The 64,114-nt window shown below is 37.7% G+C and overlaps 2 protein-coding genes, 1 non-coding gene and 1 pseudogene across 7 annotated transcripts; 3 read left to right on the top strand and 1 right to left on the bottom strand.

Moving 5' to 3' along the window:
* The first annotated feature begins 4,243 nt into the window (after nt 1-4,243).
* On the top strand, nt 4,244-38,448 carry LOC103715739 (chloride channel protein CLC-d). Of its 5 annotated transcripts, XM_039127372.1 has the most exons (24): nt 4,244-4,727; nt 4,839-4,911; nt 11,932-12,153; nt 12,232-12,278; nt 12,362-12,460; nt 20,119-20,193; nt 23,120-23,208; nt 24,133-24,273; nt 24,368-24,438; nt 24,556-24,635; nt 24,713-24,862; nt 24,969-25,028; nt 25,136-25,210; nt 30,218-30,369; nt 30,842-30,977; nt 31,047-31,178; nt 31,274-31,351; nt 31,438-31,493; nt 31,589-31,669; nt 31,745-31,901; nt 32,003-32,104; nt 32,229-32,269; nt 33,097-33,211; nt 38,054-38,448. In XM_039127372.1, exons 1-24 carry the CDS (start codon nt 4,548-4,550, stop codon nt 38,069-38,071), a joined length of 2,430 nt encoding a protein of 809 aa, XP_038983300.1. In that variant the 5' UTR covers nt 4,244-4,547; the 3' UTR covers nt 38,072-38,448. The 5 variants fall into 5 exon arrangements, 4 of the variants coding, with proteins under 4 accessions (XP_038983300.1, XP_008801698.1, XP_008801699.1 ...); XR_605426.3 differs by lacking the exon at nt 33,097-33,211 and having other exon boundaries at nt 4,245-4,727; nt 32,229-32,323; XM_008803476.3 differs by lacking the exon at nt 33,097-33,211 and having other exon boundaries at nt 4,245-4,727.
* LOC113463292 lies at nt 27,608-27,709 on the top strand. Its single transcript, XR_003387290.1, has one exon. It is a non-coding gene; the product is annotated as a small nucleolar RNA Z159/U59 (small nucleolar RNA).
* A 2,060-nt stretch (nt 38,449-40,508) lies between the features above and the next one.
* LOC103715741 (sugar transport protein MST4) lies at nt 40,509-46,414 on the bottom strand. Its single transcript, XM_008803478.4, has 5 exons — nt 46,120-46,414; nt 43,957-44,279; nt 41,916-42,040; nt 41,509-41,797; nt 40,509-41,411 (listed from the first exon to the last, which is right to left on the bottom strand). The coding sequence occupies exons 1-5, from the start codon at nt 46,253-46,255 to the stop codon at nt 40,731-40,733; spliced, it is 1,554 nt and encodes a 517-aa protein (XP_008801700.1). The 5' UTR covers nt 46,256-46,414; the 3' UTR covers nt 40,509-40,730.
* Nucleotides 46,415-55,627: 9,213 nt separating this feature from the next.
* Nucleotides 55,628-57,674, top strand: LOC120111186 (annotated as a pseudogene).
* Nucleotides 57,675-64,114: the final 6,440 nt, after the last annotated feature.

Genomic DNA, 64,114 nt, shown 5'->3' with positions numbered 1-64,114 from the left:
AGGGATCCCTGAAAAGAGCCTTTAGATCATATCTAAGTCCTCTTTAATCGCTACAATCCATTTCTCCAAATTCTTCCAAGAAGGCAAATCAAAAGTTGATAGTGTCGGAAAGATCGAATTTCAGCAACAAAGGATCCTGCGCAAGCTAGCACTTTTGTGGGTTTGGATCTCTCCAGGAGCTTCGCGTGGATTACTCGTAGAGGCCAGACGGCTGTGTGGCTACAGAGCTCGAGCATCGGATCCATTACCTTCTAATTTTGCAAAGGTATGAATCTAGATCCAGAGTTAAATCTTATAGGATCCAATCCCCGAGGGTTAAACCTCTTTGGGGCTTCTCACAGAGTAATCTTCAGAGCCTATTCGATAGGCATTCGGAGATTAGTTGGATCATAGATTAGTTAAGTTTAGAACTTAATTAATTTCATTTCAGATATGATATTAATCATGCAAGTTTTTAGTATAATCATTTAAATGATCCCGGCATATTGATCATGAGTTCTTGTAGTGGTATTTTGAGATTTGATTTCTTATGCATGCTAGAATTTAAATGTTTAATCCAATTTTTCGCTGCAATTTTCAAAATTAAAAGAACTACGTATGGCTTGATCCCCCTTATGAAAGGGTACGTAGGCAACCCGAACAGGTACAGCCATTAATTTTGAAAAATTTAAATTTCAGCATGCTATCACTACTAGACTGCATAGGTCATTTGCTTTCCGAAACGTGGTTTGGTTTTGGTCTATGACATTGTGTTTGGTCCCTGAAACTTGTCTTTTGTTTATTTTGTTGTAATTGAATAGTTGGTGATACATGATATATAGGTTCAATATAGCTTTTGTCTTTGGATTAGTATAGTTTTTATGTTTGGATGTGGTAAACATTTTGTATTTGGAGATAGTGTAAGTATTCTTCTTATAATGAGCATTTGGATGGGGTATATATTGATGTTTATCACAGACATTTTATGTTGATAATACTTTCACTAATGTTGGTTGTTTGACAGTTTATTGAATTGAAGCTTTGTGAGTAATTTACTTGTTGTCACTAAATTATGGATGTAAAATGAGCATCCTGATGCTATGGTTAGATCTTGCGATTCATATTGAATTTATGTGATTGACTTTGTACTATGTTAGGTATTGCTATAGGTAACCAAATAGGGAGTAGTAATGCATTGGTATGGAACCTCATTTAAACAGCATGCTGAGATTCATTGTAGTTAGATCATGTGATTGCTGGTGCATGACTGGTTGTGCATAACAATGCTATTATGTTGAAGTCAGATGGCCATTTCAAATCAACTGAGTCAAATTCATTTACTTTTAGTTTAATTGCTCTTCATTTTATATTAATTCTAAATCCTTGTAAGAATAAAACCCACAAAAACTTAGTAAATAATCAATCCAACAAATTTATTTTCATTAAATCATAGCTTATTGATAACAACTTGAACTCATTAACAGATTAAGTCATTAAATGTTCCGAATAAGATCTCTTTATATATTCATTACTCTACACAGCCTTTCCATAAAATAGTCAACTTGTGTTGCCCAGATACACAACCCAAGGGGGGAGGGGGGGTTGAATTGGGTTTTAAAAAGAAACTAACAAGTATGTGCAATTAAAAACTAAGTTTCAAAATGAAGTAAGTGTCAAAGTGAGAATGCAAATACGAGAAAAATGAGATAGCACTCACAACAATCAAACACATAATATTTATAGTGGTTCGATTCTAAGCTTAGCACCTACATTCACTCCCTGAGAAACTCTTTTTGAAAATTCCATTATAATTTTTCAAAGATTACAACAAAATTATTTTGGATGGACTCACAATCAACCCAGTTGATTTTCTCAGGTAATCAACCAAAACCCCCTTTATTTAGCCTTCAAGGTTTGGATGGACCTTTTTCCAAATTTCAACCCTTGAAACTTGTTATAATAGAAAATAAAATTTTTCAATGAAAACAACTAAAGCTCCTTAATGAGTTGATTAAGACTTGATGGAGCTCTTGTGGAAGTAGTAGCTGGCTTTGATGGGGCTTGAAAGCTCTGCACTTAATGCTTTAGATATGTGGAAGAATTTTTAAAATGAGGCTTCAATCAATGGTTAAGTTTAGAATTTTGGAATTGAGGAAGGGTTGAGATGATGCCAAGTGGAAGGGTATCATTGGTTGAAGGAAGGATCCATGGTCCAAGTTTGGTTTGATGGCTTGGATGTTTTCTCCTGGAACTGATGGCTAGAAGTTCTTCCCTCCCTCTATGTTTGAAAGGAAAAGTTAGAGCTTAGAAACAATAGATCTATTTGATATTCTTGCCTCTTTTTCATTTTCTATGTATTTTCAGGTGGTTTTTAGGTATTTTGAATTAAGTTTATTTAGTGGATGTAGAGATATCCATTTCCACAAATTTTATAATTTCTATTGGAATAAGTAGGCTACGTAGGAGACTACAATTCAATTTTGAGCCTAATCTATGATAGTTTGATCTGGATTAAAATGTCTTGAAATGGAACTAAGTCAGGTCCAATTGATTTGCATATATGAAATTTGGTCAAATTAAGCTCATAAAAGTCTCAGTAGCCCCGCAAATCACTAATTAGGTTGTAGAGAAAGTAAAATTTGTTAGTGATTTAAAGAAAACTAGATTCAGTTAGTGATTATGCTAGAATGGATGAATCATGTTAACTTAATGTGGTAAAATTAGTATGAATTTTACTCAATTGAGCCCATAATTGGTGAATTAGAGGTAGAGTTATATGAGATAGTGTACAAATTAGATAAGGATGTAGTGAGATGTGTGTAATTACATCAAAGTGGGTTAATTAGTTTTGAAATTGAAAAAATGTCTTAATAAATGCAATTGTGTGCAATTGGGTTTAATTATGTATGCAATTGTTGAATGTAAGATAGAGTAGATTCTGAGCAACTTAGGGCTAATTGAAACAAAAAAGTAGGTTAGTAAGATGAAGATTCATTAAAATTAAAGAGTTCAAGATTTAGGAGTATGACCACTTATTGATTTTAGGCTTAGAAGCATAGGAAAGGATCCCCGGTGGAGTCTACACCCCTCCCCCACCTCCGCAAGTCCATCTTGGTGCCCTCCACACTTCTCCTTACCCCTTCTCCCCCTTCACCCTTCTTTGCTTCCTTCTCCCTCTCTCATCTCATTTCCTCCGGTCCCTACCTCTCCTTGTCTCTTCCCCTTTCTCGACCTTGGACGCACCTACCTTTTATCCTATCTCCCAATACCTCCATCTGCCTCTTTCTTGTCCCCCTTTTTGTTAGAGCGCCCACCCACATTCTCTCTCTTCCCTCCACTCCCTCCTCCCCCTTTTTCTCTCTGAACTCTCCTGACCATCAAAGTACCTTTTCTCCTCCATCCCTAATCACTTCGATGCTTCTCCTTCCCTCTAGTGGCCTCGCTTGATTGCCGGAGCCGTTCCGTTATCCGGATCAAATTAGGCCAAGCTAGGATTTGGTCAAGTTAAGCTTGATTAATTGTATTTGTCTAGGTCTAATCAAGCCTAGGTTGAGCCTTTTCTCCTGCTAGCAAGCTAGGTTTAGGCTACAATTTCAGGTTTATGGCTAGGCTTGGTGAGCTTGTGTGTGTTGATCGAGCCCAAACTTGATGTCAGTCTAAGAAATGTTTAAATCTAATGTAATAACATGAAAGAATAAGATTGGGAGATTATCTATTGCCATTATTAGATGTTATTTAATAGATTAAAAAACTTATGTATTGTTGGAGTCTCGTGCAACTTATATTTGGACCATATTCGAAATTTGTCAAATTTTCTGAACAAGTTTAGTCGGGTCCTGATTGATTTGCAATGCTAAGGTAGAGGCATTTAATTTGCGGATCCAAAAATAGACGAAGGCCAATTAAAATAGCAGGCGGCTCGGAGCTTCTGAATATGAAACCATCCGCAGCCGCACCTACCATCACGTGTTCTGTCTCATGTATCTCAGCCGTGCAAGCCATAAATCCCTCCAGCAATGGGAAGTTATCCCCTCGAGTATTTCTCTCTGCGCTCAGCTCGCCTCTGTGGAAGGGGGTTCGCGCAAAGCTACCATTGGATCATCTATTGCACGGCTCTTACAACGGTGATTCGCGCAAAGGATGTTATCTAAAAGCTTAAACTGGTGGCCCAGGCCCCAAGGCTGCGGAGAGACTTGACCCTTAAATGCCTCCGCGGGACAGCGTAACGCGCTACCGGAACCCGTTTCCACAGCCTTGGACGTCTTTCTAACGCCAGTCATTTCCACCACCACTTTTCTTCCCTGGATCGCCTCCCCCCAAACCGTAGTCCACTTTCTTCTTCGCAAAGCGGACTCTCTCTCTCTCTCTCTCTCTCTCTCTCTCTCTATTTTCGTCCCATTTTCCATGCCCTCCGAGCCTCGGATCGGCGTCTCCTCACCTCTTCTCAGATCGTAGCTTCGCTCTCGGTGCCGTGCGGAGTCAGGGATCGCGTCTTATTTGGAGAAAGGAACATCGATTGCCTAGGGTTTTCTTTGAATCAAGGGTTTCGGATCTGATCCGGCCGCGCTATGCTGTCGAATCACATACAGAACGGGATCGAGACGGCGAGGCTCGTCTGGTCCCGGCTGCCGAACTCCGAGGAGGCGGAGGCGGAGGAAGAGGAGTTTGCGAGGAGGAGCAATGGCGGCGCAGGGGTGGAGAGCCTTGATTACGAGGTGATCGAGAATTATGCCTACAGGGAGCAGCAGGTTGAGAAATTTAGGGTTTCTTCTTGAGTAAAATTTGTTTCTTAGATCAAATGTGAGATCTTTGTTGATTCTGACTTTTGTAATTATTTCTCTTGCTTTGAGATCTTGCAGGCGCAGAGAGGAAAGTTGTGGCTTTGGTATTATGTATGTCTTAAATGGTTGTTTGCGTTACTTATTGGAATTGGTAAGAGGAACTGATCATTTATATATAATTTATGTAATGCATGAGGTCGCTTGACTTGCTTTAGTAATTCAAATTTTGAGTGCCTGGTAACGGTATTTATGTGATTGGTGATTTTGTGATAATCTAGACTGGATTCTTTTAGCTCACCTTTTATGCTAATTGCAGTGCATGATATAAAAGCCAAAAGTTAAATGCACAAACTAAAGCCCACTAGAAGAGACATGTGAAATACCTAAACATATGTTTACAAGTTCAAGGAGATCAGCAAGCTGTTTAGTTGTGGAAAATTGCTTGCAAGATTTAGTGGACCACGTTGTTTAGTTGTAGAAAATTGCTTGCAAGATTTAGCGGACCACATGACACTTCATGGGTCGGTGAAGTGATCGACCAAGTCTAGGTCACACATGTAGCTACATTTATGATAGATTAGGCTTTGGCCAGATTAGATATTGGGTACCACTAAATTGTGCTTGTACTCAGAGCTCGCTAGCACCATTTAGTCTTGTTGACATTCCTTTTGGAGTTTTTTTTTTTTTTTTTTTAATAACTTTATGGATGTGTTTCTCCCCAATGATTTTGCTAGAAGTCATGAAATAGGAGCCTTATTTTACAGTTTGATTACTTTTTGTCCAGGATAATTTTGTTATGGATGGGTCGCTCAGCCAATTGTTCTTTTAGAAATTCTCGACGGCTGCAGTTCCGCAAAGTCTAAACACCTAATGACTATTTTTTTTTGTACAATAAGCTTGATTTAAATGGTTTTTCTTAGCAATAAACTTATACAAAAGCCAACTTGCATTATAAGTTGTAACGAGCTAGTTGCTATTCCATATGTTTCCCTGGATGACCTTAGAAATGCCAATGTTCTCCATCTTGGTTTATTTCTAGTCTTGAGTTTGATTTGTGCTTTTTTATCTCTCATTTTGTGACTTCATACATCTATTCCATATGTTTCCCTGTATGACCTTAGAAATGGCATTGTTCTCCATCTTGGTGTATTTCTAGTCTTGAGTTTGATTTGTGCTCTTTTATCTCTCATTTTATCACTTCATAGATTTTCAGTCTGGAGTTACAATTAACCATGAAGGGGCAAACATGTCGAAGCGATGTTTTATCTCGTTTGCTTTAGTGACTTATTCCTCATTTTTTTTATATTGTCTTATTGATACTAAGGCTCTGTTTACCAAAGCTTTTATATTGTCCACCCATATGTGGTTCTCCACGTAGGGCCCTATCGTGAACATATTGTTGAAGTTGGATGAGTTGAGAGATGTTCATTTTTTATCAAAATTCAGATTCCACATCTTGGTCGAAGCGCGTGATCAACAATCTTGCTTATATTCTTAATTCTTCTATCGCAATCTTGCAGATCACATTCTTGTTGCAACACTTCTTTGTGAGCACCTTGTCCAGTGTGACTGCTAGCCTATTCTAGAAGTGCCAAGCTATATGGTGTTGCCATCCTATAGTACAAAAATATTATGGAGAGGCTGGATCAGACCAAATGACAACTGGCATTCTTGGCAGTTAAGGAATGCGATTCTTCGTACTATTTACTAATTAGGCATAACTGTCACATGCATTCCAGAAATTGGAATTGGTGTTCGAAGCTCCATGAGTTGCAGATAACAAGGGTTTTATTGGCCTGAGATTTCGTTCTCAAATTCCGTTATTTTATTGCATGTCCGATCTACTCAAATTCCATATTAGGCCTCTGAATGTTGGACTTGGATTCACTGCCTATCAATAGAAGACTATATGTTTCTTCTCCTTGATGTGTTTGACTTTGTGATACTTAATGCCAGGAAACATCACGAGCAACATTTTGTAATAGTGATTGTGTGTTGTTTTATGACTCGAAGAAAAAGAACTTGTATCAGATTTGGGGTTGATTGTGTCTCACAAGGATTAGTCCTTCATTGTATGGTCTTGTGGTCCAGGATTGAGCGGCAATATGCATGACAAGCCATATTGTCCTTTAAGGGAGGTTGAGTTTAGAAATTAAGGGTCAATATCAGTTCATTTTAGTCAGCATCACTTGGATTGGATTGATGTAATGCAATATTAGCTGGTTTGAATTGGCATGAAATGGTACAAATTAGATCACCGAGTGCTTGCTCGGATGGTACTATCATCCCTTGCCACTTGAGCAAGAGTTCAGCAGTTTGATTCTGATTAGGGTCAGCCCTTTAGGGGGGGTGGGTATAATGGGTATAAGGTAGAAGGTGTGGATTAGCTTTCTTTATCTCAAAAAAGAAATGGCATAGAGCGCAATGGATCATATCTTTGTATTCTATTGGCATGTGTCAACCATGGCACAAATTAGTATGAATTGCATAAACTGATGCATGCGATGCAATGTTTTGTACAATGTTCATAACAAGCTTGTTACTTAATGGGCCATTGTTTTAAGAAGAAGTCACAACAATAGTTGTAGCTGCTATTATAACAATTTTGAACCTAAATTGCTAAGCTCTATGCCATTCAGCTTCATATAGCACCTGATATAGCAGGTGAAAAGCCACTATAGTGATTGCTACTCTATTGCTTTATATTGGGTGCCCATGTTTTAAATACCTGTACTAGATCTTATACTATTTTTTCTATTGGAACAGTCTGGAATATGGTATTGATACCGATGGTATGCATCGGTATGGTTAGGTATGGTACCATCATTATGCACCTACAAACTTAAAGTATGGTTACCGACATGGTCTGCCGAACCAGGCCGAACTGCCGGGTTCGAGCCATACCGAGCCGACTCGGTGCGAGACCGGGTTGGTTCGGCTGTGGGAGTTGGAACCGGTCTGAACCGGTTGGTTCCGAGCGGAATCGGTGCGAATCGGGACGGTTCGCACCGATTCGAACCTCCCGGTTCGCACCGATTCGAACCTCCCGGTTCGCACCGATTCGAACCAATTCTTATACTCTTAGCATTATAGTTATCATTATTAGATAATTGTTAACTATGATAGCTTTAGATGGTGATCAGATAGCCAGACAGAGAGGGGCACGAAGGGTAAGTAGGCAGTTGCTCAGCTTAGCAAAAAAAGAAAAAGAAAAGATAGTTGCAGCCCCGTTAGAAAGTGTGGAGGTGTTAATTCACTCAGATTTAGAGACCAGAAAGAGCAGCGATGATAATTCTGGTGGTCATGGATCTGTTGGCCAGGAAAGAGTGGAGGACATGAGACTACCATTTATGAGATACATCGTAGGGTGGTCTTTGATTCACCGGTGAGTTTCAGTTTATGCATGCTACATAGGATAGGAACCACGGTGCATGATCTGGTAGAAGCTGCGACGATATGATTGCATATAGGAAATAAGCTTCTGGAGGTCATTTAGAAGGACATGATGTAGCTCAGGATATGCTGAACCGGTATCGAAAGCCGTACCAGTCGGCAACTGGACTGGTTTAGCTCGTTCGGTACCGGGCCTGTATTGGGAGAGCCCAGCTGGAGCCGGAGAAAGAGAAGAGAAACAATGAGCGAGCGAGAGAGGGAGGAAGGAGAGACCGCGGACTCCTGCGGAGGGCCTCGGGGGCGGCGGAGGCCGCGGGGGCGTGGTGGAAGCCATAGGGGCGCGGCGAAGGCTGAGGCCACGGGGGCGCGGTGGAAGCCATGGGGGCGCAGCGATGGCTGAGGCCGCGGCCGTGTCCTCTGTTTCTTTCGAAACAGGGGATGCGGCCACAAAAATTTTTTTTTTTTTTAAGTGAAGTCTGTAGAGAGTTTGCTAACTTCACTTAAAAATTTTGAAATTAAAAAATTTGAAAATTTTTAAGTGAAGTCGGCAAATGATTTGCCGATTTCACTTAAAAATCTCCAAATTATTTCCGCGGGCCGCGGCCTCGGCCTCCGCAGGTGTCTGCGGCGGTTGCTTATCCCTCCCGCCCTGCTTGCTCGCTGTTTCTCCCTTTCTTTTCCGGCTTCGATGCATACCGATTTCCACGGTGGAACTGTACCGGTAGGCCACCGGACCGGTCCTGTAAGGGCTGAATCGGCCGATAACCTCACACATGGAGTAGGATCTATAAACGTATTAGGTTCTGAGTTGTATACTTAATCCTATTATCCGCAGTCACGGGCAATCTATGACCCATATAAATATGGATCTGAATATGGTGCGTCTGAGACATTGCTTTCCAGTAGCTACTACCCTATGTAGCCCGGAGCATTTTACTAGTTAGATTTTGCTGCCAGCATATTTGGATGGATTCTTCCACAGTCGTATTATCAACCAGAGGACACTTCTCAAAGCCAGAGCTTTAGTGAGAAGCATGATTTTTATGGGATGAGCGTACAGGATTACGACACAACTTGGTTAAAGGAGTGGGCCGATCTGTCTCTTGATTATGCTAATAATTCGGATATTTACAAGACGCATCGCCACTCGACGAGATTTTAGATATCAATATGTATATTATACTTTAAATATATGTAATTGATTGTATCATTTTATATTTTGTATTTCACTAATTGATTTTAGAATATTTTATATTGTTTCTTGTAGCATACAACATCTTACTAATCATTTTATGTTTTGCATCACTCTAAAACATCAAGAGACATTATTTAGGTTGTATCGGAATTATAGAAACATAAAAGAACATCAAGAGACATCAAATTATACTTAAAATTATCGAAAAGTTGAAACAAACTGATTACCAATAAATCAAACCTAAAAAACATTGAAAAAAATTGGCATGCCTCTATGTACCGTGTGTCAGTAGGTACCGTATCGAATCGGCCGTTGACTGGTATAGGTTCCGGTACCGGTTCGTGGACCTTGGTTACTAGTTAAGGGGTGTCGGTGTCCCAACACCCATGCTAATGCCGGTTTCACATTGGGATGGTATATTTCTAGTTTTAACATCTCGTTTTGGTAGTTTTTGAATCCATGATGGGTGCTTTGGTCCATAGCAGGCTGGACCAATTCAGCAGTTAAGCAAGATTTGATTTGTTCTAGTGTTTATTAAAAGAAGGGCTGATCCACTTAGTTGGTCCCTTAGTTGAATGGGGAGTTGGAAAGAAGAAAAGAATAGAGAGTCGAAAAGAATTGAGGTGTCCTTCCCAAAGCTGCACCACCAAAGCTTCGGCAATGGACTTTGGCAATCTATAGTTGATGCACCACCTAGCATGTCAGAAATCTTTATTTTATGGTTGATGTTTTGTGATTGTGGATAACTTTGTCTTATGAGCGATTATATTGGGTGGATGATGATATTTGTCACTAGATTGTGGACCTTACATTATATGAATGTTGATATGGTATTTAATTTTTTATAGCTTTGTCCTATTTTTTTTCTATTTTTGCATGAAGTTTGATGTGAAGTATTGATTTTTGATACCTAGTAAGAAAAACATTGAATATGTTTTAACAGCCTGCTTTGGGTTCATAGTGGCCGCTATCCACTATCCTCTATGAAATACCCTGTCTGCTATGTGTGTGCTATCCACTTTTTAATGCATTGAAGTGTACAAAAGTTTGATTGATTTGCCTTTTATGTTAAGCTATCTAAACTTTAAAGATAATCTAGCAAACAAAACGTCATGTAGATAGTGTATAAATCAGATGCATTAGCTAGCTTTATAGATTATATGTCATTTACTTTTTGGTGGTCTTTTTCAAAATTAAATCATTAAAATACTTTTATTGTATTCAGGAAACACTAGCATAGTTTTTACTGAAAGAATACATTAACATACACAGGTATCTGCAATCTGCGTGGTACGAGTAGAAGAGCAATGAAAAGATTGAATAGAATGCAGAGCGTTTTTTGCAAATCATGCAATATCAACATGCAATAAGTTATAATTGTTGATTATTGATATCAATTAGCAAATGGATGTTGCTAACTCAACCCTAAACTTAATATTTACCAACAACCGGCATCCAATTATTTATGGACCATGTTATGATTATCTGACATATGAGTCCTTTGACAAGGCCCTCAATTTAAGTTCAACCTTTCTTGAATTGGTATTAAGTTGTTTTGCTAAGGCAATTTAAGATAAGATGGGGACCATCATTGAAATAAGATGGCTAATCTGTAGAAAGGAGATTCTCTTAGTAAAATAGACTATTCGAACTCATAATTGTGGGGAGAGGGGGAGATGGTAATTCTGCAGGAATCCATTTGGCTGGCGCAGATCCATTTTGTTTGCCTTGAGTTGTTGCATGCTGGCCTAGGACCAGCATGATTCCACATGGCATGGCATGGCATGTCATGGTACATTTTATGCCAGCTCATGATTGGAGTAGGCAAAGCATGATCCTTGGTTTGCGAGTCTCTCTCTGATTGAAAGCTGGGTTTATCTGGGTTAGGGGTGTCCTTTGGCTTTGGTTTATTTATATTTATCACCACAACTACTCCAGGTTTCTATTGACACTAAGCTAAAAATTACAATATACTAGGGGATATATTAATTAAAGGTAAAAATTTAGTAGCATGGAGTGGGGAAGAGGAATTTATTGGATTTTAATAGGAGGGGACATAACATGGGGGTTGCTAAGGAGAAAATTGATTTTTTAAAAATTTTTGTTATTTTTCATATGCAAGTACATTGTATGATAATTTGGGTTCCTTCATTTTATACAATTTCTACCTCTTGGCTAGAAAATTATTTAAGCGTGAATGTAATGTATAAAATTGCTTAAACCGTCAAGGCCCAATCATAACAGAAAAAAGCTAAATGAAATATAATCCAATTTTGTTTTCTTTGTATTTGAGAATTAAATTTTCTACCATGCTTTCTTCAATACATTATAATTTATAACTCCATTTAGGCATGAACTAATTTATTCTCACTTTTCATTTCCATGTCCTATCTTTTTGAAACTTGTTTCTTTGTCAGTTATGGGACTAAATTAATGATATAGGAAGTTTTACCAAATCTTTCCAATTATGTTTTTTTTTTTGTCTTTACTAGCTTGTTTTCATCTTACTTTTTAGTTAGCTTGGCAACATCTTTGGATTTATTAGAAGAGAATTATTAACATGAACACTATCTTCACTTTCAGGCACTGGATTAGCTGCTGTTTTTATTAATCTAGCTGTTGAAAACTTTTCTGGCTGGAAATATGCTGCGACTTTCTCTATAATACAACACTCATATTTTGCGGGTTTCGTGGTGTACATAATTTTCAATTTGGGCTTGGTCTTTTCTTCTGTATTTATAGTCACACATTTTGCACCAGCGGCAGCAGGATCTGGTATTCCTGAAATTAAAGGTTATTTAAATGGTAAGCACTAGGTGGTAATCATAATAATCCTATATCCATTTCCTTTGATTGAATTGTGACATTTATATCTACATATAGGAGTTGATACACATGGAATCCTTCTTTTTAGAACATTGATTGGAAAGGTTTGTCCCTTTACTTTGCCTATGAATTATCAACTGAATGGTTGTTTCTTTTTATATATTTATTTTACATTTTTCTTTGACAGATATTTGGAAGCATTGGCTCGGTTGGAGGTGGGCTTGCTTTAGGCAAAGAAGGACCTCTTGTCCATACTGGTGCTTGTATTGCTTCTCTTCTTGGACAAGTATGGGTTGGCTGCTTAAAATTACAAACTTGTTTTTGCAGAAGAAATTTTCCGACTGAGAATTTCCCTGTTTGTTTAAGACATGCAAAATGCTATTATATCTACTGTTTGGTACTATTAAACATTAAGGATTAGTGACATATTTGCTGGGACATAATTATTTATTTTTCTCTTCTTTGTTGATTGAGAGAAGGAGAAGAGGAAAGAGTTCAGATTATGAGCATCATAAACCTCATACTGAATTGGTCCCAATATTTGTACCAGTATCATAAAACCATTTTTGGGCTCAGAAACCTTCCCTAGTTCTAAATCATGATAAACAAACACCAAAAACCATCTAACAATTATTAAATCAATAAACAAATAGTAAAAAGGAAAACAAAAAAAAAAAGTTGGCATGCCAGTGAAACTCCAAGACGACACCTTCCTAACCAGCACTGGACTGATATGGGTCTTGGGATCAGGATTTAACTCAGAGGCTCATCAAGTAGCATCTCTTGTTATTAAAGACATAAAAGGTATCCTTTTGATTGTTAAATCACAGTAAAAATATAGAATGCTTTTTTTTTTATACTAAAATCTCTAGATCAGATAATGCTGAAACAAGAAAGTGCGTTCATAGAGTTTGGGCGTAGGTTTCATCAAAACAATGCAATTGTTAGAATAGACGCAATACAACTTGGTGAAGCATGTCGTAAAGAACATTTTCGTTTTCATTCTAAAAATATATTAAGTACATTAGAAATAATGGTTGTTTTGGATTTTTAGCTGCTACTTTTTTATTTTTCTTCACAATTGAGATGTGGTTTCCGAATTTGAAATTTACAAAGGATTTAAGTATTATTAATAGTTCGCATCATTTTCTGAACACCTCATCTTGTAGGTGTGAGTAGAATTGGAGACTTGCAGTTATGATCTGTTTATTGGAGAAAGATAAGGATTACTTTATTCCAAGATCATCTCGATCTGTTCTAATTGTCCTGGTGCATCTTAAGCATCAAGATGCAATCGGATGGTTGAGATGTCATAGTTCAAGAGAGAACCAGTGTCCCATAACCAGCTGGATCTTGTTTTCTTGTTGAAATGGTATGGTACCAGGGATACCATCTTGTTTTGATTGGACCTAAATCTTGCTTAGGATACTTACTATTTTAACTAGGAATAGTGGAAAGCAGAAGTGGAAAGAGAGGAGAAAAGTTGGTTACATGATGGTGAAGGGACTAGAAATTTTCTAGGACACATCCAGAGGGAATGGACTAATAGGGTGTACTTCTTGACGATTGGGATGAATGTGAGATCTAACTTTTTGTATTAGTCATAGTAGGGGAATTGCATGTCTATGGCATCATATCATTTTGATTTTTCACTTTGAGACGTGTCTTTGGCATCTCACAGTGTAGATAGTTTTGGGTTCCTATAGCAAGAAGATGCTCGGCACACATGCACAGGCCATACCTTCATCTTTGGTTATTTCCAGTTTCCACTAAGTACCATCTAGGATGCTATACTGATATCGCACATGGACTAGGTCTTCTTGACATCTTGATAGATAATTAGGATCATCATATATGGCACTAGGCCACTAGTATATACATCCTATAGCTAGGGTGAGTATTTTGGCCCCACCCTAATGTACGACCATGAGCATATCTTTCTCCTCAGACATCATATGCGGTTCATTACTATCCTCCACAACCTTACCCCCCTTATGGGACATGGTATGCTATCTCCTAGTTCCCTGTGTTAGGATGGCCAGACCAGTATTGAAGGACATATGAGCGTCAAGGTGGCTATTCGGGACAGTACCAACCAAATTATCAGCAACAGAATTAGGGATAATACCTAGGTTGGCATCAACTCCTAAGCTTTGATTATGAACAGGACCTGTATGTCGATATTCTATAATATGTATAACATACTCTATATTGGACTCAAAGTAAGTGCAAGTATTGGGTATTGTGGTATGTAACTAGTTCGGTATGGTATGGTCTGTATGGTACATACACATCTTTTACCAAGACTCCTTTTATTTTCACTTTTTATCATGGTACTGCCAAAAAGCAGGCGGTATGAGTTGGTATGGTACGATATGCATTCTGATTTGGGGCGGTATGGGTTGGTATGGGGCTTGTACTGATTCGATACCCAATATGGTATGGTACACCCAAACTAGGCAGTTCATGTGGTACGACAAACATGAAATAAGTTGATATTATTTCTTCTTAAGTGTTGTAATTTTCATTTATTTGATGTAAATCTTCTCTAAAACATAGTTTTTTATACTTTATTTCAATTTTAAGCCTTCTGCATTGTCCTCTAATTTTTTAAACCTTAAAACATATACCTAGAAATAAAACCATGCGAACTTGTGAGAACATCAAATAAGAAATCCCCTTAAAGTCTTAAACCATGTATCACAATTGGAAACCTAAAGAAGTAAAATATAAAAATAAAAAAAAAGAAAATATGTTTTTTGTATAACGGTACCTAGTCAGCATGGTCCACTATACTGTGCAATGCTATATTGACCTAGTACCTAGCCAATATGGTGCCTGATAGCAGTACAACAAACCTTAATTTCCACCAAAGTAGCCTCTTGCCTTAGGTGTTGTGAAGCCAGTGCAATTACTGACAACATGACATGCGTTTATCTGGATGCAATATTGTAGAGCTTTTAGGGTGGTGACTTGTAGTTTATGTAGATATGAGCCACCTTGACATTCTATGTAAGGTGGAGCAAATTGAGTCATGTGTGTTTAATTGAAGATTCTATTATCATATGGTGTATCATTAGTTCACTTATTGTTTAAAACCACTTTTCATAAAATGTTTATACATTATCTTTTAGTCATGTATCCTCTTATATTTTTTTACCATTAGTTTATTTAGTCTACTTGTTAATGCGTCAATGCAATATTAGTATGTATGATAATTTAGTAAAAGTTATATAATTCAATTACTGCTATTTTATATGCTACGTTACTTGAAACTATGAACGACACATTTTGAATAAAATCGGCAAAGACATGTAGGGTGGTCTATGATGCTAAGTTTCTATAAATCAGTTTAGAAATGTTGTTTTTTTAATGTAGAACAATTTTGGTCCAAGTTAAAATTGTACGTACATGTAAAGAACTCAAATGACTGACGGTATGATAATACAATATGATGACAATGCAGCGGCTAGTCATTGATTAGGAAGGCAATCCAAAAGTCAAAAGTACACCAGTTGCTTATCCATTTACTGGATTATGCATTATATTTATGCCAACATGTGTGAAATGCTGGCCTGTGAAGAGTGGACTTGGATACAAAATATGGATAGTATGTTATGCAGACACACTAACATGGTGAATGTTGATAAGATAGGACAGGGATGTAGCGGGAATACAAAATAATTGGTATAGAGTATAGACTCTTCATATATAACTATGGTATGTATCATATTGTTTGTGTCTAGTTTATTAAGCTATCTATAATTTTGTCTTCTATTGTCCATAAATGACTGTTACAGCGTGACCTGGTTGAGTGACAAATAAGCAAGGGTTGGTTAGGTGGTTGCCCACAAGTGATAAGTAACTTGGTTGTAGTGACAAACGAGCAAGGGTTATTTTGGATTAGAGTCATCTAGTAGAAATCCAGTACAATGATGGTCAACCTGAAGAGGTCATTATATAAAAAAGGAGAATTAGATTTGCTACATGGTATGTTTGAACTTTGAGGGGAAAAAGTAGAGATTAGTGGATACAATGATACAAGAAAATCAACATTGTTAGTCTACAAAAACAAAATAGAAATGTAATAAATCCAAGAATACTTTGGATGGTTATAAATTATTATATGTAGGTAAAGATAACACTAGAAATGGAGTGGGTTTGCCGTACTATCCTAAATTGGGCGATTCACGGCATATCGAACCGGACTGGCTAGGAACTGGGATGGCTCGGCCACCTGATTCGGTCCTAGGTCAAAACCAGCTTGAACTGAGGTGAATCACTTGGTTCTGCCTATTTTCAAGCAGTTTCAGCTATTTAAGAATGGAACTGGGTTCAATTCCTTCAAACCCTCCTCTCCCCTCTCTCCTGATCCTCCTTGCCTCTTGCAACTTCTCTCTTGCAGCTTCCCTTGCTAGGGTTAGGGTTCCATCACTGCCGCTGCCATTGCCAATAATGATGACAACGACGATGGTGAAGATGACCATGGACCACCATCTCTAACTTTCTCTTCTCTCTCACAATGCCGCCACCTCTCTTTCTTGCCACCGCATTGCCACTGCTGCAGACAACACTGACACATATCGGGGCTTGGAGATTAAAGTTATGCCCGTTGTTCCCTTTCTCTCTCTCTCTCTCTCTCCCCCCCTCTCTCCCTCCCTCTCCTTCTCTCCCTCTGGTTTTGGCATGCCTTAGGTCGACACGGTACTACTGGTACTGTATCGAATCGGTAGCCAGTCGGTATGACCCTTGGTACCAATTCAGCGAAACTTGGTAATGAATATTAAAATTGTAGATGTAAAAAGGATATAGGATAAATTAGTAGCTATTAAATTAGTTTTAGATGAGGAGATTATTGTTGTAGTTGGTGCTTATATACCACATTAGACTTGCAGGAGAGGATTAAGAAACAGTTTTGGGAGGAACTGGATGGATCAATGCAAGGTTTTCTTAAAGAAGAAAAGATGCTTATAGATGGTTATTTAAATAAGCATGTAAGGAAGAGCAATATGGGATATGAGAAAGCATATGGTGGATTTGGTCTTGGGGTAGAATTTCATAGGAGTTCTGATTCTTGAGTTTGCAGTAGTTTATGACTTAGCAGTTGCAAACACATATTTTAAGAAGGGAGATGGACATCTAGTAACCTTTAAGAGTCGATTAAATTTGTCACAAGTATATTACGTTTTCATTAAAAAGAAGAGGAATATCCATATGTAAGGATTGCAAGGTGACACCAATAATACCAGTAGTGAGTTTAACCACACAACATGGATTATTAGTATTTTATTTGTACATTAAATGCAAGAAGAAAATGATTTATAAATGTCTTAAGATAAGATGGTGGAATCTAAAAGAGAAAAATGTGGGATATGCATCATATGATAAATTCTATGATTGGTTTCATTAAAAAGAAGGTGGGCATGAAATTTATAAAATAGCTAAAACTAGAAAGCGGAAATCTAAAGACATTGAATATTGAGATGCATTAAAATTGAGGATAATAAGATATTAGTGAAAGATGAGAAATTAAAGAAAGGTGGAGTTATGATTTTGAAAACTTTAAACAAGAAATTTTTATTGAAACAAAAGTAAGTACAAGTGAAGGTTCTATTTACACAATTCATCAAAGTGAAGTGGAGATAGTTTTGGAAAGAACACAAAATATTAGGCATTTGGGCCAGATGAAATACCTATTGAGAATTGGAAACTCATTGGAGTAGCTGGGTTAATTGGCTAACTTATTTAATGAAAGTTTAAAAACCAAGAAAACATCATATGACCAGGAAGAATTGTAGTACTTATATATAAGAATAAAGGTGATCTATGAAACTATTCTAGTTATTGGGAAGTTAAGTTTAGAAGTCACTCTATAAAATTATGGGAAAAGGTAAATAAACAAAGATTCAGAAGAATAACAATTGTTTCTGATAACTAGTTTACAATGATCCATAATGGAGGCTATTTTTTTTTACTTAGACAATTGATAGGAATGCAGAGAAAGCGAAAAGTCTATATATGGTCTTCACTAACAGAGAGAAATCTAATAATAGGATACTAAGTAAAGTAATTTGATTGGATTTAAGAAGGAATATTTTACAACTGGTCTGTTGAAGTTGAGGACTTGTATGCTGAGACATTGACAAGTCTTAGGAGTTGATGTGATAAAATAAGTGTATTTCCAGTTACTATGAGTTTGCATCAAGGACCAATACCAAGCCTGTATCTTTTTGCACTAATTATTGATGAACTTACTACTAATATTCAAAAAAAAAAATACTGTATTGTAGCTATTTGCAGACAATATGATGTTTGATGAAAAGAGAACTAGATTTAGTAGTAGGTTTGACTTACAGAGGAAAACATTAAAGGATAAAGGCTTAAAGATTAGTAGAACAAAGACAAAGTATGTTGAATGTAGATTTAGTGAAAATGTAAATGATGATGTTACAAAAATTAAGATTGATGATCAAGAGATACAATAAGTGACCTATTTTATTATTTAGGGTCTATTATACAAAATAATGGGAAGCTTGATGATGATATATGTAATAGAATTAGAGTTGGTTGCACAAAATGATGAGGTGCATTAGGAATATTAAGTGATATGGGCATCCAGAATATTATATGCTAGACTCATAGATTGGAGACTTCAGGAAAAAATTTATAAGACAATAGGCCTGTCATGTTTCATGGCTCAGAATACTGGGCAATAAAGAAAGTACATGAAAAAAAGTTGAATGTATTACTAAATAGAATGTTATGATGGACGTGTGGTAAAGCTAGTAAGGATTAAACAAAACATAAATATATTAGAGTAGTTGTAGGAGTTGCACAAATTAACGACAATGACAAAATTGACCGGGATGGTACAGACATGTAGAATGGAGATGTGAGGAGGTTCCAATAAGGGGGCATTACTTTGTGTTGGAGGTGTTAAGAAAAGGAGTGGAAGACTTGAGATAACATGGAAGGAGATTGCGAGGAAGGATATAGAGGAACCTGGAGTAACAAGGTGACCCAAAATGGGAATACACAGCGAATGAGGATCCATAGAGCCAACTTCCAATAGTTGGGAGAAAGCTAGATGGCATGATTATGCTTATAGATTTATCTCTTCACCACTTTCCTTCCATAAGCTTTTTCTTCCATAGCGCGGGCACATAATGATGAAGGTTGAAGGGGGTTTTTCTTCAATAAATTCTGGATGAGTGTTGAACCTAGAAGCGGGCCTCGGCACAATGGTAAAGTTGCTCAATTGTGAATTGTGTATCATGGGTTCGAAACACAGAAACAACCTTTGCGCATGCAGGGGTAAGGTTGCATACATCTGACCCTCTGCAAACCATGTAGTGGGGAAAGTCTCTTGCATAGGGATGCCATTTTTCACTGTTGAAGCTACTTGACCCGGGTGGTATCCATACCATATCCTGTTGGTATGTGATAAACCAACAAATGAATACTAATGGGAATTGTTTGACCGGTATCAGGTGATATCCTAAGTATAGGCTTTGTAGACGGCTATCTTAAGAAAGTACCCATGCTTCACATCAAATGATGCTTCTACTTTTCAGTATGTTGATATTGAGCCATATGAAAACTAACCTGATTCCTTTTGGCTGTGGAATTAGCCTTATTCATGGAGCACAATTTAGAAGCACTGGTTACAAACTTACAATCAACTATGCAATTGTTCATTTTCATGTTGACATGTAATTTTAATTTTCACTTTATTGCTTTAGTAAACTTTGGTAGTGTTACTTCAGAATTTTTGTGATTGCTTTTTCCTTTCTTGTTGTATGCAACTTGACTCTAGCTATTTAAATTTTTAATACATGCGGCCAATTTTATATTTACTTCCCTTATTTTTTTGCTCAGCATATTATCAAATACTAGTGTTTCATTTTTATTAATTTATGGCCATCATGATATGAACATATACAGTGCGGATCCACAAAGTATCACCTAAGTTCAAGGTGGTTACGCATTTTCGAGAGTGATCGAGATCGCCGAGACCTTGTGAGTTGTCTGTTCCTCTCTGAATTATGGTATTCCTCACATTCTTTTTTGTTATGAGATACTGCATTTGGAAGTTGCTTTTTAAATTGTAGTTATTTACATATTTGACTCACATTCTGTTATGTTTAAATTCCGATCCATTCAGATATTTTGTATGGATATATTTGTATATTTGCTTTTCTGAATGTTAAATTGTTATTGTGACAGTTCTTAGATTCTCTTGCATTTGTCTGTATGCTAATGTTATAGTTATGGATTTGATGTTAGACCACTCTTTCAACATTGTTTAGTAGACATCACGCAATAAGTCTAGAGTAAAAGTTGAAAAAGCTAACCGCCCAGCATGTCGAGTCTTATTTGTTTTTTATTGAAAAAAATCAAAAGTTTCATAGTATTCATTGCAACATCCAAAACAGCAATGTCAATGTTTCTGGTATCTCACTGGATTTATAAGTCCATGAAAGTTGCTACTTGTGACAACATGAGAGCTATTCCTAATGTTTTTATTGGTATACATGAGATCTTTCATCTAGTGGGGATTATTGCTGATGGTGATGCTTCAGTTTGTGTTTTTGGCTCATTAAGAGTGATGGTGCTGGTAGTGATATTTATGATTGAATGTGATGGTAGACCAGGTGGTACTCATGGTGATGATGTAATGGGGGCATTGTTTTGTGCACTATTTTTATATTGGACATGATTCTTCAGAACTGACTTTGGAGGTTGCTGTTAAAGAAGAATGATTGTTAAAGAAATGTTATATTCTAGACAATGTTATTCTTGACATTTGTGAAAGAAATCATTATCAAGGAAGAAGTTTTGTACCAAACTTCTTGTGTATTGTTGGTTATATTGTATGCACGGAGAGAGGGAGAGATATTTGTTCTTAAATCCTATTGTTATAAAATCAGTTCCATCTAAATTGGAAATGCATTCATTATTTATATAATAAAAAATATCAGAAAGATATTTTATGTCTTGTTCTATGGTTTACAAGGATACAAACTGTTGAAATTTGGTTAATTATATGTTTCAAGATATGTAGGTCTTTGTCAATGGCTGGGTTTTTTAATTTAAATGCTGTGTCATACCTTTTGGTGCCGCAGTTGTATTGACATTGTCATGCTGTGCCACACAATTTACAGTTGGTGAATCTTTAAAACTTTTGTGAAGATTTGTTTAGTGTCGGTGTGTTATGGTCAAAAGATCAAAAGATGGATCTTCAGTCTAGAGGGTCTATCTTTAATCTTGGACTGACAATATATTGACTAGAATCCTACCACAGGGTTCTAGCTCAAGAGACTCTCTCACTTCTACCTCTTTATTCATGCATGCACATATATACATATATGTATATACAGATATATACATGTATTATATAAATACACATATTATATATATATATATATATATATATATATATATATATATATATATATATATACAGATACATACATACATACATATATATACATACATACATACATATATATACATACATACATATATATACACACACACACACACACAGAGAGAGAGAGAGATACATACATACATATATATATATATATACACACACACAGATACATACATACATATATATATACACACACACACACACACACACACATACACACACACACACAGACAGATACATACATATATACACACACACAGATACATATATATAGATATACACACACAGAGACATATATATGTATATCTATCATGTATGTATGAATGCATGAATGTATATGTATGTATTGGCTAGGATGTTTGAGACAATTTGGCTCCAAATGCTTCCTACTGAAAATCAGCGATGGACATCTCAAAATCAAAATCCTTATCATTAATCATGATCTATGGTGTACATAGATATGTAGATGGTGCATGCATGCCCGTGTTATTTAGAGAGACATGGTAGGGTCCTTTTGGCATGATGGTGTTTTGAGTTGTTATTCTTGGCTAACTGAACTAAGACTTCATCAAACCAAATACCCATTGTTCAGCCTATTTCTCTTTGATACCATTGTATACCCTTTGCCATCACTCGATTAAAATAATATTTATAGATCTTCCCCCAATATCAGTGATCTGGTTTAGCTTGAAAGCCATTCAAACCATAGTCAACTTCCTTCTCCATGCAGCATGGTATCAGTCTATCTCATATTAAGCATACTTCATGTGGAAAAGCGTGCTTTACAACTTTTTTCCACCAGATGTAAGAGCTCCTCTATCATTAACTACCTGTTTTTCATTCTCTCAAAATTTGCACTTTGTGTTTGTTTATTATCCATAACTTCTGCATTTATTTGTTTCACCTTTAAAGTCACAAATAAAGACCTCTATTGTCAAGATAGTTTGCTTTATAAGCTTCTAATGGAATAGAAAATGTTGTTCCTTTAGGTTATCTTAAAAAATATGCAGAGAGCATGATATAACCTAAATGCAAGCGGAACTATTAGGGGTTGAACAAGTATAGAAAGACTGTACTAGGGTGACATATGCACAAGCATTCTGATTTAAGCTGGAAAATTTCAATAGGATGATAAATGATGGAATATTTTCACGATATGAAATACTCTCTAGTATTTTCATGATTACAACATTATTTGGGAATTGGATCATGGAATAGACTGCTACTTCTATGTCTTATTTGTCTAATTCTTGGTGTGGGGAATCCACATACAGATGATATACAAATGGTTTGTAATGATGACCAGAAATAGAGATTGTCTGAGAATTCATTTTTACATGAGCTCATGGGCAAAGATACACTTGTGAAGTTGTGCAATTGCATGATTATTGCCTTCTCATCTCTGTCTGCAGTAACAGTGATGCTAGCTTAGCAATTTAAATTTCTATACATGAGTATTTTAATAGTTGTTGGATTCAGTTCATGAATATCTTTTCAATGTTTGAAAAGGTAACCTGTGGATGTGCAGCTGGAGTTGCTGCTGCCTTTAGAGCTCCTGTTGGTGGTGTACTCTTTGCCCTGGAAGAGGTTACTTCATGGTAAAAAAGCTTTTCTCCTCACCCTTCTGTACACAAATTTTAGCTTCTAGAACTGTATTTTTTGCTTATTAACTCTTGTCACTAGTGCTAGCAAAAAGAAAGTTCGTTTACAGCAGTTTGTCAAAAAATAAGTTCTTGTAAAGCACTTTGCTATTTTTAGTTGTTTGATGATAATCCAGTCATTAAATACTTAACTTTATATGTCTCTATGAAAAGGTAAATGCACTAGCATAAAAAGTTTCAAATGATTAAGAAATTGATATCTTGAATACCACTGTATCAAGCACAATATGTAACTTATGAAGACACAACTATATATGTTATTTGCATGCCTATAATATGCGCTCAGATCTAACAACCGGAGCTTAGGTTTTTCGAATCTACATATCAGCCAACATGATCTGCTAAATAGGAATAGAATCCTGCAAAGACCCAAAAGAAGACTTCCTACATTTGTTTTTAAAAAAACTACAGTGCTTTTGAATAGCTTAAGACCAAACTCATAAATACTTGTAAATTTTTGAAAACAGAAGTCCATGTTTAATAAGAGGAAAATACTTCTCAGATTTTTGATTTTTCATTTATAAGTATCAATTCTTGTAACTAAAAACATATAATCAACATTATTTGTTTAACCAAATGAAGAAATGGCCCAATGTGTCATTAAATATCAAAATTATGAATAAACATCGCTTCCATGATCATTTTTGGTTAGTTTCAGCTGAAACTAGCCAACAACCACCAAAACTGGATTGAAACTGGTCAATTTTTCCTTGAACTAGCCCAAACTGGCTAAATTGACCAAAAAGGACTTTGAGGCTCAGTTTTGTCTTTATGTTCCTTCTTATGTTCAAATTTTGGCACTAACTTATTGAGATTTTGAAAGAGAGTGGATAATATATGCTGTCCTGTTGTTTCTTGCAGGTGGAGAAGCCAGCTTATGTGGAGAGTTTTCTTTACATCTGCTGTTGTGGCTGTTGTGGTTCGGTCTGCGATGGGCTGGTGCAAGAGTGGGAAATGTGGACATTTTGGTTCTGGTGGCTTCATAATTTGGGACATATCAGGGTTAGACATTGATCTTGTTTCATTTTTTTGCATATTTAATTCACAAATACTCCATTGAGTGCTGTATTTATATAATGCTATTTTACACGTAAAGTGGTCAAGAAGACTACTCTTTTCAGGAATTACTGCCCATGGCCATTATCGGGGTTATTGGTGGTCTTCTTGGTGGGTTTTCATTAACCTTGTTTTTGATTAAAAAAAATGTACAGATTACCTGTCCAGTTTATATGGTTGATATCTTCTTTTGGTGATTGGTCTTATGCTGTTTTTTTTCTTATTCAGGAGCCTTATTTAATCAGCTCACTCTTTATATAACTAATTGGCGTCGAAAAGATTTGCATAAGAAGGGGAATAGAGTTAAGGTATGTTAAGAACTTTGGCTGACATCAGCTGTAATTTTTTTCCTCAATTCTCTGCTATCCTACTTCAAATCTTGCAGATCATTGAAGTGTGCCTTATATCCCTGATAACCTCAGTTATTTCCTTTGGGTTACCACTATTTAGAAAGTGCAGTCCATGCCCTAATTCAGAAGTTAATCCTGATATTGAATGCCCTCGTCCACCTGGGACAGATGGAAATTTCGTGAATGTGAGATGTCTATCATATTGATGTCTATGATGTTTTCTCTGTTGCTGTTTATCTTGTAAATATTGGCTTTTTTTTCTTATTTTTTCTTTAATTTTGCCGCATACAGTTTTACTGTTCTGATGATAAAGAATACAATGATCTGGCAACCATTTTCTTCAATACACAGGTTTGATAATATTCAGGCATCATATTCGATGTTAATATATTTTAACATTAAATTTCATTCTTCCCCCTCTTTTCTAAGTCTCTATATATTTGCTGTTTTTTTGGCAGGATGACGCAATACGCAATTTATTTAGTGCAAAAACATTTCATGAGTATAGTGCTCAAAGCCTTCTCACCTTTCTGGTATTAAAACTTTGTTGTCATTGAGTTATTACTATATTTTTTTCAACTTTGTTTGTTATATATAGCTACGCCATTTTGATTGACTTTGCTTTTCTAGTATGTTTCCTGTCTTCCATTTCTCTAGGCCCTAGGGAGGATCCTGAGGGTCTGTTTCTGCTCAGCTGAGCACCTCAGCTGCATCTGTGGATATTTTCTGACACTTTTTCGTTCACCTTATGGGGTCAAAAATTAGCAACTCAGTCATATTATGAGTTGCAATAGCCATGTTATGAATATATGGTGCAACCTATAATCGATTACTACAGGTGTAGATTGATTTCTTAATAATCAATTATGATGCGATTAATTAGACACTTCAGCAAATACTCATCACTCCAAAAGATCATCATAGAGGTATGTGAACGCAAAATAGAACATGATAGATATCTTATTAATGAAGCCTAATCAATGAAATATAACTAGTGCAGCAAACCGAAAATAACCACAACAGAACAATAAAAAAAATACTTCCAATAATCTCGGGATCCAAGGATGTGATAGATGGCAACGATGGTAATGATGATGGGTAGAGATAATGATTGATGGACGAAGAAACGTGGGCTGGGCAAAAGATAATGATAGAACTAGTCGGATAATTACCTTTGCGAGTTTGGTCCCTCCAATTCAATGAGAATCTTCAGGCCACACTCCACCAATGTATCGAGATGAAGGATGACAGGGTCAAGAAGGTGGCTCCAAAAAGAAATAGATCAAGAAGCAGGAAGAAAGTGGAAGGAAAAGGGTCTCTTAGGGCTTCGCCCACGATGGCATTCACCTTTCTAGGATTTTTTCTTCTTTTTTTGGCTGTTGTCCTCTCTTTTTATAAGCCGAGTTATTGTTCCGTGAATAGTAACCGGGTCGAGTTACTGTTCATGTGAATAGTATTTTTTTCGCTGTGCTGTTTTCTGCAGATTTCTACGTATTTCTGCAGATTTATACTGTATATTTTTTTTTTAACTTCTTCCATACACTCAACATGTGCAATTCTATTTCCAAGATTATCATCCATTCTCCTCCATTCCGAGAGATGAGTGATGGCCGTGGGCATTGAAGAAAGGCCAAGGCTCAAGCAATTAAGTGTGGTGGTTTAGGGTTGGGTTAGGCTTCCTGTCACACCTAGGTGGTCCCTTTTTGCTTGGCAGTCCTAGTATATGATTCAACTGAAAATCCAAGCCTAAACATGGTTTTTGGATGGAAAACACAGAAATAACAAAAAAACATAAACTATGTAAAAGATGGAGCCCTGAGACTATATCAATATAGTAAGCCTGTCTATTCACGTGTGCCGATTATAGAACCATTAAATGAAATTTCGCAGGTTACAAGTATGGATGACCGTGTTGCATTTTGCATCTCAAGAACTGAGAAGATGGCAAGTATCATGCATATCTAATGTTATTTTTCTAACTTTATTGATCTAGCGGACACCAAGCAAAAATTGTGGCAAATACTTCCTTGGTGGCTCTTTTCTTCCCCAAGGAAAGTATGAGCTGAAATATTGAGAGACTTGTAAGGCTATGAAAAAATAAAATAAATGAATTAATTAAATAAGCAAATGGATAGGAAGAAAGAAAAGAGAAGGGAAGTAGGTTGAAGAGGGAGGCATGATTTTGTCGTTTATGTGCTCTCTTATCTTCTACTAACTGGTAAGTTTGTTAAAGCTCTTTTTTTTTGTTACTTTGTGCCTCAAATGGCTTCAGACAGAATGGTAAACGTGCATACTGGAAATAAACAAATATTTCTCTTATTAATACCTACGGGCATTCCCACCGGTATGCAGTTCCGTACCGAGACAACGAACCTTGATTAAAAGTAGATTATATCTTTTCTCTTTCTTTTTTCAATTTCTTGCTATTATTTGTAACATATAGTGTTGAAACTTGATAATTTTGTCTTTTACTACCATTTACCTGGAGAGACATACATGTTAGCTACAAAAGTATTTATGGTATTTCTTAGTTCAAGGTTTGTCGAACTAGTATCGGGGGTCGTACCGGTCGGCAACTGGCTCGGTACGACATAGGTCCATACTAGACTTGCTTATCGAGTGGGTTGCGCCAAGGGCCGGGGTCAGCCCTAGGTATGACCAAAATTAGGCCCGGGCCTGGCTGAGCCCAGCCCTACCTTTGAACCTACTTCTTAGGCTCAAGGACAGGCGCTTTGGGCTCCGCGCCACGCATCTTTGGGCCGGGCTTCACCATACAATTTTTTCTAGTAACAAGCTATAGGAAAAAGCACTTCCTCCGGCGGCCACGAGATGAATGCTATACACTTCTCCGTTCTTCTGCTTGAGTTCGGATCAAATGATGGAAATTTTTTTCGTGTTATGCTATTTGTAGTTCATTGGGAGTTCATGGTGTCTTTGATGATGATCAAAAGAATAATTTTCATTCTTCCGAGGGTTTTGGTGATGATCACCATCCATGTGGAAAAGCTAATGGAGATCTGAACTGAGGAGACCCATCCATCATTTTGTTACCGGATAAACAAGAAGCTATAGAAACAACCCACCGAAAACCCTAAAAATCCAAATTTTTTCTCATTAACCAATCAAGACCCTCGACCTTAGACAAAATATGCCATCTATTAACACCACGTCAAACTAAAATGGATTAGAATGATGATTTGAAGCAATAATATCGATAACTGAATGGAATTAGTGGGGAGTGGCATTGGACTGACTTCCATCGCTAGCCATCTCAGAGGAAGATAAGGCCATTGGATTAGAGGACATGGAAGATGTAGCGGTCTTGGGAGAGGTAGAGCTTGGAGTCGAAGTCCAGGGGCTGCTTCTCGAGGATCCATCGGGTCATGGTGTCAGTGTTGTCTAGCATGGCAGCGAATTCAGCAAGGATCACTGCCCCTCTCGCAACCACGGTGTAGAGCCATAGAGGATCACCATGGCAGGAGGAAGGGGCCTCTCTTTCTCTCTCTTGTCCCTCTCTAGCCGTTTGTCAGGGTTTTGGAGTCGAGGAATTGGTGGCTTGGTCGGGGGTTGAGGCGAAGGCCAAACCGGGCGAGCATGGGCTAAAGCCTAAGGGTTATATACCATGCTATCTATCGAAAAAATATCGGGCTTGGGCTGAGTCTTTGTAATCCCGAGTCTGGCTTGTTTAATGGGTCAGCTCTAATTTTAGGCTGAGCTTAGGTTGCCAGGCTTAAAAACAAGGCCCAGGCCCATCCAAAACACTCTGGGCTCAATTAGGCTTGGCGGATTGCTCAAGATTTGATCAGGTCTAGTCTGTACTGTGCCCTTCTGGGGCGTACCGAAATAGAAAGAGGGAAGGTAAGAGAGAGAAGGGAAGATAGAGTAAGAGAGAGGAGAGGGAGAGGGAGGTATGGGGGTGGGAGAGAGAGGGGGAGGGAGGGAGAGGGGGGGTGGGAGAGAAAATCCTAACCCTAAACCTAACCCTAGGGGCTCGGAGAGAAGGGGAGAGAGGGACAGGGAGAGGGGGGAGAGGGAGAGAGAGATTGATTGTACCCATTCGCTGTCAATGTCGCACAATCTATTGTTGCCGTCGTCGTTGCATGGTTTGATTGAGAGAGGGGGAGAGATCGATCAAGTGAGGGGGAGAGAGATCATAGGAGAGAGAGGGGGAGGGAGAGGGAGAGAGATCGCGAACAAGTCTGTGGAGGGAGAGAGGGAGAAAGATTGCAAAACTGAACCATGGGAGGATCGGGGTTTGGTTAAGGGCCGAACCATCTAAACCAGTTGAACCATTCTGGTTCTTGACTGGCTCAATTTGACTTAAGCTTGAACCTCCTGGTTCGGGACAGTTCAACCAGCCTTGTTCCTTACTGTGTGGTTGATGTTTAAGTAATACTGATGATATTTTACGCACTAAAATCAATGTCTGTACGGCATATGTATTGACCTAGACATGTACCAAGAAGTGTACTGAAAAAATTCTTTCAAAATTCACTTCTCCATCCATCCATCATTTACTAGCGGAAGTTGACCATCATGTTATTTGGGAACACTGCTTGCATATGAAGGTCAATGCTAACCAGCTTGGCCATATTGAAAATCAAGCATCTTTCCTCTTTTAAAAGATGTGATAGAAGTTGGATTATTTTCTTCTCAAGTGCATTAATTTCATAACCCATCATTTCCTCAGTTTAGTTTTTTAGGATTTCTAATTCCAGATATTTTCCCCCTATCTTTTCGTATGGTGGCTGATTTTAGTGAAGCGGTAGCTTATGTACCCTTTCCTCCCTCTCTCTTCCTATTGCATCTTGTGTTTCTAATTTGGTATGTATCAAAGAAACTTGCTGATTGTGTTTGCAAACTGGTATTTGTTTTGTGATCAACATGGGCATATACAGTTTCAGTATCTGTATTGTTTTTTTTTAAAGCACATGCCATCTTCATAATCCTGCTCCATACTTGATAAAAACAGTGCCTTTATTGAAGAGACATGGATTTGTTTTGATTATGCTTCGAATATGCTTGTTTGAGTTGAACCATGAACTCTAATTACTGGTTTTTATTCCTCTTGATAATCCCTGATGACTATTTTAATTTTATGTTGTTCCATACCTCCATGTTTATTGCGTCTTCCCACAAGCTTCATTCTTCTTTTTCTTGCATGATGCATAGTTGATTAGCCACTAGGTTCCTGTAGACAAGTAACTTCTATGATCTTTTCTTTTTCTAAGGGTAGAATCTTTTCATTTTCATTTCTTTCCCTGAAATGTGTTTCCTTCTTTACTGGTTGGCTTGAGCTGAAACAGCTTGTTAGGTTTCTGCCTCCCTTACTGTTAGTTTTTATTTCATACATTATTTTGAATTCTAATAAATGCATGAATTCATCCATCTTTTATTGATCATGTTTCATTTTTCAGATATCAATGCTTCTTCTGTTTAGATATTCTTTTCACTGAATTTGTTTATCATACAGCATTGCTTATATACACATTTTTTGTGTATGTAATTCTTTTTCTTTTTTTGTTTAATTGTATTATCAGGTCATGTTTTATTCATTAGCAGTGGTGACATTTGGAACTGCTGTTCCGGCTGGTCAGTTTGTTCCTGGAATAATGATTGGATCAACCTATGGTCGGCTTGTTGGAATGTTTGTGGTTAAATTTTACAAGAAACTAAATGTTGAGGAGGGAACGTAAGTCTTATCGCTATATCTTTACTTTATTTTGTCAAAAACCAATTTTAAGATTTTATGTATGGAAAACTTATCCATTTCATACAGTAGTAATTTAAGTTTTGCTTCTCAACATGGAATACGCTACATGTCCCCTGAAAGGTCCCAAATAAGGCCGTAAAATCTATTTTCTTAGTAACCACCAAGGTGAAACCTGGCATTTTTGGCCCCAAATTAACACCCTAACTCTACCTTGTGGCACACTAAAAAACCTTGTTTGCAAAAGCTTCCCAGGGATGCTTTGGGGCAAACATGGTAGCATTCTTTCCGCATGGTTGTTAATTTTGGTCCAGTATTATTGGAAGATGACATTTAGAAGTCGGGATGCTTATGGTTTATAGTTATGGTTTTCTTAGCCTTAAGAGGAGAAGTATTAATATGCATTATATTTGTACTTAAACAAATTTAACCTAAAGTTTGACTTTTAATCCAGGTATGCGCTACTTGGCGCTGCTTCTTTTCTTGGAGGTTCTATGCGAATGACAGTTTCTTTATGCGTTATTATGGTTGAGATCACAAACAACTTGAAACTCTTACCCCTTATCATGCTTGTTCTTCTAATATCAAAGGTGTGTTCTTTGATTTCATGCCTCCTACAAATATGCAGTTCATGAATGTACTAAATTACTTTTGTGCAGGCTGTTGGTGATTTTTTCAACAGTGGGCTGTATGAAGAGCAAGCCCAACTAAGGGGCATCCCCTTACTTGAATCTAGGCCAAAACAGTACATGCGTACTATGACAGCAAAGGAGGCATGCAAAAATCAAAAGGTAGTCAAACATCGGCTTTGAAACAGGTATAGAAACTTTACTTTCAATAACATCAGCTTCTAACTTAGTGTTTTTGCTTCGATGACACATGACAGGTTGTCTACTTTTCTCGTATTGTTAAAGTTGCAGACATAGTTTCTATTTTGCGAAGCAACAAGCACAATGGTTTCCCAGTGAGTCACTGTGTTCAAATTTTTCTGATTTTTTGTGACACATTTTGCTGCCTGCTATAAATTATCCCATATGATGTGGTGTCCAGGTGGTAGATCATGGACAGAATGGAGAGACACTTGTGATAGGTCTAATTCTTCGTAGGTAGGAACTTGCAAATATATGCAGTTCGTCCATTCATCTTTGATCAGAGGGTCAAAATATGGCTTAAATGTCTTATGTGACTGCTGATTTTGCAGTCACTTGTTGGTTCTTCTACAGTCAAAAGCAGATTTTCAGAATAGTCCTTTTCCTTGTGATATCAGAGGCATATCCGACAGGTGCATGTCTTTTCGCTGTGAATGTTTTATCTCTGTTGTATATAGTTGATGTAGCATCTCTTTTTTCTTGTCTAGGCACAACTTCAGTGACTTTGTGAAGCCTGTTTCAAGCAAAGGAGCGTCCATAGAGGAAATTCATCTGACTGAGGAAGAACTGGAGTTGTACTTAGATCTTGCCCCTTTTCTTAACCCTTCTCCTTATATTGTGCCCGAGGATATGACTTTGGCAAAGGTGAGTACTCTTATATTTCCCTTTTTTTTTTCTTTTCTTCATTGCAAGGTGAGTCAGCATATTTTGTATATTTATAAAACACATTATCTTACCTATGACAGGTGTACAATCTTTTCCGCCAGTTAGGATTGAGGCATATATTTGTTGTCCCTCGTGCTTCTCGCGTTATAGGTTTAATTACCAGAAAGGATTTGTTAATTGAGGTAATAAGCTGAACGACTCTCTTCAATCATGTTAAGTGTTAGGAAGGATTGTTTGATTCAATTATCTTCTCTTCTGAGAACTGTAATGATCATGACACTGGAATCTTGCTTTCTGGGATTACAGGAGAATGATAACTCAGAATCTATGGAGCTCCAATCAACTGTGTAAGGTCTTGATGCTGCTTAACCCATTCAATATCTCTTCTAGTTTGTGAAGTTGTACGTCGTTGAACAATTTTATATTGAACATCTCCATGTCAATTTTTAATTATTACTTATGTTTTACAGCATTATATACTGATTCAAGGTATGCTATGATGAAAACTTGCATTCTGCATAACTTATAGTCTTCAATCATCTCCCTTGGGTAGACTAGCGACCAAGTTTTTAAGAGGATTATATTCCTACGTGATATTATTTCTACTTAGACAGAGGTTACATTCTTGCATCAACAGAACATTTGAAGTTCTTTTTAATGAATTTGTATTATTTTCTTGCAAAATGATAGTATAAAAGGATATGACCATGAATATAATTTCGAATAAGAGGAGATTATCTGACTTATAGCTGATATTAACTTTCTTGAATCTGATGTGAGTAACATTTCTGATACTTATGTGAATTAGTGCATGAATATGTTTTTGAAGAAAACTGAATTCAGTGGAGTTTGTACTAGATAGGCATGAACTGCGTCAGTGTCTGAGAATTATGTTTATGAAAAATAAATTTGCATTTTCTGAACATTGCAAGTACTGTGAGATTAAATGTTGCTTCATATGTATTGGATTATGAAAATTTCAACAGAACTTTTTAATTTTTGAAAATAGTTTACTGGTGCTGCTATTGTCTGTCTATGTTATTAAATGTCACATTGTCTATGCTGCACCTGTAATTCCAAATAGCAAGTGTAATGGTCAATCATTACATATAAGATTGCACCTGTTGAGGAGCAAGGATTAAAATTCTTGTAAATTCTCGTCTCGAAATGTTAGAAGGTGCAAAATCAATAGGTGCCAGAGCTGCTACAATTGCTTCAGCCGGAGCTGCTGTCGGTATTGGAAACGTCCTCAGTTCCTCGATTCATTCCGTGGCGCGAATTCTTGTATGTTATGTCTATGGTTGAGAAAAAGTGTCAGCACTTCCATTAACCTTGTCAAAGCGTACTAAACTTTTGGCCACAAGGAATTTGGTGATCTTAGGCAAATTTCCCTGCGCTAACGTTTTAGAATGATAGTTAACATGTAATTTTTTATAGTGTCTTGGACTCTATCATAATTCTTTATAAACATAAATTTTTTTTAAAATGGTATGCTTAGATTTTTGGATAATACACATAATACCCCCAAATTATTAAAATAATCTACAGTTATTATCACATTTTAATCAATTTATTTTTTCCTAGTACCATCTTTTAAAAGGTATTAATCTTTTTCTTTTTCATGGGGCCAACTGCCTAGGTGGTCCTTAAATGTGAGTTTATGGTGTGGGTCAGATATTGCAAGAGACAGTATGTTGTATTGTACTAGGGTTGCCTTTGTTACAATAAAATTGTTTGTTTTAAGGTTTTGTATTGATAATTCATCATCCAATACTGTGCCCTTCTACTTATTTGAACGATTGGTTAATATTATTATTTTATTTGTAAGGAAGAAAATGTCATTTTACTCATGTTACATTAAATCTCATGATAAACATGAAGCTGATAACCTTTTTCCAGAGAAATTACTTATTTGAAATTTTCTGTTTATATCTTGTGAATTTTAATTAATGTTTATATATCTGTCATTAAAAAATACTTATTCACTCTGCCGCATGACTTGCTTTCCGCCTAAGTGCTATGCATTTCCTAGAGGTTTTTGCAAAACAAATGTCATTTCATATTTATGAATCCTATAACACCATTCATTTTTATTCAAGGTCAAGTTCTCTATAATGAAGTGTTTTCACAGCATTTTGTACTTCTATCAAGGAACTTCTTTCTGATCTTCCCCGCATTATTTAGAAAGGCTTGATATTTTGGCTTCTTATATTGCTTGTGCCAGCTAAAAATGGAATTGGTTTTGCCAAAATCAGCAAGTTTCAACTTGCTTTGATGAAAACAATATAAATCTGTAGTGTTTCTTATATTATAAATTAGATATCTCCGAAACTCTAAAAGAATGTTGCTAGTCCTTTGGTTAAGTTTCAAAATAGCTTCGATATTTTGTCACTGTTTTCTTTTCCAACAAATCATAATGGCTTATGCCATTCCTAGCCTTGACAAAAGTATGTCAACTATAAAAGAGTTCCATATATAATCTATAAAGCATGCCCAATCAGTTGGGACGAGTCTTGGATGATTATGGCCATGGCTCTTTGCGATTGATGAATATTTGAATAGACAGTCTTTTGTTTTTTTTTTCTTCTCAAATAATAAAAGTTATAGTGCAAGTTTTTTTCTTGCTTAATTTAAGTTAATTAGTGTCTATGGGCTAGGGAATGTGAGCTCGATGCAACAGTAAGTTTGCTTTGATGTCGAGGTCATGGGTTCAAAACACCGAAACAACTTCCCCGCATACGGGCGTACAGTTAAAAAAAATGTACGTTTGACCCTACCTAGAGCGTGCAGTAGTGGGAGCCTTGTGCACTGCGATGCCCTTTTTTAGTGTCCATAGGACAGGATTATATATATTTTTTGGTTACTTTTGTGTAAGAAAAATAGTAGATAAAAAAATGAAAGCTATGAGGAGACTTACACATGTGCACAGATGCACAAAAACAGACACACATATACACACCATGCACGTGGCTGTATGCATGGTCATCGTTACACATGCAATGAGTGTTGTAAACCCTTCATCCATTAAAACTCTCTTTCTCACTTGCACTTCTTATTCTCGGCTAATGGCACCACTCTTGTAATTTGTTTGTTTATGATTAGGAATTGGATTATGATGCTTTATTTAGGAGCATAGAGGTGATGATTAGGTAGGGTAGGAAGCTTACATGCGTAGATGAAACCTTCCATACCTCCCCCCAACACTACACATGCAGAGAGAGAAAGAGAAAGGGGGATTAAAGTTGGGAGAGAGTGACGTGATAGGTCGTTTTCCTCCTAATTAAGGTGTGTTGGTGGTCTGTTATGTAGACAGAGATCCATGAGGAGGATCAGGGAGCAAGATTCTGTGTACATGGAATGGATGAGATCCTCCCTGATAGTCTCTTTTGCCTCCCTCCTTACCATCTGTGTAAAAAGTAAAAGCGATCTCACTTGAGCTAATTCATATGAACTAGATAAGAGTAGGTTAGACATGTAGATCTGAAATCTAATTTAAGGGGAAATAGGATGGAGAGAGGTCATACTACACAGGTGCATTCTGGGTGGAGAGCTAAATAAGGGGAATGTATTTCTTGTATATTTACATGTACAAGTTATTTTCGTATATTAGAAGAAAATATAAGGAAGCTAACACTAAATGGGAATTCTTAGTGAATGAGGATCCTTCAAGTTGACTCCAAATAGTTGGGAGAAGGGTTGGTGGTTATGTCTAGATTAAGATAGAGCAGCATTCAGAATTAATATTTTTAAAAAATATAGGGTTTAGCTAGTATTCTTGTAGTAGGATTGGAACCTTGCCCAAAGATGCAAAATTAACAATGGTCTTTTTTAAAAAAGGTATCATGATATCGCGCATTTAAAGTACCTAAGATATATCGTAAGGTTTCATTTGCACATCAAGTCGATATACAAATAATGGTATCGATTGAGTAAATGTTGGTAAAATATGCTATAGGTCATATAAATGGAGTTAAAACCAGTGACTTAACATGTTAAAACCCAGCCTGTCAACTGATTTGGATGCACATAGACTTTGATCATGTTTGATCGTGTCGATTTTCAAATTACAAGTTCTTTTGATTTTAGATTCATAAGACTGAAGCTTTAGAAGTATACTAGCTCAAGTTTTTCTCTTTATGATTGTATGTATGTGCATAGGTGTATATGCATTTATCTGCAAATGCACAAAATTTAATGAACCGTGAATGTTCAGTTGATTTTTTAGGGGTTTAGGTTGAAAAAAAATCAAGAAATGAACCTTCCGTGAAGATGTTGGCTTCCCTTGTCCCTGCCTTAGTTTAACTTTGCTTGAATAGTTGTAGACCTTGAAAATACTCTTGCATTAACACAAATCTTGTGTATGTTGTTCTTTTCATGCTTTCCAAGGCCAAGATGCTGAACAAGATGGATATGGTTTCATATCATTTATGACCCAGATTGATTCAATTTTTTTGACTCAGATTGTAACACTTGTATCAGAACAACTTTTTTTTTTTGCCTAATCAAATTTATACTTTACCACTGATGCTTCTATATTTTGTTTTCATGGAAATCCAGAAACTTTGAGCTGACTTTAATATGTTATTTGATTTTTTTTTTTTTTTTATGATCTTTATCCTAGATTTAAATGGCGGGCTTTGGCACTATGATAAGGTTGCTCCAACATGACCTTGGTATCATGGGTACAAATTATAGAAAAAGCCTTTCCGCAAGCGGGGTAAGGCTGCATACATACCTTTCCTAGGCCTTGCAGTGGCGGGAGCCTCGTGCATGGGGATGCCCTTTTACCTTTATCTTGGATTCAGGATCCGCTTCTCTAGGAATTTTGTCCTACATTACAAATGACTTTCCTCCACTTTATCCCTATTTAATTTCTCTCAACTTTTGTGTTCTTATAACTTATCTGAGTTCACCAAACATTTACCACATCCTCATCTCCACTAAGCTTATCATATTTCTCATGTGTCCGTTTGGATCCAAATGTTTTGAGTCATTGTGAAATTTATTTTGAATTTGATAATCAAACAACTATCTGGAGTCATATTTCTGCTTCAGACTCAAAATTTCATCTCACTGTTCATCCTTCGACATTTGAGAAGCATGCTACAAATTTGTCCTCAATTCCATCTCGGGATCTCAACAACTTACTCAAATTGCTGCTCTCAATATTCTGTTTTTTTTTCTTTAATAGTAGGAGTTTAAATTCTAAGTCAATGACCATCTCGACTTGAGAAGTACCATACAATTTTTTATTTTTTTGATGTCAATCGCTTGGATAGCTACTCCTGTGGCTGTGCCTGCATTTCAAAGCATTTTTTGTATTGATCTGGGCAATTTTCATCTGTTTAATGCCCACTGCACCTTTCATTCTTCACACCTGTGAACACATCTGTGATTGTTGTATTGGTCATAGACTAGAAGTTAATATTTTTTATATATGGCTATTAGAAATAAACTGAGTTGATCTTCGTTGGTGCTACTCTAATTAAGGTCTTTTTCAGTTCAATTTATGTAGTATTCAATGGCTATTCTATTTGTTTTCCTTGACTTATATTTCGATAAGTGTTAATGAAGACATTTTCATCTATGATAGTTGGTATGCCATCAACATCATCTGCACTCTTGGTTATGTGGATAATTCTTGTGAACAATAACATTTTTGGGCTTGTTTCAAATTGATTTCATATAAGACAGACATTACTTGAAAGCCATTTTCGAACTTGAATCTAATGGATAGCAAAAATATCATCCAATTTTGACATAACTTCTATATTATTTATGAACTGAAGCCTAGCTTGATAGTGGAGTCTAGTATAAACGTATATAATTTTGATTTGATCATGGGATTCTAATGCATCCTGATATTCTGTTAGCGTGCATTGTGTTAATGCGTACTGATTTTCATAATGCCAACCTTGAAATCTTGCGTGCATAAAGCATGTGTTGTACTTCATTTTATTGATTATCCTTCTATTAAATTATGAAGAAGAGCTGAGTCATGATATTTGTATAGCAATTGCATGGTGTCATTTTGTCATGTGTCATGGTGTATTGGCCACAACATATTTTGGATCCTTTATTTATTTATTTTGTGTATGCATACTAAATATTAAGACTTTATTGGTTGGCAGATCACAACAGCTAGATAGAAGAATGATGGGGAGAAATGTACAACTAGAGCACCCTCTACTCGATAGTCTTCTTACCCAAGAATAATTTGAGCATGTTGCTCACACACTTGACCTTCTAGGTTTTGCACCGAGTCAATGTTTCGGCCGCTGTATACAGTATACATGAGTACATTTATGTCCATTGGTCCTGGTAAAGTGTACAATAGGCACAAAATTGTAGCAAATGGGGTCTGAGGGAACCCATAATTGATGATATAATGAATATAAGCCAGTGTATGAATTCGATTTTTCTGTGTAAGCTCAGACAACAAGAAACAAAACATTTTTTTCACATCTCAAATATTGTAGAAAATATATTTTATGAAAATTTCAAAATCTTTGTTGGTGGTCTTGAGCATTTGCAATGGAGCAACTATTTCATTATGTTGTTCTATGTATGCTGGCATGAATTCTGTTGTGGTTTGCTGCTGAACTACTGTGGTGGGTTTTGAGACATCACACAAGGATTGAATGGTTATTTGTGGGCGCAAGGGCTCCCAAACAGTAGAGAAAACCAGGATCTGTGTCTTAACTGCTATGAACAAATCGATCGATTTAACTACTTTTTGATGACCCACCATCTTCCCCGGACCTTCCACTCTGTTTTCTAGACTGACTGATCTCACCTCAAAAGAGCTTGTTGAGGATTGATACAAGCCTAGTAAAGGAAGGTTGCCACAATAAAAAGAAGGAAGCACTACCAGTAGCAATAGGAGAAGAAAATCAGAAAATTTTAATAGGGCGATGTTCGAAATCGTGGGTTCGCCTGAGTAGACATGGATCTAGGAACACTCCAGCATGTTCCCGCGCTTGGCCAGTGCATTCTTTCAAAGAGAACAACACATTCTAGCACCATCTAGCAGCTTATTCTTGTCCCAATCATTTGAGTTCGCTGTTGGATTAATGCTAAGGGATGCTAGAACAGGCAAGGAATGTGGGTGGAAAAGTAAGGGAGTCCCTTACTTCTAGGGTTTATCCGTTCGCTGAGCTTCTTGCTACCTGAAATGAAAGAAGAATAGAATGAGGGATTGCTACCACTCAATCTCTTTCTTCCTACCTCCGCTGCTTTACCTTGCTTCCCTTTTTGTCTGATAGAATGGTATTGGACTAGTAACCGGCAGAAAGCACTCCATTCATGTCTATCCCTGATCAAACCTCCCTTTGCTTATGATGTCTTTTTTCGTTCGTTCTCTCCTCAACTTGATTCTTTGGCCACTCTAGCTTTAAAGATAAAGTTCGAAGATGATGAAGATGAAGCTGTCATTAAGACCAGCAAGCGACGAACTCCAGCGCATGCATGCCACGTTTTGTGAACAACTATGCCCGAGAATGAATGAATTGTAAATTAGAGCCGAATAAGCCACTGATTGTAGGAGAGCTAATGCGGATCCTTATATTATTCCAGGCTGCGTTTGATTGCAGGATAGAAAACTGCAGCTAGAAAACCAACAGATGGCTTTCCCTAACCTTTGCATCTCTATTTCTTTATCCCTGGGTTAAGGCAAAACTACGTTTGATTGTGCTTGTGAAAGCAAAATCTTTAGCTTGGATGACTGGCGTTGGCTGGAATACGAAGCTCAAGCAAAAGATGTCCGGTGGAATTATGGGATAAACCCCCTCAAATGCATCTATATCCTGCAACTGAACAAGTCCTCACTCTCTTGCTTAGGGAAATTTGGGGTTTTCCTTCGTGGTTCGATGGGTTTGCTGGGGCTCCCAGCGTTGTTTGATTTTAGATTTTGGTGATCGTAGGTGGTTTTGTTGCCGGATGGGTGATGGAGGGCCAACACTGTTATGCAAATTGTATAGGTTTTGCCTTTTGGTGTGTTTTTGCTGGAGGTGAATCGATGCTTATGCTGCGGGAAGTGAAGCTGCGGAGCCAGGGGTCAAGCGGGTAGCGTTAGTTGGTTTAGTTTAGTTTAGTTTGATCTTTTTTGTTTTCTTTCTCAAGTACTTGGTAGAGGAGTAGCTAGATGGTGGCCCCTTGTTTTTGTTTTTGTTTTTGTTTTCCTTCTTTATTTCCCTTCTTCAATTGGTCGGTAAGGGGTTCAAGGCGATCGCTCGCTCTCTCCCTCCTCCCAAATGTATGTGGTGTGCAGGTTTCTTCAGTGCCACTCCAGTGATTGCCATGGTTGGGGCCAAAGCATGGGTATTTTCTCTTTGTGGTTGTTGCTTGGTCTAAGCTTTTATGAGTCGCAGCTCTAGGATGTTGTTGGTGGCTAGATTTTGTCATTCCTCAGTTCAGGAGGACTGTTCTTTTCCTCAGTTCGGAGAATCCTCTATTAGATTATTTTCGGCAATTTCTGAACTTTTCTTTGTATATAGAGATGGGTCGGATTCTCCTGTTTTTAGCAGACAGGCCAACCAGCCGAAGGCATTCACTAGCGGAATTCCATCAACATGTATTCTCTTGTTCTAGGACTAATTTAATCTGATCCAATTTCTGTGAACTGACAATCAATTACAATTCATAATGAAAACTCTACTCCAACATAAATTTACTACTATTGCAATCAGTATAATTAACTAATTATAAAAATCCGTTTAACCTCCGTATATCGGTTGGTATATGTGGGTGAAGTGGGCACCCCAAAAAAAGGGAAACATGTGTATTCTTCCAAACGAGCTGCTCCCTCTCCTATGGCTGCAGCCCCTTGGCGCCATTGATCTCGTTATTCTTTTCAGCATCATCATCATCCATGAACCGCTTCCAGAACCAGTGCTGCTTCCACACCCTCTCCGTCATCTCTTCAATGGGCACGTTCTTCGTCTCCGGCAGGAGGAAGAGCACGAAGAGCGACATCACCACCACCCACCCCGAGAAGAAGGCGAAGATGCCGTACTTGAGGTGGCAGAGCATGGACAAGAAGGCCTGCGCGATGACGAAGGTGAAGAGCAGGTTCACACACACCGTTATGCTCTGCCCCGCCGAGCGCGTCTCCAAGGGGAACGTCTCGCTGGGGATGAGCCACCCCAGCGGCCCCCAGGACCACGCAAACGCCGACACGAAGGTGCACACCATCACCACCACGAAAACGGCATATCCATGGCTGAGGTTGTCCGAGTGGTCGGTGACCTTGATGCCAAGGATGACCGAGATCACCACCTGGGATAGGAACATCTGCACTCCGGCCTCCAGGAGCAGCACCCGCCGCCCCACCCGGTCCACCGAGTAGATGGACACGACCGTCGACAGCACGTTGACGGCGCCGGTGATCACCGCGGAGTAGAGCGACGCATCGCTCTTGAAGCCCAGCGTGTTGAAGAGGACCGGCGCGTAGAACATGATGGCGTTGATGCCAGTGAATTGCTGGAAGATCTGGACATTTGTATGCATTGGTTTGTCAGATCACGTAGGATGGTCTCATGCATGAGAAACGAAGGCGTTCGACTTGGTTGCAGGTTTGTAGGTATACCTGGAGGAGGATGGCGATGGTGAGCTGGGGGATGTTGCGGCGCTTGAGGAGATTGCGGAAAGGGTGCTTCACTTGCTGGGCAATGCGGCTGGCCTCAAGGATCTCATTGAACTCGGGCTCGATGTTGTCGGTGCCGCGGATCTTCCGGAGAACCGCCTTGCCTTCCTCCAGGCGGCCGCGCTCGATGAGACTGTTAGGGGTGTCGACCACAAAGAGTGCGCCGACTGTCAGGAGGACGGCCGGTATGCCGGCGAGCGAGAGAGACAGCCTCCATCCCCATGGGTGGATTCTGAGTCACAAGACAAGCTAGAATCAGGAAACTGGCCATATGATGCATTGCATCTTTAGCGAGTGATGAAACTAGTATTCGTAAAGGGAAGAAATTAAGATTTGGGTGTGGGAAATACTTGGAAGTTCCGTAGTTGACAAGGTTGGCAAAGAGGATGCCGATGGTGACATTGAGCTGAAACAGGATGTTGAGACCCCCACGGATTCTGGTGGGTGCAATCTCCGAGAGGAATAGAGGCACTGCCTGCAGAGTAAGGAACAGAATGCCCAAGTTTAAAACAGGAAGCAGAAACAGAAAAGAATGCCCCACATTGAGCAGCTCTGTTCTTTTTCTTTTTTTTTTTGAGATTGAGCTTAATTAAGTTTCAGAGCTGGTAAACAAGTTTAAGCTTGAGACCTACCAGTTTATATTTTAGTTACCTGGACCAAGGTCAACATAAAGTTAAGTTCTGTTTCCAGGTATTTGATCCAATAACTCGAAGTTGATTTAAGTCATCGGGAAGCAAATAGAAAAACCGAATTACTTTTGAAAAGAATGAAGACGAAAGAATTATACCAATCTGAGATCCTATTTATCTAAATACTACCAAGATCAAGCCCACAGCAAAACAGCACAAAGTTTTCACACATGCCCCGACTAAAAATCGCTTGCAAATTCTAGTAGAGTAGGCCCTAAACCATCACCAAAATGCGGTAGGCCCTAAAGGACAAGGACAGTCTACACATTGCCCAAAAATGACTCCAAATTAGATATGAGCCATGGTCACTAGATTTCCAAACCCTCATATTGGTGTTCTCTAGTTTGTATCACTAATGTCTAGATGGAGTATTGAGGTATATAGAGCTTGACCCCAGGCACCCCTTTTGCACCATAAAGTGTTGTACCATGTTGGATAGCGGCCATATCATTCATTTTGAAGACATGCGATTCTCACACATCCGGGGCATTCGTCTATGAAATAAACGATGTAATAGCTATCTAAAATAGCACAGCCATGCAAAAGATGTACGATAGAGAATTCGAACTCTATAAATCTTACTTCAAATAGCAAAATAAGTTAGCATATGAACACACATATGCACTCGCACACACATAAGCTAAAAGAAGGTGCTTTCATACTTGAAAATATACAGCTTGGCCTTCTAGTTTTATTTATTTATTTATTTATTTGAACATCCATGATTCATAGAATTGGTTAAAGAAATATCTATTCAGGTTTAAACAGAGGATTTCCTCTCAAAAGAAATGGATGCAGCCGGTAGGCTGTAAGTACTTTACTATAAAGGTGTCAAATCATGGATATGAAGCCAGCATAGAAAATGATGGCTAAAGAGATGGACAATTAGTCATGACAACATTGTTTCTGACTTTTGGAAAGCAAATACCTATGGAATATCATTCTGAGGACAAAAAAAATTCTAGATCTTTAATTTTTATTGACCATGCCTACCTTGCTCAAAGACAAATCAAAAAAAGGTCTAAAGAAATGGTGACCGGACAAGGCCAAGCAAAAATAAAACCAGCCTGAAACAGGTTTCCACGTTTCGTCACGGCTAAACGATTCAAACGAATAAAGCTATGGAAAAATAAGCCTCATGCCTTGTTCCTTTTTATGCAAGAACAAAGACAGTCATATTTTATGATATACTGTTCCTTTCCTCTCGGAAATTTGATTCTCTCTGTCTAGCGTCCGTCGTGACCAAACCGGCCATCAACGTGCACTGGTCAGAGACGGTGCCCAACTTTCGTCGCCTTTGCCCCTTCTTTTTATTTATACAATTTTAGAATGCTTTAAGAGTATTTTAATGCATGTCACAGCCCTCAATCTCAAAGTGTCATGTTCTGAAGTTAAATTAATCATATAATCTTTTATTTAAACGTCTTGGGTAAAAGATTTCTATACTTGCAGTACAAGAATTATGCAGTTTGGTAGACCATTCAGTGTGATATGATTCAATATTTGTTAATTATTGACTAGAGCAACTATACTTTCGGAGCTACTATACTAAACCATTTCCCCGTTTAATTTAGTAAATAAATTGTGCTTCCATGGATTTTTTTAGCATATATTATGGTTTCTTCAACTTTAAGCTGAAAATGGTTCAAATTTAGGAGTTAAATATACTAAGAATTAACTGGGTAATTTGCAGTGAACTAACCTGATTAGCAAATCCTACACCACAACCAAGAAGAATCCTGCCAACTATAAGCATGCCAAGGTTTTGGGCGGCTCCATTGAAGATGACTCCGATGATGAAGAAGATGCCGGCGATGAGCATTGTCAGCCTCCGGCCAAGGCGGCGAGTAGTGTAGGAGGCAAAGAAGGTGGCAGTGAGGCCAGCCAGATAGAGGGAGGAGGTGAACAATTGGAGGCCTTGATTGTCATACTTGCAGTAGTTGCTGTCCAGCCCTGGCTCATTCTTTTTTCGATACACCTTAGGAAAGAATTTAAGCAAAAAATCGTTCATCGATGTCACACCACCTGTCAACAGAGATTAAATATTTCAATGAGTTGAAAATTCTAGCATGGCTAAGGTGATTTCTCTATAGTAATCATCTTCTTTGAAATGGCCGACCAATATCTTAATGTGACAGCACATTTAGAAACCTTTTCTTGTACCAGTGGGGCATTGCCATAACCTTTTTTTTTTTCTTTTTTTGATTAATAACTTTTTTCTTATGCTAACATGGGCTCTTTTTGGTAGATCTATTACATTTCTTTGGTTCCCTGTAAGTCTTTAAGAATGTAACCATTCTTTAGCTTTACCTACAAAAAGAGATTTTAGAGTAAGTAGGTAGGAGGCGTTTAGGTAAAATATACTACAACGAGTTGTCTGGTTAATAGAACAGAATCTTAAATTTTACTGGCTAATATTTTATTATAATTAATATTTTCAAGGTATTTTGTTTTAAAACATCTATTTTATCTCTTCAAACATAGGCTCAAGAAAAATCCAAATGAAAGAAAAATCATAAATTTAAGCTTTTTTTTGTTAAAAAGATAAATGTCAGCTTCAATTTGACAAAGTTTGGGTGAAGGTCGATATCAAAGTAGAAGATAAAGAGGGCGAGAAGGGACATCCAAGCACCTTGTACTATGGTATTATAAGAAATCATCACTTTTTTTAATAAGACAAAAGAATTAAAAAAAAATTCTTGTCTGTTCGGTTATATGTTTTCACCTATTAAGCAACTTGGCCTTCTACATGGATAATTAATTTCTTAAGAACAATAGGTTGGGAAGTCACTATCCTAGTTTCGAAGATAAAAACCTTTTCTAACTAATATCTCTTGCAATATTGTATGGTTTCACTAATAACTACAACGGGTTAGGCTTACCTAACTCTTTCCTTTGAGTGAGAGAGAGAGAGAGAGAGAGAGAGAGAGAGAGAGAGAGAGAGAGAGAGAGAGAGAGAGACCTCTAACAGTTTGACGGGTCAGATATATCAAACATTGCTTATAAACTTTTCCTTCACTTAAATCCTTTAAAACATATTCCATGCTTTGGATATACTTTTATGAATAATTAATAACTTTTAGGGTTTTTTTTAATAAGGCAACAAAATTGAGGCTTGCATCCCTTCTATAAAAAAAAGGAAAAAAGTTGATGCCTTTTTATGACGCTCTCCCCCTGTGCTTGACTATAATATAACCTGGTTTTGTTAAGCCGGTGTTCCACCGAATTTGATATGTATTAATTTCCCCAACTCGAGTCTGCAACTGGGACGTATAGCTGAAGAAGGTCTTCAGTTAATTATTCCTAAAACAAGTTCTCGATAAAAATATACGTTGGAAAATAGCAAAAAATTTCCCAGAAAACTGAAGCAGCAGCTCGTCCTTGACAGCGGGCTGTAAGCTTTCTGAACCAACAAAGCCAGAAGTTTTTATAATTTTTTTAAAGCCTAATTGTTTGGGTAATTATTCAAATCCTTGAGAAAATTAACGTAGAAAAAGACTTGCAAAACAAAGAAAAAGAAATTAAGAGCAGAATATTTTTGAAAAGGCTCCTGCAAGCAAAATTTCAAAATAGTAAAAATAATTAACATAAAAAAGTTAAAAAGAAAATACAATTTTGTTAAGATAATATGAAGACCTCTACGAGCCTACCTCAACATGGAAAGAGGAAAAGATCCATGCTCTACATCCATATTCATGGAAAAGAAAAAATAAGACAAAAGCATCTAACAAGTGTCGACGTCGTCAGCCACTTTTTTTTTTTTCTCCAAAAGCCAAGGAGATTCCAAACCAATTTCATGATGCTGCAAAATTATCTCTAATTAATAATTATATATCCGTAAGAATTAGATGTGAAACCTTCTCACCTGAAACACCAACGTCGTATCCAAACATTAACCCTCCGGTGGCAGCCATGATGCAAGAGACGATGACAATTGGCGTAATCTTCGCCTCAAATTCGGTGCCCGGCGGCGCCGCCACCGAGAACCCTCCGGCCGGCATCGTGAACCAGAGAGAGAAGAAGAAGAAGAAGAAGAAGCTTGGAAGCGATAAGAAGGCTTATCCACAAAAAACTCAGACCAGAAAAGATTTTCTCCTACTCAGAAGCTCAAAAGCCGGCCTCCCAGATCACAAGGGAGGTGGGCTTCGTTTTATAGAGCTCGTGGGGGTGTCCATATATGAATAATGACACCATTGAGATACGTGGGGTCTCGATGGGAGTCCCGGGACGGCTGGGCGGTCAATTAACGGCTCTCAAGTTAGAAAGGTTGCCATATTTCCGAGTTCCTTCCGGTTTACTTTTTTTTTCTCTCTCTCTCTCTCTCTCTCTCTAGCTTGGGGAATCTTGACATTGACTATATAAATATGCAAGAAGATAAACGCCACGTGGGCGTGGAATTTTAAATTTTTAGTTGGTTTCAGACTTGCGTGGCCGATATTATTGGCCAAGAGGTGCTTCTCTCTCGCTCCAATCGACGTGAGGGCTCGCAGGACGACAAAAACCGATGGGGATGCGTAACGGAGCCCAAACGCCGAGCCGTCCACGGATTCATACGCGCTCGGCAATCCTCTCTCTCCGCGTCGGTTTGGAACGGCCGCAAACAAAGTCACGAGAGCCTCATAAAATCTCATCGAGCCGGACTCACATTATTTTATGTACAGCCCAAATCATTAATCAATATGCGTCCGTTTGATACATAACCGGACGAACCGTTCGACCGCAAACAACTCATAAGAGCCCCATAAAATCTCATCGAGCCGGACTCACATTATTTTATGTACAGCCCAAATCATTAAAGAATATGTGTCTGTTTGATGCATAACCAGACGAATCATTTGAAGATGATGTTAATCGATCTCCATCAATCGCTTCAAAGATGTCCTAGCGTCTGGGGACCTGCTGGCACTATTGAACTCTATTTTGGAGCGTTTATCTGAATCCAGTTCCAAGGATGACACTATACCTGACGACAGTATAATTTTAATATTTAAAGTTATGGATAAAATTATGTGTACCATAATTATACACATTGAAATATTTAGACTTTTGAAAGTCGAGTATGATCATTATTTGCTTAAACCAGCCTGTCTCCTGCCGACCTCATCCACCTAGGATATCCATGGCGTGTCTAGCGTGGAAATTGTGGCTTGTGCTGTTTTTTAACACTGGCAGCCGGTGATGCTCTCTCGCTTTCCACATGGTATGGTGCTTGAGAATGGTAAAAGAGAAAAGAAGAGGCATTAAGTAATACAATTCTCATGAAAAAAAAACTCTCAAATATTATTGTAGTTGGTCAGAGAGACTTTTGCCGCACGTGGGGCCCAGCCAAAGATACCGGGAAAGAGGGATCGTGCTGACGATAACAATTCTGGGCGCCAGCGGGAGCACGCCAGGGAAAGTGGGACAAGTCTTTTACTTTTCTCTGGATAACGATGTTGGCCGACTAATATTCTTCGAGTTCGACTATTGGTATTTCCAGCCCCACGTTTTTATGATTCATCCTCAGTTTGAGACAGCAGCCCTCTGTCGAGTGGCTTCGGCCGTGTTGAAAACAATTTTCAAATTATATTACAATTACTCATAATTATATATTATATTACTCATAATTATATTACAATTTTCACCCCCTCAATATAGAACCTCCTATCATAAGCATGATTGTGTAGAGGTCTGAGCTAGAGAATTCCTTCAGTTATCTAAGAAAAAGAGAAGGTAGTAAGAAAAATACGAGAAAAATTTGGAAAGGGGAGAAGCTAACTGAACAGTGGAAACTTTCGAAATAGCAAAGCTACTCATTTGTGCATGACCTGATCGCTTTGGCGTTCAAGATATTGGATCTGGAGATTTTATAAAAGCTCGGTCTGTGTAACTTCGAGAGAGGCTTATAGCAGCCTCAATGGCTATCTCAATAAAGACCTTGGCTGCCCATCCATATTGATGCCTTATAAAGGCCCCATAGCACTTGCACAGGGCCTTGTAACACTTACATTACGGTAAGCAAGCAAGCTTGAATCCCCATTTGGTAATTGAATTTAAATTTAGACATGTTTACACCCCATCTAACGCTTGAGAATCATTACATATGTGGCAATCCCAAGATAAAGATTCAAAGGGGAGTTTCAAGCTAAGGAAGGGCTTGAGTCAAGAACTCAAGTCGAATGAGACCAAAAGCTTTAATATTATTTGATCTTACTAAGGAGTTGAATGTTTAAAAAGAAATCAAGACATGGAATTCGATAGGCTGAATTAGGCGGCCATTAGACCGAGTAGCCATTAGAAAGGTTGAATGTAATTGAATGGCCCATGCTAATCAAAAAGGTCATTACCCATTAACTATACCAGAATAATTATGACACAGTACATAGTTATTGGAGGTAGTATGGGACTTGATGTTAACGAATTGTGGCGATTGGGAGAATGGCAACCCTGTTTGTTAGAGTTGTGAAAGAGAGTGGAACCTGATCATGGATCGACACTGGATATGGGTGGTTATCATGCCACTTATTATGTTATGCATGAATGATGGAATCTGACATGAGAGAGGATCCTTCTACCGATCAAACAGCCAGCCATTGTCTTTATCTCTACCTTTAATTGTTTCTCTTCCAGACAGTCAGTTCTTGAATGTCAAGGCACCCAGACCCAAGCAACTATCCCTTTTCTTTATTTTCTTTCCAGCTATCTAATGTCGGTGGCATGGCCGCACATATGTAGGAATCTGCTAGAAGAAAGCCTGCGCCATCCATATCCCTCCAATTGGAGGAATTCTCAATCAAAACCTTCATTTTTTGAACACCTGATGGGATGCTGTTGCCTAGCTATCTTCATATTGCTAAGAAAGAGAATGGATGCTTAAGCATCAGGACTACCAGCGAGTTCATAGATCTCATCGAGGAGCCTTAGAGCTCTCAATTACCTCTAGCTTGAGATCTTCGGTAACTGGACTGGTTCCACTTCTCCTAGAACACCTGGCTATGAAAGCTATGTCTCACCAATGGAGATGATCTATCTACAATCTGGTCCTCCACAAGATTTACCTACCTAGCTTAAGTCCTACTTGGAGGAGAGCTGGCATAGCTCATTTGAAGCATTTATATGTCATGTGGCTACCATGCTCAAGCCACTCGCACAATGACATAGGGCAACTTTGAATTTGGTGACATAATAGGTGGAGAGGCTTGTCTCTGTGATCAGAATCATGCTTTGCAGTATACTTTAATGACTTCGATGGTTAATTTAGTAGAAAGTGTAAATTAGCTAATTACTTTTTACATAAAAATGTCAGCGTCCAGTACAAGAAAATGGTCAATTAGCGACAAATTTTTTTTCTACGAATTATGATTTATCGCTAATAAGCACCATAAGGCAACGAAATAAAATGTTTGTTATAAAATATTATTTAAGTAGTATTTTTAGCACCAAAATTATATTATATTTCTATTTTTTGTCACCAAATTTGTGGTGCCAAATACTTCCACTCTAGCCTTTTGGTGGTAATTTTATTGGCAATAATTTATGATGTCTTTGCAACAAAAAATTATTGTCATGAATACCATGACTTTTAATGACAATATATTTTTTTATCATAAATAAATTATTATTTTTGATGATGATATTAGAATTATTCCCAAATATAGACTTGTGGATACAAGAAAATAAAAAAATACTAGCAATTTTTTGTGACAAATTAATTACATCACTAATATTTTTTATATTTGGCAACAAAATTATGTTTCATCATAGATGGATCTCTATTTTTTTGTGAGGGTAATATTTCATCGTTGAAGATTTATTCATTAGTGATGTGCATAATTTAATTGCATAATATAGGCTATGTAGAGATGAAATAGTATTTCGTCATGCATTCTTCAATATATAAATTTATGATAATATTTCGTAGTTAAACATACCTTTATTTGTAGCATATATATTTTTATTGTAGAATACTAATTATTTAATGAAAAATTAAATTTTATAATCTATACATTATTGCATAACTTTTATGATAAAATAGTTTTTGTTGTACATTATTTATATAATTTAGTGATGATATTTTTTCATCATTAAATATATATTTATTGATAACATATAAAGTATAATAAACTATAATTTTTACTTACAAGCTAAAGTTGTCATAGTGGTTCAGTAGGTAACAAACCAAGAGGTCATAGGTTCGGATATATTAACAGATTCGGTTGGATAATATATTTGATTTCGAGTGATGAAATAGTATCGTTAGTAATAGCCATCTTTTTGTGATGAAAACTTTTTTGTGACCAAAATATTTTATGATGAAAATGTTTCCATCATAAAAAAAATTACTTCTGAAGCAAAAAAAAATATACATGATCCTTAGATCCAACTTTTTACGACAAAATAGATGTTTAAGCAATATCTTTTACTTACTTTTAGTGATGAATTATTTTATCATGAATTATGTATGTGTTGATGACACTAAAATAATATGCATGATCCTTAGATCCAACATTTTGCGATAAAATAGATGTTTAGGCAATGTCATTTGCTTACTTTTAGTAATGAATTATTTTATCATGAATTATGTATGTGTTAATAACACCATTCATTTTATCATAAAATGTTGAATATTTTGTGACAAATTACTATTTTCATCATAGATGACTTTTAGCAACGAGGTATTGGCTACGAACCTAGCGACGAAATTTATTTTTTCAAAACTAACATTTTTTATGGCTAAACGTATTAATTCTTGTAGGGGTCATTGAGAAACTTGACCATCAAGTTTTGGCCTATTAGGAAGATGAGGCTGAAGACCACTTGATGGAGTTCTCAGGATCTGTATACTGAGGAAAAGTGGATGGTGCAAAAAGAAAGTAGCTGCAGGAATATTCATGTATAGCTACAGGAATGTATAGAAGGCTGCCATTCACAAGGTTGGTGCAATCATGCCGACGGGGAACTTTGTAGAAAGTACTAGTTATCCCTTGAAGAGGGCCTTGTAAAAAAAAAATAATACAAATTTCTAGCAATTCCTTACAAAGGTTTTAAATGTTCAAAGCTACAAAAATTATAATGAAGAAGTTTGGGCCAACTTATACTTTGGTGAGGTATTTAGTGGACTTGAATCCCACTTAGTGTTTATTGTATCCATCTGAAGGAGTTGCACTAGATTAGATCTTGAATTAGGCCCTTATCTTATACCTTTACATATCACACAAATAGTATGAATAAGTTGGGTCTTTACATATCAATGGCCTTGCATTTAGTACCTTGATTTTTAATGATAATTTGTCAGAGTTAGCCCACGCTTACTTGGTCGCATCATGTATGCCATGCCACGATACACACGACATGCCTCACCTGACCGCAATTTGTTGATTTGAGTCGAGCAAGCTAGCATGCGTTTGGTCACCAACCCGACACCCACGAAGTCCAACTAGGCTTAGAACTTTTAGATTTCAATAAATGCAAGTCTTCTTGCATTTAAACATCCAATATAGGATTATCAAAAATGGGGGAAAAATTTGAACCTTTTCAAAACAAAAATTCTAGCAATACTTTTGCTGACTTTAAAGGGTTGATTTTGATGATACAAAATAGTTGAGTCAAAAGTTGACTAATCTATTATTTTGAGTTTAATTGATTAATTTCAGAAAGTAAAAAGAAAGCTTTCAGATACTCTCAAATAAAAATCATCTATCTGAAGTTCCACATCAAGAAGCTGAACTTCCAAAAGGCTATAAAAATATTTTTTGGAAGCTCACATACAAACACAAAAAATTCATCCCAAGGTACCTCAAGAGTCGATCCCAAGTTTGCAACAAGTTGACCCTAGTACACTGTTGCTAACTGATACGCCTTCATAAGTTGATTTCAGCAAATCGTGAGTTGACCCAGAACAGTCTCAGTGGACAGATAAAAAGACAAGAAATTTATCATAGTGACGAGTCAACCCATGAACTACAAGAGCCGACTCCAGTCTAGTAAGAGTCAGCCCTAGAGAAAAATAAGTTGTCCCCTAAATGGCCACCGGAGAAAAAAAGAGAGCTGGTAGATTGATTCTCTGGATAAATCAATTAGGTTTGGTTGTGAACTCGAAAAATAACTGTGTTGTAATATGGGTTATAGATTATAGTAAAATTCTCAAGAAGAAAGTCTTTAAGAGTGGATGTAGGTGCAGGGTTGCACCGAACTACTATAAATCTTGTGTGTTTGCATTGCTTGATCTGTTTGCTTTTATCTTCAGCTTATTTACTTATTAATTTGCTAAAGTTTATATTCATCCATCAAGCACTTAATGTTGTTGTATTAGTAAAAGTTTTTGAAAAATCCAATTCACCCCCTCTCTTAGCCTGCATAGCTGGGCAACACCATTACAAAATGTTTAATCTAAAACTACAAAAGTCACAAAGATGAAGATTGGGGTAACTTGTACTGTACAATGGGTGAGGTATCCAGTGGACCTAAACTAGGTTCTTGTATCCATCTGAAGGAGCTGAAGTAGACCAAATCTTGAATTAGATCCTTATCTTACACTTTTTCATTATCTTATAAATAGTACGAATTAGTTGGGTCTTTATACAATCAACGTATATTAAAGATCTTGCATTTAGTACCTTGATCATTGATAAGAATTTGTCATGGTTAGCCCAAACCCTTAGTTGTAGCCTTTATGATAGTTTTCACATAGATGAGCAAAATATCTATGACCTAGTGTAATAACCCACTTTTATTGGGCTTGTGGGCCGACCCACAAGTTATTGATAAGAATTTGTCATGGTTAGCCCAAATCCCTAGCTGTAGCCTTTATGATAGTTTTCACATACATGAGCAAGATATCTACGACCTAGTGTAATAACCCACTTTTATTCGGATTGTGGGTTGGCTCGAAAAGGCTAGGCTTAATTAGGCCAAATGTGTGCCTGTTGCACGTGATGGTTGGAGATGAAGACTCCCAATCGGAGTCTTCTTCCTCCTCTGATATTGCCGGACTCTGGGAGTCCCAAGGCGATCCCAACACTAGAGACTTCCTCTATTTAAGAATCCTTCCTCCTCCTTTGATTTCCACCACCAAAATCGCCAGAAATCGTCGTTGATTCCAAGTTTTCTTCTTCGAGTCTCCTCCTTTATTTTTCCTTGTTTGTTGCCAAGAAGGGCCGTTGAAACCTCGCAGGATCGAGGTGAGTGTCGCCTACCTTCCTCTCCTTCTTTTGCTAGGTTAATAGCCATTCTTGCATGGGTTTGAGCCAGCTAATCATCGAGATTTAATCCAAAATAGGTGTGCCCTATTACGGCATTTCTTTCTCTCATGCTCTCCGCCATCGGCTGCCGGAAAAAAGGCCGACCCATGCTGCCCCTAGGAACCCCTGAGATCATATGGTGGCGGGTTAGGAAAATAGCCATGATCAAGCCGAGTAGATCAGTTTTTTGGTAGTCCTCTCCTTTTTTCCTTCCTTGTGCCGGCCAACTATCGTCGCCGGTGATGCCTTGGTGGAGAGACCGCCTTGGGCTGCCGACACAGGAGCCGACTGCTTTGGAGGCCTGGTGGCCACCACCCCCTTGATCCGAGAAGAAAAGGAGGGAGATGGGCTATTCCCTATTTTGAGAAGAAAGAAGAGTCTTCTTTCTCTCTCCTCTCTCATCTCTCTACTTTCTTTCTCTAAAAGATCTATGGAACTCAGTATCGGCACCCCTTTGATTCGAGAAGAGGAGAGAGATAGGCTCTCCCCTATTTTGCGAAGGAAGAAGAGAGAGAAAGAAGATCTATGAAACCTAGTATCAGGTTCTGTCAACCTGATCTACGAACTCGATTTGATTTCTGAAAAGAGGCCCTAAACTACATTGGTCCCTGGATCGCCTACTAGACCGACCATCTAACCTTGTCAAGTGTCCATAAAATCTACTGATGATGAAATATGTTAAATGACTTTGGCCCTGATTGAGTTCATATCCTATAATTTATTGATCGAATCGCTCAGGCCTGACCCACCCAGAATCGTCGAACCCTATCATCCGATTAATCATCTCTATTTCTTATTATTCGATAAAAATCATCAAACAAAAATTAATTTTGCTTTTAATATTTTAATAGGGTTAACTAAATTGCCTAGTAAAGTTTGACTATATATGATGAAAGAGGTAAGTAGATCTTGCACTCCTTATTATTTTTTTAAATGATCATATTTTTTGTTCATAAAATTTGCTTGTAAAAATATCATTCTTTTTTTAAAATTATGGATCAGCATATGCGTTATGAAAATTATGCTTTGTTATAAAAAATAGTTTCATGAATATTTTGATAAAAATAGCTTTATTATGAAATACGAATCTGATCATGCCATTTAGTATTTTTTAACTATTTATGTATATATTTTTTTAAAAAAAGATATAAATTTTCTAAAGGCTCTCAGATTGCTATTACCGCTAATAGAAATGGGGGCAGTCGACACCCTAGAGTCAGCATCCAATGAAAATGGCTCTCTGCTAGCGGATTAAAGTTAGTAATGAATATGAACTATAATATCTTGTCGATTACGAAGATGGCCCTGTCACGGGTTATAGTAACCGTGGCACAAATACATGTAAGCAATGTTTGATCCATGATTGGATTAAGAAGAAATTAATGATTACCTTTCGGAGTTAGTGACTCCATAGAATTGCACACATTGCTATGAACTAAATCAAAAAAATTTGAACTTGTATGCACATACTTGATGGTTTTCGAGCACTCTTCGTTTGCACATGGATTTCACTTTTGAACTTTTAATCTAGTTATATTTTAGAAATGAGATTTAAGTTTTTCACATGATGAATTTGATCCGAGTTCATATGACCAATTCTACCATCCTAGATATTGGATAAGGATCATAGAAGGATCTTTTTTTACATTCTTATAAAGTATGCTTAGTTCGAATAAGCCCCCTGATACAATGCCTTTCACTACAGGAAAAAGGGGTTTTAACGACGCTTTTTTGCCGACGCTTACTACAAGCGTCGGCAATGTCCCACAGAGCGCCAAAAATAGCCGACGTCGTAGAGTTGGTCTAAGACGACGCTTATTAGCGTCGTTGAAAATCAAATACCCATCAAAACCCGCGTCTGCCCCCCTCCTCCATCCTCGATCGACATATCAAGCCCTCCTCTGCCTCCTCCTCCCTCCTCTACCTCCTCCTTTTTCTGCCTCCTCCTCCCTCCTCTCCGGCGCCGACCAGTGTTGCAAGAAACCGGTTCTTCCTCTCCCTCCGCCCGCACCCATCCCGCCTCCTCTCTCTCTCTCTCTCTCTCTCGCCCTCTCTCGTTTCTTCTTCGCCCCGATTCTTCTCCCTTCCCCCCTCCCGCCGCCTCGATTCTTCTTCATCCTCTCCCTCCGAACCCCGCATCGCCTCCCATAAAAAATGATCGACGCCGAGCCCTCCTCCCCCTCCTCCGCCGCCTCCACCGACTCTTCATGCGCCGCCGTCTGCTCCACCTCCGCCACCGCGGCCGAGGCCAGCCCGCTGCCGTCGTCGGTGTGCTCCGCCTGTGGCGGCCCCACGGCCTCCATCTCCTCTGCCGCTGGCCGCCACTTCCTTGGCTTCGTCGCCGCCCTCTCCCACTCTGTCCGCAGTCGCAAGATCTCCGACCCCATTCCCCCCTCCCCCAAACCGTCACCTCCCTCCTCTCCCTCCTCCAAGCCCTAACCTCTTGGATCGATGAGATTCCCCCACTCCCCCACTCCGCCCGCTACGGCAACCCCGCCTACCGCTTCCGGCTCGCCCGCCTCTCCGCCGAGGCCCCCGCCCTCCTTCTCCCCCTTATTACCTCCGAGGAGCTCCTCCCCGCCGCTGACGAGCTTCTCCCCTACCTCCTCGACTCCTTCGGCAACGCCTCCCGCATCGACTACGACACCGGCCACGAGACCAACTTCGCCGCCTTCCTCTACTGCCTTGCCTGCCTCGGCCTCATCAGGGAGGAGGACTACCCGGCCCTCGTCACCCAGGTCTTCGTCGCCTACCTCGAACTCATGCGCAGGCTCCAGATCACCTACTGTCTCGAGCCCGCTGGGTCTCACAGTGTCTGGGGCCTCGACGACTACCACTTTCTCCCTTTTATCTTTAGCTCAGCTCAGCTTATTGATCACAAGTATATGAAGCCCAAGTCGATTCACAACCAGGACATTCTTGATAACTTCTCCCACGAGTATATGTACTTGGCCTGTATGGCTTTTGTCAAGAAGGTGAAGAAGGGGGTGTTTGCTGAGCACTCCTCGATGCTTGATGATATCAGTGCGGTCCCGACATGGAGCAAGGTGAATAGTGAAATGCTGAAGATGTATAAGGCTGAGGTGCTTGAGAAGGTGCCCATCATGCAGCATTTTGTCTTTGGTTCGCTCATCAAATGGTACCATTTCCATCTTTCCGTTGGCATTTGATTAAGTGGAAACTTTATCTTCTTTCACATGTGAAATTGCTTCTACGCGCATGATAAAATTAGTTATTCTTTGCGATTATGATATAATGTAGATTTGGGCTCATTAATATTCATTATGGCATTTATTTTGATTGTTTTTGTGTTCCTACCATTTCCATCTTTCCCTTGGCATTTTGATTAAGTGGAAACTTTATGTTCTTTCACATGTGAAATTGCTTCTACCCGCATGATAAAATTGGTTATTCTTTGTGATTATGATATAACGTAGATTTTGGAATTGATCTCTTGAGTTGTTCAAACTATTTGAGAGGTATACCATAGTTGTACTTTTTATTGGTAATTCATGAGCTTGTGCTTGTCAAATAATGTAGTTGGTCATGATTGCAATTACTTTTGGGGTTTATCCATGAACCAAAGACAGCCTTAGTATTTAATTGCTGTAATTGATCTCTTGGGTTGTTAAACCTTTTTGAGAGCTATATCATGGCTGTGCTCTTGATTGGTAATTCATGAACTTGTCCTTGTCAAATGATGTAGTGGTCATGATTGTTGTTTCTGGTGCATAGTGTTTAAATTACTATGGCATGGTGGCAGCTATTTTGAGACTTCCAGCTATATAGAGGTGACATATTGTATATATGCTTCATTCTAATAAGGCCTCTAAGACTATTGGTCTACACATCATGCTGATTTTCCCCCTTAATTCTGTGATTCTTAGACATGAATTTCTAAATGCAGGCAAGCAAAAAGATAGCCGATGCAAAGCTTGCAAAAGATTTCCAAGCAGTTCTGAAAGAGTTTCAGAAAGCTCAAAGGCTTGCAGTTGAGAGGGAAACTGCTTATGCCCCTTTTATTCCTCAAGCAGTTCTTCCTTCGAGGTACTGATTTACTCACTCAGCTCTTATTAGGTCTCAAGAAGTCGTGAATAATGATTGTCAGTCATGTGTGTTTGTCTTTTTTTTTGGTTGTGCGAAGCTATTTAACATAAATTTGATGTATTCTCATGAATTTTCACTGGCAAATAGTAGTTTTCATAGTGGAGGATGATGTCCAAAATGCGGTATACATTTCCCTTCTAGATGCCATGCTTTCCCTTTTGTGAATTTTTGATATTCTTTTTATTTGTTGTTTCATATAGTAGTTGATTCCCATTATGTTATCCATTAATCAACTTGTTTTCTGTTTGGTACTTTTGTATTGGTGATCTTGCAAGAATCAAGTCTCCTAGAATTTATGCTTCTAAACACTGATACAATAATTTCTTTTGCTAAGGATACTGGTTGTACTGAGATGATCGCTTTCCTATTGATGCTAATTATGTGCCTCTTTTATACATATAGAGGAGATGATATATTGCTCACTGAACCTTCTTGGTCCCAGGTTGTTAATGATTTACTGAACCCAGGTTGTTCCATTTCTCTTTCATTGCTATTGCCAACTTACATTCTATTTTTTAAGTTCTTTTGAAATTGGAAGCTTAATTTATCTGGTCGTTATTTGCACTAAATTGAAACTGTGTTATTGTTATATTTATGCAGGTATTAACCTTATGAGTTTGAATTCATTCAGTTTTTTCCACACAAAATAAAATTTAAATATAGAAGTAAAATCTTTTTTCCCTACAGTAAGGACTTGTATTTCAAGACAGAAAGCAAGTTTGATGAAAGAAGATAGATGCCCTCACCCCCCACCCCAAAGAATAAAGAAAGAAAAATATGCAAAAAATAGAATTAACGAACAGATTCTGTCCCAATCAGGCCAATCATTGTCTTGCTTTTAGGATCTACCAATTCATAATATGATATTGTAATGCAGAAGTTCAAGAGGTTGTTTAGGGAAGATGCTATGGATTATGCTACGTGCACAGCTAATGTCAAGAGAAAACGACCTGCTCCAAGAAGTTTGAGAGGTGGAAAAGCTCCATAGGATAAAGGTGAAGATGATGAGGATGGAGAAGATGATGATGATGACTGTATGGGAGGGCCACGAAGGCTCGACTTTAGAAACCAAAAAGAGCAATGGCAGAAGGGTTACCAGACAACAACAATTGTAATTATAACTTGTGCAACATTACTATACATTATATAATTATAATGAGAGGGAAGATTGGTGTGGGAATTGTTCAATAGTAGTGACAAAGTAGTTTGATTATATGACAATTTAAATATTTCGAATGATTTGAATATTTGTGTCGATGTAAATGTAATACAGGTTTATATTGTTATAATGTATTTTTATAATTTACATTCGTATTTTTATTTTTTTTAAAAAAATAGCAATCTCGGTGCTTTAAAGCGTTGGTAAATAAAAGTTGTGGTACGCCTACGCCGACGTTACAAAAGCGTTGGCAAAAATACATTTACCGACGCTTTAAAGTGTCGGCAAAAACAATGCTTTTCCGACGCTATCATTTACCGACGCTTTAAAGCGTTGGCGAAAATCCAGAACTGGGCATCCTTTGGGCTTTCCTGACGCTTTAAAGCGTCGGCGAATATAATTTTTGCCGACGCTTTCATTAGCGTCAGGAAAGCCTTGTTTTTGCCGACGCTTTCTCTTAGCGTCGGCAAAAACTTTTGCCACTCCGGTATCGCCAACGCTTTTGCGACGCTTCTGTTTGCGTTGCGGGAACTTTAGCCGACGCTTATAAGCGTCGGTAAAGATTAAAAAAGCACTGGGAAAGATGAGTTTTCTTGTAGTTTTTTTTTTCGATACAAACTCATTATCATAAGTGATTACAACCTTCTTGGATTCTAGAACTATTTTGTAGCCCCTTAAAACTAGAAGAAATATGCTAATCAGGTTTCCCCTAACATTAAGGATATTCAACACTTAAGAAGGATCAAGTTTTTCATGAAATCATCTTAAAGTCTGCTCATCAATCCTTTTCCTAGCACTTGCATTGTTGAGTCATTTCTTAGCATCACACCTCCTCCACATAATTCTTGAAATGTGGAGAACCAAAAGCAATCAAAAAAAATATAGATTAGCCCAGAATCAAGCGAGCAGTCACAAGATGAATAGGTAAAATTAACACGAAAGAAGATCCACCTTCAATCATATCCAAATGAGGTTATGGCGTACTTTTTTATTTCCTTAGTGGTTTAGTCTTCTTATGGTGCCAATCCTTTACTATGTGATAAGTGCGCCTACACACGAAGTAAAAAGGCTCCTTTTAATTCTTCTTTAACTTCTCACTCGGTCGAGTTTGGTTTGGATGATTTAGATTTTATGAATGTTGGAAGGGAGGATTCTGATTCAGAAAGTTCCTCTTTTTGGAGTTTTTCCCTTAGGGTTTGAATTGGCCTTGATATGACAGTTTAGGATAGGATTCGATATCTTGGGTCTAGACTCTTGCTTGTGCTTGAGCTTAAGTTGGTCTTCTTCTTCAATCCTAACCAAGTTAATAATCTCCATTAAGATGAAGTCACCTTGCTTATGAGTTAACTCTCATTAAAAGTTTGACCAGAATGGAGAAAGAGAGTCAGTAAAGGCTTAAAACTCTTAGAAAACTTCTATCTGAGCAATTCAACTTTGTGGAGGAGATTCTGGAATTCATTTATCTGAAAGCTAATGGGTTTAGATTCCACCATGGCAGACTTGGGAACTTGGATAGATAAATCGGTCTAGGCCAATATCATCTATTCCATATTCAGTCTTTGGGACATCCAACAGTTCTTTAACTACCTTGGTAGGAAGATAAACATCATAGAGGATGTCAGATGCGTCAATAAGAATCCCATGGCAACAATGGAAGTCTATTTCTTGAGGGGTTTTTGCTTGAAAATTAGAAGAACCTATTTCTGGACGACTAGAGGTGGTTTAAGAAGCTGATCCATATGAGGATTCCAGATAGGACTGTTGAATGACTGAGATCAATCCAAGAGTGGTCAGCCAATATCTTACTTGGCTTTGCCATCTCTTTTCAATAAGCCATTGAATTTTTCAAATTTGCTGGCACTATGATCGTCAAAAGAGGCCATTTTGAAATATTTGTTGATTAAATGGTTCTATATGCACTTTTACAAGGTTTATCTAAACCTCCTTTAAGTATTTCATTAATCATTTCCAATAATGGTGCACTAAATTTTTGAGATTCATATATTAAATATAATAAATGCACTAATTAAAAGAATAAATTATTTAAATGATGATAGCGGTGTTGGAAAAATAGTATCATAAACAATTATCTTGAATGAGAGAAATTATTCTAAGCGGGATGGTAATTAAATGACAAACTATGTAATTTAACCTTTAAGTTTTAGAAACACAATAAAGTTTGCGGGTGTTTTCAAACAAAGTATTAAATGCTTTTAATACACCAACAATATTCTAGTGTAGCTTGCAAAAGATAAAGAAAATAATTTTTATGCCCAGCAAAAAATCAAACCTTTGCATAGTTTTCAAAGCAGTTGTTATAATTGATTTTAATTTAAGAAACTATTCAGAGATTTCCGCACTATTTTCAAAGAAAAGTTTTAGGAATTTTTATTTTGAAAATCTGAACTAGTTTTCAGCCCAGATTTTTATATAGGCTCCATTGTGCACTCAAAATTTGTGAATAATAACATTATTAACACTTATGTTGCAAATTTGAGATACTAATGAAATCTTAAATAAGTCATGGCAAGCTGAGTGAATTTTGAGAGGTGTGTGAAATACTGCTCTAAGGACGAATTTTATTCCCTTGTGCAAGAATACGGCAAGATCTACTCTCCAAGGTATAGCGACCATGTCTTAGCTCGAATCCTTCTATCTTAAGTACGATCTTGTGGAGGTATGACCCAATGGACTGATTTAGTTACCTAAGAAAAAGAGAAGGAAACAGGAAAAACAAGAGAAAAATTTGAAAAGGAGAAAGGGCTAACGCACTCGGACAAGGCCTCATCTGTCTTGTGTTTGAGACCCCTGACCTAGAGCTTTTATATAAGCTCTGATTTGCACAGGATATTTTTATGATTAATGAAATCCTTAACACTTATGTTACAGATTTGAGACATTAATGAAATCATTAATCTTGGCATGATGAGCCACATCAGATATGGGATTATTAAATAAGGGATTTAAAAATTTGAACATTTTCAAAAAAAAAAAAAAAAAAATCTAACAGGCTGTTCTAAAGCTGATGCTTTTCGATGGTGAAAGATACTAGATGTGGACTATATCACAAAACTCATTCCATCAATGGTAAAACATATGAAGAAGTTGGTCTGTAGTTTAATAGTTTTTGGATGCATATATGGTAATCAAAGGATGTGCAGAATCTAAACTTTTGGATGTGGATGCGGCTTATGCTCTGTGGATCGCATGCTAATTAGCTTTTTGGCCGTTGCATGCTTGTCTCATTGTTGTCTAGGTTCTTTTTTTTGGTACCAATATCCAGAATTTGAATCTGGACTTTTCTAAGGGCAAATCCTTAGAAATAAAATGCCAATCTACTACTCTAGTAGTTGTTGACTTTGTGGAGGTCCCATATGATTGGTTGCAAATTTTCGAACGGCAAGTCCATAGAAATAAGATGCCAATGTAGTATTCTAATAGTTCTTGGCTTTGTTGAGGTCCGATCTGATTGGTTGCTGCATTTTCAAGGCATCGAAGATGATTTAGTCTAAGAAATTCTCTTGATGGATAAAGAATCTATACTAGATCTGAGAATGAAGCAATACAGTTTTGATGCACGACTTTTCAAAAGTGTTTGAGTTAACTGCTCATGCACTCAACGTACGGTGAAAAAGGCAATTAATTCAAGAAAATAGTTGACCCACAAGTGCTTCCAGAGCAAACTTATAAAAGTAAAAGGCTTTGACTTCATAGCAACAACAACATGGATAAGATAGAAGATAATGAGCAATGCATACGCCACTTTGGATGAGGTTACAAATGTTTGACGCAGATTAATTGTCCACTAAGCTGTCGAGTCAATAGCATACCATGCGAGCAAACGGCTAGAGAAAGTGAAAGGGCAAAGGCTCCTTTTCCATATATGGACAAACTAAAACAGAAAATATGGGCACTCCGTGCTCCTCATTCTGGGGCGGCCCAATGCATATGGGGGCCTGAGGCGAACTCGCTATGGAAGACTTTTTTTTAATGTAAAAAAAAATTAATAAGTGTAAAATACTTTAAAATTTTATTTTAAAAAAAATCGTCTAGTTTTTTAAAATGTAAAATTACTAATCAAACTTTTGTATTCAAGATTCTCAAGGCCTCGCTACCAGTGGTGAGGTGATGGTGTTGGAGCTCCATAGGGAAGAGGAGATGAATACAGTGTGATCAAGTGGAGCACAACGCTGATGCTACTGAGGCGGGTAAGAGGGGGATGTGAAGAGAGCCGGCCAACTTATAATATTTTTTCTTTCTGGAACAAAATACCTATAATAAAATATAATAATTACACAAAATGTCCCTTTATAAGTTTGAAAAATTAATTTACTCTAATAATTATAATATTTTATACCTTTATTATTGTATTATACTATAAATATAATATTATATTACATTATATCATAATATATATGTTATGTTAAATAATTTAATATTATATTAAATTACTATGCTATAGTATACAATATTATATTACTATATTATAATAATATTATATATTAATACATATTAATATTATACTATATCATATATTTATGTATTAATACATATTATATTTTATTATGCTCTCTTATATAATACTATGCAATATTCTTTATGGTCATTTTATCATACCAAAAGTACTTTCTCAGTTTGTTTACCAAACACATATTAAAGTTCTACAATACTTTACAAATATAGTTATCAAACAACAAATAGATTTTTATAAAAGCACTATTTTCAAGCTCTACTGTCAACAGCTTCTCCAAACGAGCCTTACAACCACGTGCCGCAGGCGATGGGCCAATAGGCTGGTCCGCGACCCAATTCATGCATTACTAGGAGCTAGGGTTTCGGGCCAATCTTGTGGCAATTTTTGCAAACCTAAAACCTCCGGCCCGGCCCATTATATCCTTTGGTGGGCTAACCTCCCTGTTTATATCCTCATCTCATGCTGGTTGCTGGAGCGTGAAAAACGTTTGTGACAGGAAATCAACTATTGCTTTTAGCCCGAAGATTGAGGTGCAGGGTGCGATAGAAGATCAGTGGTCTTCTTGGTATGAGGGAGCAGGAGGGTCTGTGGAGTTATCTGGGTGTCCCTATCACTGGTATGAGGTTGTGGATCTCGGACTGCCTGAATGTGGTGCTCCGGATGCAGCAGAGGTTGGAGGGTTGGAGAGCGGCCTAGCTTTCTATGATGGGGAGGGTCACCCTAGTCAAGCCTGTGCTCTGTTCCATGCCTTTATACCTCATGTCGAACACCACAGTCTTCAAGGCGGTGTTGTCGAGGATCGAGAGGCTGGTTCGGGCCTTCATTTGGGGGTCGCAGGGCGGCCGGGGGGGTGCACCTGGTGGATTGGGAGTCGGTATGCCAACCGACTAGGGTTGGGCAT

Source organism: Phoenix dactylifera, chromosome 6, assembly GCF_009389715.1.
Source record: "Phoenix dactylifera cultivar Barhee BC4 chromosome 6, palm_55x_up_171113_PBpolish2nd_filt_p, whole genome shotgun sequence".
Lineage (NCBI taxonomy): Eukaryota > Viridiplantae > Streptophyta > Magnoliopsida > Arecales > Arecaceae > Phoenix > Phoenix dactylifera.
The sequence above is the reverse complement of the archived record's forward strand: the minus strand, read 5'-3'. Positions and strand labels throughout refer to the sequence as shown.

Coding starts and splice junctions, on each gene's coding strand:
- LOC103715739 (XM_039127372.1), top strand. CDS start 4,548: ATGCTGTCGAATCACATACAGAACGGGATCGAGACGGCGAGGCTCGTC. Junction 31,494..31,588: donor ATAGGTCTAATTCTTCGTAG/GTAGGAACTTGC, acceptor CTGATTTTGCAG/TCACTTGTTGGTTCTTCTAC. Junction 31,670..31,744: donor ATCAGAGGCATATCCGACAG/GTGCATGTCTTT, acceptor TTTCTTGTCTAG/GCACAACTTCAGTGACTTTG.
- LOC103715741 (XM_008803478.4), bottom strand. CDS start 46,255: ATGCCGGCCGGAGGGTTCTCGGTGGCGGCGCCGCCGGGCACCGAATTT. Junction 42,041..43,956: donor GTGTAGGATTTGCTAATCAG/GTTAGTTCACTG, acceptor CTTACTCTGCAG/GCAGTGCCTCTATTCCTCTC. Junction 41,412..41,508: donor CCATCGCCATCCTCCTCCAG/GTATACCTACAA, acceptor ACAAATGTCCAG/ATCTTCCAGCAATTCACTGG.